The following is a 72,089-nucleotide window of genomic DNA, read 5'->3' as shown; positions in this document are numbered from 1 at the left end:
CTGAGATTGCACCACTGCACTTCAGCCTGGGTGACACAGCAATGCTCTGTCTCAAAAAAAAAAAAAAAAAAAAAAAATGTCTACTCCATAGGCAGGCAGCAGCATGGGCTGATCACCTGAGTATACTTATAGTCATTTCCTGATTATATGCTAAACAAGGGGTGGATTATTCATGAGTTTTCTGGGAAAGGGGCGCGGATTTCCCAGAACTGAGAGTTTCTTTCCTTTTTATACCACATAGGATAAAGTGTCTTTTAATATGCTAATACTGTCAGGCCTCCACGTGCAAGAATGGACCCAGAAAGTCTGAAGTCCTGCCTGCCTTTGCTGATGGCCCCCTACCCCCTACCACTACCCCCCACCCCCGCCTAGCACCTGCGTTCGCCATTATCCCTTATTGCCCAGTGGAGCTTCCCCAGGACATTAAGCTTCTCTTTCTACCCTGCCATCTTAACTGTTCTTACGATAATGTAAATACTCCTCACCCCACCCTGCCATCTTAACTGTTCTTACAATAATGTAAATACTCCTCACCCCACCCTGCCATCTTAACTGTTCTTACAATAATGTAAATACTCCTCACCCCACCCTGCCATCTTAACTGTTCTTGCTGTGTGAATATCTCTCCACTCCACCCTACCAACTTAACCACTCTTACGCCTTACTCCACCCACCATTGTAACTGAACTTATGGTAATGTATGCTCCTTGCCCCTACCCCCACCACTGTAACTGATCTTACTCTGTAACTTTCCACTGCCCACCCCAAACCTATAAAACCAACTCCTATCCCACCACCCTTCACTGATGCCCTTTTCGGCCTCAGCCCACCTGCACCCAGGTGAATAAACAGCCCTGTTGCTCACACAAAGCCTGTTTAGAAGATCTCTTTATTAAATGCGTTTAATATTCAGTACTATTGGACTCAAATAACAAATGCATTATAATTAGATTATAATGAGCAGTGAGGATAACCAGAGGTCACTCTCATTGCCATCTTGGTTTTGATGGGTTTTGGCTGGCTTCCTTGCTGCTTGCTGTTTTATCAGCTAGGTCTTTGTGTACTGTATCTCGTGCCAGCCTCCTGTCTCATCCTGTGACTAAGAATGCCTACCCTCTGGGGAATGCAGCCTAGTAGGTCTCAGCCTTATTTTATCTAGCCCCTGTTCAAGATGGAGTTGCTCTGGTTCAAACACTTCTAACACTCTCACCACACACACAAAAGTAACTGTGTGAGATGATGCATATTCTAATTAGCTAGATCGTGATAATCATTTCACAATGTATACATATATCAGTTTCTATGGAGATCATTGACAAAAATTGTCAATGATCTCCATAAAGCTGAAAAAATTAATAAAATAATACATTTTTTAAAAAGAAAAAGAAATGACCTGCCTAGAGAGCTTCTTATCCTAAGACTACTGTTTTCCTTTATTTAAAAACATAATAGTATGATGCAAAGGTGTTCACAACAAACGGTCAAATGAAAAAGCAGATGACAAAACAGGGTATACTTTGGGATTTAATTATTATGAAACAAACCACATGCACACACACCCCAACACAATGAAGAAAGAAAAGACTGGAACTAAGATACTATGGTTTTCTCTGGGTTGTAGAGTTATAAGCCATTTTTAGTTATTTCTTTTTACTTGTATACATTCTCCAAATTTTGTGCAATGGAATCTCTTTTTCTCCTAATTAATGGTACCATTCCATGATATTATTTCAGTTAGATCCACTTTTGTTCACTTTGCTTTGAAAGAGGAAGGGCATTGAGGACCAACAGATGGGTCTCCATGGAAGTCAGAATTGCCACAGTTTGCAGAGGACAAAACAGGGTGGAGGAAGGGAGAAGCCACCCCAGAAATGTTCAGTAAGGATTTGGGAAACATGTACTAACATTTGACTTTGGGCCTAGAATGAACCCTTCTACCATTGCCTTGTGGGTTCTTTATTTAGGCTTATAGTCATTTTCTCATATGAAATCTTTTAAAAGAAAAATTACATTAAGATGATCGTAAAGATTTCAAGCCACCATCTGTGTGGGCTGTTTATTTTCTCACCTGAAGTGATAATTGCCTCTTTGTGACATCATAATTGCTTGCTGGAGAACTGATTATCATGTCACCAACAGAAGAGTAAACCTTCAGGTAAGGGGAAGCTGTAGAAGCAGGTGAGCCCCCAGTAAACCAGGATTCAATTTTCATGCAAATGTCAAAGTTAATAAAGGCAAAGGAAGGAAAGGTTGGCCATTTCACTTTCATAGCATGTTTGCTACTCTCATCAAATGGGTTCACAGTATTTTCTATGAGCTGCAAGTGTGCCTTTGATTTTCTCCAACCTAACCTGGACATGCTCTCTGCTGATTAATTCCATGATGAAACACACACACATCACACTTCTTTTCTGCTGGGTGGGCCAAGGACAGACTGGTGCTCGATATGGGTGGGGGACGGGCAAGTAGTGTGAAGCAAGCTTGAGGAAGCCGTGAATCTTTGATTCACATTCACTGTTTAAACATAAAACACAGCCAGCTATATTTAATTGAACTAATGTTTTTTCTAGACAGAAAGAGAGCTTAAAATGTTTCCCTGCTGAAAGCAATTTTACTAATTTTGTTTATTTATTTTTTGTATTATGAAGTACACCACTTATTTTCTCCCTCCTTGGCATTTATTTATTGTTAAAATCATTGCATATAAGGTAAAACCTCAAATAATAAAAGACTCAAGGGGTAGGCTATAGATTATAATTAACAAAATATGCTGGTTAACTGAAGATTAAAATGGAAAGAAAGACTCCTTTTTTATCTTTGTCTTAAAAATAAAACCGTTTACAAATGCAGGTTCTGGATAGATGGGCTGAGTTAATTGAAATTTTTTTTTGCATCTGTCCTTTAGATTAGGCCTAAGGCATTGTTTTCCACTTAAAAGGTCAGACCTTAACAACTGCAAGAAAAGCCTGTGGATTGCGACTATTGCCTCACCATGGAAGGAGCAGGATCAAATGATGCTGGGGTAAGCCAAGCTTCCATTTTTGAGATCCTAGGTTTCCTGTTAATCACATTTTCTTCCCTCAATCCTTTGAGCTGCTTCAGAAGGTAATTTCACTGTTGCCCTTTCTATAACCCCTAACTCAAAATAGGCTAGATTCATGATGTGGTAACACACAACTCCAAATCTCAATGGCTTAGCACTAAAAGCTTATTTCTTGCTCCCCCAAAGCTCTTTACCCTCCACAGGCAGCTGTTGACTATATGAGTCTTCAGGATCCAGACTTTCATCAAATCTGTAACTCTGCCATCTTTATATGATGAGGCCACCACCCTTGACACCAAATAGAAAGCAAGAGATTGAAGAACTGCACACGGGCTCCCCACTGCCATGGCTGGGAAGTGATCCACTCATTGCTCCTGCTCATGTTGTAGGAGTTTTCCTTAGTTCAGCTAAAGACGAGGTCCTTGTCAAACGACCATGAAAAATTAGGCTCGCGGACAATTTGAAGGCTGAGAAAAATGGGATTTAATGGGCAAAAAGGTGAAAAAGGGAAACAGGAACTCTCAGCAGAGCAAGAGTCCTGCTAGTACATGCTTTCTGCCTTGCAGATTGAATTCCAGGTTCCCTCCAGGAAGAGGAGGGGCCAGGTTCCTCTCCCCTGCAAATGGTGGAACTTCTGTGGCCCCACCCCAGTGCACACTCCTCCCAGTCTGCAGGCCACTTGGAGTTGTTCCAGAAACCCCTTTACACTTGGCTGTCTCATTCACACATCTTTGGCCAAATCTAGTCATGTGGTCCCAGTCAGCTACAGGGGTGAGTAAGTGTAGTTTTACATGTTCCCATCAAGGAAGAATATAAAACAGACTTGGTGAACATATAGCACTGTCTCTTCTATATCAGCCTTTTAAGATACTAAGTGAAAAGAAGTGAATGCCTTTTTATTGAGAGGTCTGGGGCCTTATAAACAGATGCACTCTATGGAACAACGGGGAAGGTGTGGCCTTCAGACAACCTGTCTAAAGTCATGTATAGTATGCACCCCACATCTATACAACCTGGACCTCTGGTGTAGGAGCTCAGTAATCAACATTTTACGAACCTCTCCCTGTAAGTCTTCTGCATTAAACTTTAAGAAATAAATCAGATGCTCCTGGAAAAAAGTTGGTGGGCAGAGTTCCACTGACAATGAGGTTAAATTAAAAAACACTGAATTCTGTGTTGCCCATTTGGTTATTCACAACATGCTTTGATATGTAAAAGAGTCTGACTAAGAGCCTTTAGAGGGTCTTCCAATAATCATGGCAGCATGAAGAGGTCAGCAATTCCTGTCTGGAAAAATGCATATAACACTGAACAGGATTGTCTGAAATAACAACCTCTGGGTACTAAAAGTGAAACAAAGGTGGAACGAAGACTCACTCTTTCTTTCTTTCTTTTTTCTTTCTTTTTTTTTTTTTTTTTGTCGAGACAGAGTCTTACTCTATCACCCAGGCTAGACGGCAGTGGCATGGCCTTGGCTCACTGCAACGTCTGTCTTCTGGGTTCAAGCAATTCTCCTGCCTCAGTCTCCCAGGTAGTTGGGATTACAGGTGCACGCCCAGCTAATTTTTTGTATTTTAGTAGAGAGGGGGTTTCTCCATGTTGGCCAGGTTGGTCTTGAACTCCTGACCTCAAATGATCCACCTGCCTCATCCTCCCAAAGTGCTGGGATTACAGGTGTAATCCACTGTGCCTAGCCTGAAGACACATTCTTAATAAAAGCACTAGAGTTTGTGTGAGAGTCTGTGGCCTTGTTGCCTGGGGCTGCTTCCCTACCCCCTTGTCCATAGCTTTGTTAGCAAAAGTGGCTGCAAAAATTAGCAGGTTTGTTGCCAGAATAAATATTCCTTCGGGGAGCTAGAGGTGGGTTGAAAACTGCCTATGATTTTGTTGGCAAAGAGTGATGAACTTGATTGAGAAAGAAGAAGGTGACAAAGACTCTCTCACCAAAATTTAGTCAACTCTTCTATGCCTCATCTAGCCCTCATTGTTGTTCCTTCTCCTCCTGACTGAACAACTCAATTTTAGTGAGAAGCCTACTAAATCGGTTTAGCAAGAATTCCCCACCTCAGTATCTGATCACTCTCAATATCTGATCAAATTCCTCAACCTGAGGCAGGAGAATAGAGTCTGGAGGCAGGGAACCTAAGGCTGTTTCATGCCAACTTCCAAGGACTAAATTGAAAGAAAACCCCCTAGCATTCCACACCTAAGTAACAAAAGGACCAGAGGCTACTCCCTTTGACCTTTTCTGTGGGGCAAATGGGAAATTGACTGTCCATCACACATCAGACTAATTGCAGGTAGAGTATTTGTTTGTAACTGTGTAACTTCACCCTAGCCTCGGATTGGTTGCTTTTTGCAACTGATCAGACTGATTGCAGGCTACCACTTCACTTACATGAGGTGAGCAAGAAGTGGCCAATGGGAAACTTCTAGTGGGTGTTTGGACCCAAGAAGATTCTGTATCTGGGCCCTTGAGCCACTGCTCGGATCCGCTCCCACACTGTGGAGTGTACTTTCATTTTCAATAAATCCCTGCTTTCATTCTTTTTGTTGCTTAATTGTTTCATTTCTTTGCTGGGTGTTTTGTCCAATTCTTTGTTAAAATGCCAAGAACCTGGACAAGTTTCAGTCACAACCCTCAACCAGTGACAATCCTATGTCATTTTGATGCCTGATCCCTCTGGCCTGCTATATTAGTCTGTTCTCACACTGCTAATAAAGACATACCCAAAACTGGGTAATTTATAAAGAAAGAGCTTTAACTGATTCACATTTCCACATGGCTGGGGATGTCTCACAATCACGGTGGAAGCAAATGAGGAGCAAAGGCACATCTTACATGGTGGCAGGGAAAAGAGCATCTCCAGAAGAATTCCCCTTTATGAAACCATCAAATCTTGTGAGATTTATTTACTTTCATGAGAACAACATGGGAAAGACCTGCTTTCATGATTCAATTACTTCCCACTGGGTCCTTCTCACAACACATGGGAATAATGAATGCTACAAATTAAGATGAGATTTGGGTGGTGACACAGCCAAACCATATCATTCCACCCCTGCCCCCTCCCAAATTTCATGTCCTCACATTTCAAAACCAGTCATGCCTTCCCAACAGTCCCCCAAAGTCTTAACTTATTTCAGCATTAACTCCAAAGTCCACAATCCAAATTCTCATCTGAGACAAGGCAAGTCCCTTCCACCTGTGAGCCTGTAAAATCAAAAAACAAGTTGGTTACTTCCTAGATACAGTAAGGGTATAAGCATTGGGTAAATAGACCCATTCTAAATGTGATAAAGTAGCCAAAATGAAGGGCCCTATGCAAGTCTGAAGTGCAGCAGGACAGCCAAATCTTAAAGCTCTAAAATGATCTCCTTTGACTCCATATCTCAGATCCAGGTCATGCTGATGCAAGAGGTGGGCTCCCTTGGCCTCAGGGAGCTCTGCCCTTCTGGCCTTGCATGGTGCACCCTTCCTCCAGGCTGCTTTCACCAGCTGGTATTGGGTCTCTGTGGCTTTTCTGGGTGCATGGTAGAAGCTGTCGGTGGATCTACCATACTTGGGTCTGGAGGATGGTGGCTCTCTTCTCACAGCTCCACTAGGCAGTGCCCCAGTAGAGACTCTGTGTGGGGGCTTCAACCCCACATTTCCCTTCTGCACTGCCCTAGCAGAGGGTCTCCATGAGGGCCCCACCCCTGCAGCAAACTTCTGCCTGGACATCAGGTGTTTCTATGCATCCTCTGAAATCTAGGTAGAGGTTCCCAAACCTCAATTCTTGACTTATGTGCACCCACAGGATCAATACTATGTGGAAGCTGCCAAGGCCTGGGGCTTGTGGAGCCAAAGCAACCACAGTCTTGAGCTATGCCTTGGCCCCTTTTGGTCATGGCTGGAGCAGCTGAGACACAGGGCACCAAGTCCCTAGGTGACACACATCGGGGGGCCTGGTTCTGGCCCACAAAACCATTTTTTTCCTCCTAGTCCTCTAGACCTTTGATGAGAGGGCCATCGCAAAGGTATCTGACACATCCTGGAGACACTTTCCCATTGTCTTAGTGATTAACATTCGGTTCCTTGTTACTTATGGAAATTTCTGCAGCAGGCCTGAATTTCACCCCAGAAAATGAGATTTTCTTTTCTATTGCATTGTCAGCCTACAAATTTTCCAAACTTTTATGTTCTACTTCCTCTTGAACACTTTACTACCTAGAATTTTTTTCCCACAAGATACCCTAAATCATCTCTCTTGCACGCATTCAAAGTTCCACAGATCTACAGGGAAGGGGTAAAATGCCTCCTGTCTCTTTGCTTAAGCACAGCAGGAGTGAACTTTACTTCAGTTCTCAGCAAGTTCCTCATCTCCATCTGTGACCACCTCAGCCTGGATCTTATTGTCCATATTGCTATTAGCATTTTGGGCAAAACTATTCAACAAGTCTCTAGGAAGTTCCAAATTTTCTCACATCTTCCCATCGTTTCCTGAGCCTTCCAAACTGTCCGAGCTCTGTGAGTTTTGCAGTCCCGAAATCGCTTCCACATTTTTGGGTATCTTTACAGCAGTACCCTACTGTACCAGTACCAATTTACTGTATTAATCTGTTCTCACACTACTAATAAAGACATACCCAAGACCGGGTAATTGGGTAAGAGGTTTAATTGACTCACAGTTGCACATGACTGGGGAGGCTGCACAATCATGGCAGAAGTGAAGGAGGAGCAAAAGCACACCTTACTATGGCAACAGGCAAGAGAGTGTGTGCATGGGAAACTGCCCTTTATAAAACCATCAGATCTCATTAGACTTATTCAGCATCATGAGAACAACACAGGAAAGACTCACCCCCATGATTCAATTTCCCCCCACCAGCTTTCTCCCACAGCAAGTGGGAATTATGGGAGCTGCAATTCAAGATGAGATTTGGGTGAGGACACAGCCAAACCATATAACCTACCTTTAGCAGGAAACTTTTACGTTAGTTTAGTAAGAATTTTCACTATCTTGATGTCTCCTCTTAGCAATTTTTCATCAACCGTATCTGTACAACATCCCCCTCCTTGGTTACAAATTCTCAATTCTCTTTGCTGTATTTGGAATTGAACATATTCTATACTGAGGTCTCTTGTCCCCTATTGCAATAGTTCCTTAATAAAATCTGTTTTGCTGCTTGGGTTAATGTCCAGCTCTGGTTTCTTTTACAAAGGAAAGCCTGCAGTTTCAGTAGCCTAAGACTGGGGACCTGATTAAAGCAAGCAATGAGCCAACTAGCAATTTAACAAGAAAGTCTTAGAAATAAGAGAGCCATAGAAGAACTAAGATAACCCCTTTACATGGTCCTGGGCAACTGGAAAACTATTCAGCATGGAGGAGGGAGACTCCAGAAAGCTTGACAAAAAGTGAAAGTCTAGGAACACTTAAGATATGACCACAAATTATGATGCATTCTTCAATCTACACACAGATCCCTCAGCAGAGGGTGTAAGCCTCATAGACTCAAAGTATTTAAGTACCACTTAAAACATTGGCTGACTTTAGAACTATGCAGATATGGGGCAGCCCTTAGGTAAGGCCAAAAAATATGAAGAAACATAAAAACATTAGCAGACCCATATCTGGCACATTATAGGGGAGACAGACTTCAGAGTGTAAATCCAAGCAATGATGAACAACAGCAACCTTAAGAAAAATAAAACAAAATCTACAGTTGCTACAATATACAAAATGTCCAATTTTAGTTTAAAAATTACTAGACTGAAAAAAAAAGCTCAAAAATGTGTGACTCATATTCAGGAAGAAAAAGTAGTCAAAAACACTGACTCTGGATGAGCATAGATTTTGGATTTCATAGACAAAGGTTTCAAAGTATCTTTTATAAACATATTCAAAGAATTAAAGGAAAATATCACAATGACTCAACAGAGAATCTCAATAGTGAAATAGAAAGTATAAATAAAAGTTAATTCTAATGTTGAAAATAATAACCAAAATTGAAGAAAAAACCACTTAGATGGACTCAACTGCAAATTGCAGATAACAGAAGAATAAATCAATAAATTTAAAGATTAATCAATAGAAACTACCCTGTCTGAAGAACAGAGAGGAAAAAATACCAAAGAAGAATAAACAGAGCCTCAGATATCTATAGGAAAACATCAAGTATACCAGGAGAAAAGTGGGAGAAAGCAGCAGAAAAATATTTGAAAAAATAATTACTTAAAACTGCACAATTTGATTATAAACATTATATATTCAAGATGCTCAAGAATCCTTAGGTTGGAAAAACATAGAGATCCCCAGCTAGACAGATAGTCATATAGTTGTAAGCCAAAAAAAGAAAATATTGAAAGCAGCAAAAGAAAATGACTCCTCACATATAGTTGACAATCAATAAGATTAACGACTGTTTTCTCATTAGAAACAATGAGGCCTGAAGGCCATGAAATTGCATATCCAACATGCTAAAACTCATCGGTCAACCAAGAATTCTACATTCAGTGTGATTCTTCTTCAAACATGAAAGTGAAAGTGAGGCATTCCCAGATAAACAAAAATTGAATTAACTCTTGCTGGCAAACCTGTTTTTTAAGAAACACGAAAAGAAGTTCTTCATGATAAAATAAATTAGATCCAAAGGAATGCATAAAGAACACAAGAATGGTAAAAAGATGGCCAAATATAAGACTTTATTTTTTTATTTCTTTGATAATTGTAAGATTATTTAAAGCAATAATTCTGATATTTTATTGCTGAGTTTACAGCATACATAAATAAATCTTTATGATGATTACAGTACAAAAGTAAACAGAGAAAATTGAGTTACACTGCAGCAAAGTTGCTATATATATCATTGAAATTAAATCAGTAGTAACCTGAAGAAGATTGTGATACATTGAAGATGCAAATTGTAATTTTAAGTACAGTGACTGTAAAGAAAAAAAGAACCAAAAACATAACTAAAAATAAAATAATTAAAATGAACACCTAAAAATATTTAACACAAAAGAAGACAATAAAAAGAAACAGATGTTCTGTACTACCTTTGCAACTTTTCTGAAAATTTCAAACTATTCTCACACACACAAAAGTTCATTTTAAAAGAGAAGCAGAGAAGCAAAACTGACATGAGCTATATGGAGAACAAATAAAATAATAAGGGTAAATCCTATCTCATCATTAAAATATTTACTGTGCATAGACTAAGCACTCTTGTCAAAAGACAAAGATTGTCAGAATGAATAAACAATGAAGATCCAATGATATGCTCTCTTCAAGAGGCACATTTTATATTTAAACACAGGATAGAAAAAAGTATCCCATGGAAACAGTCATCATCAGAGAGCTGAAATGGCTATATTAATATCAGACAAAATCGAATTCAAGAAAAGGCATATTTTTAGAGGAAAAAGGAACATTTCATCATGATAAAAGAGTCAAGGCATCAAAAAAATATAACAATGACCAACGTGTATGCACTTGACAACAGAGTCTGAAATTATATGAAGCAAAATCTAAATAATTGAAGAAAGAATAAATTCAACACTTATATTGGAGATTCTAATACTCCCCTCTCAATAACTGATAAAACATTTAAACAGAAAAATAAGTTAAGTATATAACAACACTGAAAAACAAACTGACCAACTGGCACATTATACTGCTCCACTGAACAGAAGAGTATACACATTCTTCTCAAATGCACGTGGGATTAACTATGAGTTGGCAGATTTTTTTTTTTTTTTTTTTTGTAAAGGGCCAGAGAGTAAATACTACAGGCCCTGCAGGCCATGAATGGTCTCTATCACATATTCTTCTTTGTGTCTTTTGTTTGCTTGTTTGTTGTTTTTTACAACTCTTTAAAAATGTAAAAACAGTTTTAACTCCCAGGCTGGAAGCCAGATTAGGCTTATGGGTCATAGTTAGCTAACTCTGAGCTAACCTGAGCAACAAAAAGAAAGAAGACATGAATTGACCAAATCAAGAATGATAGAGGAAACCTCACTACAGACCTTATGGTAATTAAAAAGATTAGAAGAGATGAGTAAGAATAACTTGATGTTAACATATTAGACCATTTTTATAAAAAAGAAAAATTCCTAGAAAGACATAAATCTTACAAAAAGTTTTAAAATTATTAGATTTCTTCTATGATTTGAGTTAGAAATTTAAAATCTTCCACAAAAAAAGCTCAAGTCCAGATGGCTTCACTGGTGAATTCTTCTAAACATTTAAGGAAGAAATAATACCAATCCTACATAAACTCTCTCAGAAAATAGAGAAGGAGGGAATGTTTCCTGGCTCATTTTATGATAACTGTATTATCTCATACTAAAGCCAGACAAAGATATAACAAGGAAAGACAACTACATATTCTGCTCCTCGTGGATATAGATGTAAAATTATTTTTAAAATTTAGTAAACTGAATCCAGCAGCATAGTAAAAGGATTATATACAGCAATTAAGTGGATTTTATCCCAGGAATGCAAGATTTATTTAACACTTGAAAATCACTTAATTAATACCTCACATTAATAGAAAAAAGAAAAGAAAATGTGTGATCAAAATACATGTAGAAAAATCCTCTAACAAAATTTAGTACTTATTCATGATTTAAAAAAACTCCCACCAAACCAGCAGTAGAAGAGAATCTCTTTTTTTTTTTTTTTTTTTTTTTTTTTTTCTGTTGCCATGCTGGGTGCAGTGGCGCCATTTTGGCTCACTGCAACCTCTGACTCCCTGGTTCAAGCGATTCTCCTGATTCAGCCTCCCGAGTAGCTGGGACTACAGGCGTGTGCCACCATGCCCAGCTAAATTTTGTATTTTTAGTAGAGATGGGGTTTCACTATGTTGGCCACAATGGCCTCATCTCCTGACCTCATGATCCACCCACGTCGGCCTCCCAAAGTGCTAGGATTACAAGCCTGAGCCACCGTGCCCAGCCAAGAATCTCTTTAACCCAATAAAGAACATCTTCAAAAGGCCACAGCTAACAACAAACTTCATGGTGAAAGACGGACTTAATCCCTAAGATTGGGAACAAGGCAAGAATGTACACCACTACTTCTACTGAACATTGTATTGAAAATTCAAGGCGAGATTTAGGTCTTTTCCTAAGTCAGCACTCACCAAGGAGAAAGCCATGTTCAGTTCGAGCGCCAAGATCGTGACGCCCAATGGAGAGAAGCCAGACAAGTTCAAGTCCGGCATCTCCCAGGCTCTTCTGGAGCCGGAGATGAACTCGGACCTCAAGGCTCAGCTCAGGGAGCTGAATATTATGGCAAACAAGGAAATTGAAGTTGGTGGTGGCCAGAAAGCTATCATAATCTTTGCTCCTGTTCCTCAACTAAAATCTTTCCAGAAAATCCAAGTCTGACTACTATGCAAATTGGAGAAAAAGTTCAGTGCGAAGCATGTTGTCTTTATCGCTCAGAGGAGAATTCTGCCTAAGCCAACTTCAAAATGTCGTAGAAAAAATAAGCAAAAGGGTCCCAGGAGCCATACATTGACAACTGTGCACGATGCAATCGTTGAGGACCTGGTCTTCCCAAGAGAAATTGTAGGCAAGAGAATCCGCGTGAAACTGGATGGCAGCCAGCTCACAAAGGTTCATTTGGACAAAGCAGAGCAGAACAATGTGGAACGCAAGGTTGAAACTTTTTCTGGTGTCTATAAGAAGCTCACGGGCAGAGTTTCAATAAATATATTTACAGTAAAAAAAAAAAAAAAAATTCAAGGCAAGACAATTAAGCAAGAAAAAGAAATAAAAGGTATCCAGATTGGAAAGGAAGAAGTAAAACTATCACTGTTTTCAGATGACTTTATCTTGCATATAGAAATTTTTAAGGAAATGACTAATAAATTATTAGAGCTAATAAGCAACTTCAGCAAGACTGCTGGAGAGATCAGTCTATAAAAATTAATAATATTTCTATGCACTAACAATTAACAATTTCAAAATAAAATTAAGAAAGCAATTTTATTTACAACAACATCAAAAAGAATAAAATACTTAAGAATAAATGTAAAGAAAAAAGGGTAACACTTGTACACTGAAAACTATGAAACAGTGTTGAAAGAAACTAAAGAAGACCTAAATAAATGGAAGGACACTACACCTCATGTTCATGGACTGGAAGATTTACTATTATTGAGATGGCAGTACTCCCCCAAATTAATCTACAGATTCTATACAAGCTCTATCAAAAGCTCAGTTGTTGGCCAGGTGCAGTGGTTCTCTCCTGTAATCCCAGCCCTTTAAGAGGCCAAGGCAGGTGGATCACCTGAGGTCAGGTGTTCAAGACAAGCCTGGCCAACATGGTGAAAACCTGTCTCTACTAAAAATAAAACAAAAAATTTAGCCAGGTATGGTGGTGGGTGCCTGTAATCCCAGCTACTTGGAGGCTGAGGCAAGAGAATCACTTGAGTCTGGGAGGTGGAGGTTGCAGTAAGCCGAGATCGTACTATTGCACTCCAGCCTGGGCAACAAGAGCAAAACTCCATCTCAAAAAAGAAAAAAGAAGAAAAAAAAAATCTCAGTTGTCTTATTTGCAGAAATTGGCAAGCTGGTTCTAAAATTCATGTGGAAATTCAGGGACCCTGTATAACCAACGGAATTTTGAAAAAGGAAAAATATGTTGGAGGACTCATGTCATCTGTAAAACGTATTATAAAACTGTCATAATCAATATTGTATACGTACTAGCAGAAACATAGATCAATGGAATAGAATGTGGAATCTGGAAATAAACCTGCACGTTTATGGTTGATTGATTTTCAACAAGTGTGCTAAGGCAGTTCAATAAAGAAAGCATAATATTTTCAATAAATGGTAGAGGGACAGCTGGATATCCACATACCAGCAAATGAAGTTGGTCCCCTTCTTCACTTCATACACACATAAAAAAGACTGAAAATGGACTGTTAATCTAAATGCAAAAGTTAAAACTACAAAACCCTTAGGAGAAAATATAAGAGCAAATCTTCATGACCTTGTGATAGGCAAAGCCTTCTTAGATGTGACACCAAAAAGATGAGTGACAAATGAATACCACTGAGAAAGTAAAAGGACAACACACAGAATAGGTGAAAAAATAGAAAATAGAAAAGATAAGTAAAAGAAAAATAACTATTTTTTTAAAGGATAAATAATTGAAATAGACATTTCTCCAGAGAAGATACACAAACGGCTGATACACACAAGAAGAGGCTGAACATCATTAGTCTTCAGGAACCTACAAATCTAAACACATGTAAATACTTCTTCATACACGCTACAATGGCTATGGTCAAAAAGACAGATGTAACCGGTGTTGGCAAGGCTGTGGAGAAATCATAGCACTCATACACTGCTAATAGGAATATAAAACAGTACAGCCACTTTGGAAAACAGAAAACAGTCTAGTAATTACACATAGAGTCACCACATGACCCCCAGCAAGTTCACTATCTGAATTCTTCCCACCCCCCAAATATACACGAAAGAAATGAAAACATATTTCCACACAGAAACTCATACATGAATATTTCTAGAAGCATTAATCATAACAAAGAGTGGAAACAACCCAAATGCTCACCAACTGATGAATGGCTAAGTAAAATGAGGCCTATCTACACAATGGAATATTATTCAGCAATAAAAAGAAGCCTGTGCTGCTGACACATGCTACAATAAGTGAAATTTGAAAACACCATGTTGAGTGAAAGAAGCCAACTACAAAACACCACACAGGGTATTCTTTCATTTCTATTGAATTCCAGCATAGGAAAATTCGTAGAGATTGAAAGCAGATTAGTGGTTGCCTGGGGCTGGGGAACTATGGGATAGAGGGTGAAAACAGAGGGAGGCAGGAAAAACTGCAGTGAAATGGAAAGTGATTAATCAAAATTTTTTAATTTTTTTGAGATGGGGTCTCACTCTGTCTCCCAGGCTGGAGTTCAATGGCAGGATCTTGGCTCTTTGCAACCTCTGCCTCCCAAGCTCAAACGATCTTCCCAACTCAGCCTCTTGAGTAGCTGGGACCAGCCTTGGCCTCCCAAAGTGCTGGGATTACAGGCATGAGCCACCATGCCTGGCAGGGAGTGATTACTAATGTTATGCAAATTCTTTGGGGGGTGATGAAAATATTTTAAAATGGATTGTGACTATATTTGCACAGCTCTATACATATATTAAAATTCATCTGGCCTGGTGCAATGTCTCAGACCTGTAATCCCAGCACTTTGGGAGGCCTAGGAGGGCAGATCACCTGAGGTCAGGAGTTCAAGACTAGCCTGGCAAACATGGTGAAACCCCGTCTCTACTAAAAATATGAAAATTAGCTGGGTGTGGGGGTGGGCACCTGTAATCCCAGCTACTCGGGAGGCTGAGGCAGGAGAATTGCTTGAGCCCGGGATATGGAGGTTGCAGTGAGCCAAGATCATACCACCACACTTCAGCTTGGGTGACAGAGTGAGACTCTGTCTCAAAAAATAAATAAATAAATAATAAAAATTTATTGAATTGCTAAAAAGAAAAGCCAAAGTGAATGTATGGGTGTATTATGGAGTTTATACTCTTTTGGTCTTGGAGGGTCTAAATACTGAGCCCCTGGTGTGTCCATGCACTGCGCTAGGCAGTGGGAATATAAAAACAAGCTTTTTCCTTACAGTGCAGAGCAGTGCATAGTACAAATCATCAACTCAAATGTTAGAACACCATTGAAAAGTCTAAAAACAGAGAATTTAAAAAATAACACAGAACAAATTCCACGTTTTTCTTGTGCTCTCTTCTGCCTCTTTCTGTCCACTGATTTTGAAGCCACTTCAAAATCCTTCAGACTTCTAAGTCTGTCTGTATGAATTGCTAGTTAACTGGGGTTTCTGGTGCTAGGATGCCACATACCAGAGGTAACCTGTAATAAACTAGACCTCTCTGACCAGGTGTCGAGGATTAGCTTTAATCCCACAGGAAGTATTTTGGCTTCATGATGCTGGGTTCTTTTATATATTTTCCAGATTTCATTGGCCATAAATTTCTATTAGCGTGTAGCAGGTTCCTATTCTTCTCTGCAAGCTGATGATATATTGCTAAAGCTGGTGCCAGCCTGCTCTGTAACTCCCCAGGCCGTATTGGAGGCACAGCTGCCCACACACACAGCACAGCACCAGGTGCCCCAACAGACTGGTGGCCACAACTGGGTTCAAACCATTAGTCTGGTCTCCACCAGCCACTCTGCCCATGTTAACCCCTAAAAACTAGAAGATGATTACCTCTGCTAGCCTCCCCACCTTCTCTCCAGGAGCCTAAGACAAGGCTTCAATAAAAACTCCTGTACATATATCTCTCCTAAGCTTCTTGGAGAAGGGTGTGTCTGTGCAGCCCAGGCACAGAACTGCTTGTAAGATGTGTATTGCCAGTATAATGTTTGGTACAGCTAACCTCTCTTAGCCAGAGACTCACAAACTGGGACTTTCAAAAACAAAACAAATTTTTTTTCCTGCCATCTATTGCTAGTAAAAGAAAGCAGATTATAATAAAAAATTGTGCCAGGAATTTTTTTAAAAAGATTTTTAAAAAACTATCCAGTTAGTTATAGACCGAAGTGATTTTTTTTTTTCGGATGGAGTCTCATTTTGTCACCCAGGCTGGAGCGCAGTGGCGGAATCTCAGCTCACTGCAACCTCTGCCTCCCAGGCTCAAGCGATTTTCCTGCTTCAGCCTCCTGAGTAGCTGAAACTACAAGTGCGTGCCACCATGCCCAGCAAATTTTTTGTGTGTGTTTTTAATAGAGACAGGGTTTCACTGATTTCCTGACCTTGTGATCTGCCCGCCTCGTCCTCCCAAAGTGCTGGGATTACAGGCATGAGCCACCGCATCTGGCCCTTTTTTTTTTTTTTTTTTTTTTTTTTTTGGGAGACGGAGTTTCGCTCTTGTTACCCAGGCTGGAGTGCAATGGCGCGATCTCGGCTCACCGCAACCTCCGCCTCCTGGGTTCAGGCAATTCTCCTGCCTCAGCCTCCTGAGTAGCTGGGACTACAGGCGCGCGCCACCACGCCCAGCTAATTTTTGTAGTTTTAGTAGAGACGGGGTTTCACCGTGTTGACCAGGATGGTCTCGATCTCTTGACTTCGTGATCCACCCGTCTCGGCCTCCCAAAGTGCTGGGATTACAGGCTTGAGCCACCGCGCCCGGCCCTTTTTTTTTTGTATTTTTAAAAGATACAGGGTTTCACCAATTTCCTGACCTTGTGATCCACACGCCTCGGCCTCCCAAAGTGCTGGCTGGGATTACAGGCATGAGCCACTGTGACCAGCTGACAGAAGTGATTGGAGTTTAATTATAGAGGAGTGGTCGGATTGCCAAATTCTTATGAAAGTTCACTTTTGGAGACTTATTTTTCAGTTCAACACTTTTCCAATGTGAAAATGTAAATACATTAAGTTACATGGTTTTTACTACTGTTGAAGTGGTGTCCTTTGCCTGGGATAATACCTGAGGTTTGTTGTCTCACGCCAAGGAAAACAAGAATGCTGACACACAAGGAGTGAGGTTAAAAGCAGAGGTTTGAATAAGAGAAAGAAAGAGACAAGCTCTCTCTCCTGCAGAGAAAGAGGGGTTCCTAAATCGATCTTCCAGTTCTATGGTGAAATGCACGGGATTTTACAGATGAACTTGAAGAGGTGGTGTCTGATTTACATAGGGTCCTAAAGATTGATTAGACCAAGTGCTCCCTTTATATAGCGTGGAAGAAGCTGGCCGCCCCAAGCTAATCTTTCATTATGCAGATGGATTCTTTACCTGGCTGGTGCCATGTTGCCTGCTTTTTCTTTACTGTACATGTAGTGACAAAGAAGAAGAAGATCGAGCCTCTATGTTGAACATATCTGTCTTCCAGGTAGCCTTTTCCTATTGGAATAGCTGTCACCATTCACCCGTGCAAGCTTCCAGCTTGCTTATCTATGTCTGCAGCTCAATTTTATAGGCTGTTCATTGGAAAAGAAATGATTTGGGGGGCGTGCTTTTTGTTTCTCACTAACTGCCTAAATAATTTCTTTTTAGCTACTGTATCACTCTCATATGAATGTGTTAGCTGAGTCTTCTGCTGTGACAGCTCATGTCACAGCTCAGGGAACTTGTTCTGAAAGAAGATACAAGGGCACTGGCCCACAGGTTTGTGGTGAGGACACTGGTGGGTGTGACCCACTGCTTCGTGATGGTGTTGGTTTTGAGTAGCTGGGCTGGGATTCGAGGGTGGGTAGCCAGTCTGAGGACACAGGTTTCTTTCAATAGAGAAAGCAAACATGAGACAAAAAGGGGGAAGAGAACGATGAAAGGAAGGAGAAGATGCACCTACCTCCAAATACACCCAGAGATGCCCAGGGCCCCTGAAACACGCCTCTGTCAGAGCGTGCCATTGCCAAGCTGTCTAGCACAGCAGCCAAGGTTATGGCTGAGGGACCAAACCCTAGCTGACCACGATCCTTGTCACTCTGAGCCATCACCTCTTGAAACTACTAGAGGTTCCTTGAGCTCTGCCTGAAGCTCCTTCCCTATTCCTGACCCTTTCTCCCAACTCGTTCCTACCTCTGTGTCAGAAATTCATCCCTGACTCCTCCCTCAGACTGTGACAGAGGACCCCCCCATGCCCACTGCACTGGCTTCTCACTCAGAACCTCAGCTACCCTGCCTGCTGTGCGCTCCCCCAGAGACTCCTCTCTGGCAGCATTAGACCCCGAGGGCCTGGTATTGTCATTATTCACCTTTCCCTTCCCAGTGCCCAGCATGGAAGAGACACTAAAAAGTGATAATGAGAAAAATGGTTTGTGAACAATGGAGTTGAATATCTTACTGTATCATACTTACAAAAATGCAGTAGCAAATCAGTCTTTATTGCTTTGAGTAAATATACTACTACATTTGCGGAAATATGTATTATTTTCCAAGGGCCTTGCTATAGCCACACTTCTTTGGCATGAACAGCCAGGGTGTTGTGCACTGGGTGTAAGAAGTATGCTAACCTCCATGATACTTGATTGGCCAAAGAAGAAGAATGGACGTGAGTTTCAGAGTCAGTGGGAATTTATGGCTGGCCCAAATCTAAGGAATATATAAGCAATTGGTGGAAAACAGAACGATGAAATGCATTCAACATGTGTGAGCTGACAGGCTGGGAAAGTTGAAAGGAGATGCCCTCAGGAGCGAGCCAGCATCTGGCTCAGGGCAAGCCTAAGACCTGCCACAACCTCAGCATGGCTGGAAAACTCGCCTTTTCCCTTGTAACTGTCATTCTCGGTGATGGGGAGATGGCAGGCGGGGTGCAGAGGGTAAGGTCAAAGACTGGGGAAGGCTGAACCATGGGTTCCAGGAATGCAGGATTGAAAATCTCCTCACCTGACAGATGGAGGGCATGGAGCAGGGCGATTGCGTTTTCTGCTCTAAAGGGCCTTGAAAATGAGATAGTGCTGCTCTCCCACCATCTCCTGGAGAGTTCAAAGCCTCCACACATACGAGTTCTCAATTCTCAAGGCACTTAAGCAAGGCAAGATATATTTTCCCACCTGTAGTTCCATTGACAAATTATTTACAAAGCTAAAAAGCCTTTTCGCTGGTCCTTTGAAGAGGTTCCTTTTGTTCCTTGCCGTGTTACTAAAAAGCAAAAGCAAACCCAAACTGCAGAAATAACTCTACAGTATACCATGTGGGTCACATGATGTTTGTTAATTCAGTCATCTGGGCCCTTTCCGTGTAAAATTGTTCTTGGCTAACATGTATAGATGAATTACAGGGTTGAGATTTCACCTGGCAACACCATAAATCACACACAAAAACTGAAGACTGTGAGGCTGAATTTCTCCTATGCCTTTCCTATGAGAGGGGGCAGGAGCCACTCAACCTGGAAACATGGGCCCTCAAGAAGCCAGGCCACTCCAATGCCCGGGCTCCCCTTGACTAAAGGGGGCATCCCTGGATCTTGGACCAGTCTTTTCCGTAGAAGTTCCCCTGCTCAGTTAAGTATGGGAAAATCAAACCGATGCCTGAAATACTAGGGCACTAATAGTAAATGATGAAGACTTTCCAAATCTCCAAGGATAGCAGACTATCAGATGATGACTGATTGACTTTTTTTTTTTTTTTTTGAAGATGGAGTCTCGCTCTATTGCCCAGGCTGGAGTGCAGTGACACAATCTTGGCTCACTGCAACCTCTACCTCCCAGGTTCAAGTGATTTTCCTGCCTCAGCCTTCCAAGTATTAGGGATTATAAGCATGTGTCACCATGCCCAGCTTATTTTTGTATTTTTATTAGAGATGGAGTTTCACCATATTGACCAGATTGGTCTTGACCTCCTCAAGTGATCCCTGCCCACCTTGGCCTCCCAAAGTGCTGAGATTAAAGACATCAGCCACCAGCACCTGGCTGACTGACGATTTTTGTTTGTGATTTTTAAACCTTATTTAACTTGATAACTTCTTGAATATTTTAAAATTTAAATGGCTTAAATAATAAGCAAATAAGTAAGCAGCAAATAAACTGGAAAAAAATAATTTGTCTTAGGGATTCCAATACTGTAAAATTTTAATTAAGCACAAATTAATTTACTAGAACTATAAGTTAGCTAGCATTTTCTATATACCAGTGTGCATTTTATAATCACATGTTATTGATGTCAGCTTGTCCACATCTTTATCTACAGTGTGACTTTGTCTGGATTTCTGTAGCCCTGCATTGGGATGCCTTTGATTGACTGGATAAATTCACTACTAGCATGTTTTTCTTTTGAATATTGCATTTGAAAAATTGCATATACATGCTCTGCCCCAAGAGAGGTACAATGGAGGCAGGCAATTTTAGAAGGCATGTAATACTGTAATGCAATTCTGATACTGACCAACCACAGCTAGCACAGACTGCACAGGTCTAAGGAAACAGTCCCCAGAAAGACTCCCCTCACTTTAGACACCAGCCACAAGTTCTGTGGTTCTCAGGTCACCCATACTTCTGATCAATTAGCCACAACTCCAGAAAGTTCTCCTGACCTCTTTAAGTGTGATGATTCACTAGAACAACTCCCAGAACTCAGGAAAGCTCTATACTTAAGATTAATTGTAATTTAATATAAAGGATACAAATTAGGACGACCTAATAAGATGACGTCTGGGATGATACCAAACATGAAGCTTCTATGTCCTTCCGTGAATTCAAGGTGCACTACCCTCCTGGCACATTGATGTGTTCAGGAAGGTCTACAGGGCTTCAGCGTCCAGAGTTTTTGTTGTGGCTTTATTAAGTAGACGTGATTGATTGACTGATTCACTGGTTGTGTGGCTGAACTCCATCTCCAGCCCCTGTCCGTTCTCTGCAGGTCAGGTTGTTATCACATGGTACAAAACCTAACCCTGTAACTACATGGTTGGTCTTCTAGCATGACCAGCCCCTACCCTGGGTCATCTCATTAACATAAACTTAACTGTGATCCCAGGGCCTTACCAGGAATAACAAAGACACCCTATCATCTGGGAAATTCTAAGGTTTTAGACACTCCCTCCCGGAAACCCAGGACAAATATCAAATTCTTTATTATACACGAAGAAGAATTACCTTAGACAGCAAGATATCCAACTGTTAGGCCTTACTTCACTAGTCACCAATTCAGTAGTGAAACCTGAATAAATGCTGAAATTAGCCAGATGGGTGATTACTTCTAGATATGGGTTAGTAAGCAACCGGTCAAACCGTCTGAAGCAAACTGAGTCATTTGTTTACACGATCCATTTATTTATTCATCTTCTCATTCAGCAAATACAGGAAAATCTAGCAAGTGCCAGGCATAATTTAAATTGCCAACAAGTGTGACCTGTAATTGAGTTCATAAGGCTAGTGGGTAGGTTTTCTCCAGGAATAATACCTGTAAATTAAAAAAAAAGAAGAAAAAGAAAGAGAAAGAGAAAGAGAAAGAAAGAAAGAAAGAAAGAAAGAAAGAAAGAAGGAAGGAAGGAAGAAAGAAAGAAAGAGAAAGGAAAGAAAGAAAGAAAGAAAGAAAAAAGAAAGAAAGAAAAAAGAAAGAAAGAAAGAAAAAAGAAAGAAAGAAAGAAGAAAGAAAGAAAGAAAGAAAGAAGGAAAAAGAAAGAAAGAAAGGAGGGAGGGAGGGAGGGAGGGAGGGAAGGAAGGAAGGAAGGAAGGAAGGAAGAGAGAGAGAGAAAGAAAGAAAGAAGAAAGAAAACAGATCTTCCTGAAACACTGGAAATTAGTTAAGGGCAAGGTGCAGAGCCGGGTGGAGAGGTGGCTAACATGATCAGATGCCGCCAGTCTGAGCATAAGTCAGGAAAACAATGCGTGCACCTGAGTGCCTACCATAAAGCCATTCCTCGAGTCTGTTAAAATGCATGCTCTGAATAAAGAGACTCCCAAACAAGCTTTGTGTGAGCAATTCACCCAGGTGCAGGTGGGAAGAGGCCAAAAAGGGAGTCAGCAAAGGGTGGTGGGATAGGAGTTGGTTTTATAGGTTTGGGGTGGGCAGTGGAAAGTTACAGGAGTTACAGTTTAGGGTGGTTTTTGCAAACTGGGAGTGGGTAGTAGGTTTGCAAGCTGGGAGGGTGCCATAAGGTGTGAAGTCATGAGGTTGACCAAGGTTGGTTACAAAGTCCAATGGCCTTATCAATTGGGGTGGGACCAAGGAGCAACAGAAATGTCTTAAACTTAAGTAGGCGCTGCAAGGGTTGATCATTTCTTCCTCTTTTCGTGGTCTCCCAGTTACTTTAGATTTTCCAGGAACTCATCTGGAGTGTCCGTGCAGGTCACAGAGGTTAACATGGTGTCCATGGGGCCATCCGTCAGCCTAAAAGACCTTACATTCCTGTCTTTTTATATTAGTAATATAAAAGAAAAATAAATGAAAAGTGGAGGGCAGTGGAATGTTAGGAAGGCTGGCACAGAGGGGTGATGGGGCGGTGCTTCTTCAAGCACGATTGGGGGTGGCACAGAAACCTAAAATGGGAAAGAATTTAGACTGCTGGGAGATCTCGGGACAAGGGGTGATATTGTGGGGTTGTTAGAAGGAGCATTTGTCTTATTGACTGATTGGTTATTGCTTGTATACGATTTTGTAGAGATTGAGAGATTAGTCAGATAACATAGGGTCCAAATAAGAGAAGGAGAAAGATAGGTATCAGAGGACTAAGGATTGGAGGAAGCCATTACTCCCAGTTAGAGAGTGTCCAGCCAGTCCAGCCGGGTCCAGAATAACCATTTACCTGATTAGTGAGATTTCGGGCCCTTTCTCTTCATTTATTGATGGCATTGATTTACATAAAAACATTCTTCATTTAGGAATAGACAAAGATCTCCTTTTTCAACAGTCAGTAAATCAAGGCCTCTGTCGTTTTGGAGGACAACTGCAGCTAGGGAATTTACTTGAGCTTGAAGAAAGGCTAGTGATTGAGTTAATTCTGCAATGCTAGCAGAGAAATCATTAGAGAGGCTATGGAAGGTGATGATTGACGTGCTAAGGCCTGCTATGTCTGTGCCGAGTGCAGTAGTAATCCCTAACCCTGCAAGTAAGGGGATCAATGGAATGACCTGCTTGTGTCACGTCAGGACCACAAGGGGAACAGGGAGGCTTTCATCCCTGTTGGCAAACTGAATTTTGAGAGTAAGGAAAAGTCGGGTACAAGTGCCTGTCCCGTTGGTAGGAAGGCAGATGTAAGAAGAACCACAGAGGAAAAAAGTCCCTGGCTTAGACACAACTGGAAGTGTCAACTGAAAAGATGAGAAAGTGTTCTGAGCGGGTTGGGGCTTTGGACCCAAATGCCAAGGGAACCAGCAAGGGCTGTGGTGGTTAAAGGTTGCAGCGGGGTTTTACCAAACTCTGCGGAGGGAGAGCTTTTGTTTTCATGATGTATGAGGAAGTGTGCGGTATCTGTAAGTAACCACTCACTTTCATTAACACGATTGGGTATGAGCAGAGAACGGGAGCGAGATTAAGAGTGAGCAGAAAAGAAAAGAACAGGACTTCATTGGGGTGGAAGAATTGGCAAGTTCCTTGCCACTGAGGACCATCTAACCACTCTGAAAGAGAGTTGAGGGTGGCCGCCTGGGCATAAAACCACAAAATATCGGCTGTAATTGCGTGAAGGAAAAGTGTAAACTGGCAGTGTTAACAAAAACAGGGCTTGTAAAAGTCAATGAGTACAGTGAATTTCAGCACCGTTAGACAGAAAATAGTAGAAACAGAGACTTTCCGAGGCATGACTGTGTTAAATAGTGGTGTTAGGAAAAAGATGCCTAATGAAGGTAAAAGGTATGCTAGGTTTACATAGGCTTACCCTTCCACTTCGGGGATACCAGTGAGTTTAAGAGAAGTCAGGGAGAGTACTTGCGACTTCCAGGAGGAGGCAGAGGAGTCAGGCCAACTGTCTGATGGACACAGCTTTATCCGGGAATGATGGCCCCACTGGTGGGGGCCTTGCAGACGGACAGCAGTTTCTTACCTTGTGGACATTTCTGTAAGGCCGTCACAGCACAGCAGCTGGCTTCCCCCAGAATGAATGATGTGGGAGCAGGGCTGGCCCAATCCAGTCAGAAGCCTCACTATCTTTATATATCATGAGCTATTCTCAGTAACATGCCATCCACTTTGGGAGGCTGAGGTGGGCAGATCACTTGAGGTCAGAAGTTTGAGACCAGCCTGGCCAATAGAGTGAAACCCCATCTCTACAAAAATATAAAAATTAGCCAGGCATGGTGGTGCATGACTGTAGTCACAGCTACTTGGGAGGCTGAGGCAGGAGAATCACTTGACCCAGGAGGTAGAGGTTGCAGTGAGCCGAGATCGTGCCACTGTGCTCCAGCCTGGGCAACAGAGTGAGACTCAGTCTCAAAAAAAAAAAAAAAGAAGAAGAAGTAACATACCATTACTTCTGTTGTCTTCTCCTGGTCACACAGACTGACCCTGACATGTGGGAGGGGTCATCCTAGAGACTGGCAACCACAGCCCATGCCTTGGCCACCAGCAATTCATGATCCTCTACATGACAGACACACCAACCCTCCTCAGATCTTCCCCTTCCTCCCCTAGGCAAATCTTATCCCCATCACAGAATCAGCTCAAAGTCCAGAATCTCACTCTCAACATCAGATCCAAGTGTGAAAGAAGTTCCTCAGGTGTAGTTCCTTAGAATTCTCAATCCGAAGACCTGCGACATAAAGAGACAAGATGTCTATCTGTCCCGCACACACCCGGCATTGGTGTAACAGGCAGAGGATAACTGTATAAACATTCTTGTTTCGAAAGAAGGAACATGGGAGCACAAGGGAGTCATGGTCCATAGCAGTCCCTCTAGGCAATGGTGGGAGTCCTGTGCTCAGAACTCAGTCCTGCAGTGCCCGGAAATAGCTCCGCAGCTCTTAATTCCATTTTCTGGGCTCGTGGATCCCCCTCTGAGTCATCTATTTTTTTCATGACAGGTACTATGTATGGTTTTCTCAGCTGCTTCTTAACAAGAAAGTAGGGGTCAAAGTTCTCTCTTCTTTGTGAACTATCTGTATCAGTTCAAGCTACAGGTGTTTTTGCTGATGCAATTCTCTTAACACTGTGGGTCTCATGTGAATCTCACTGGCGTTTACTCCATTAGACAGAAGTGACACCCACAATTCTCTTCAATGTAACTCCTTCTCTACTTTGGATTTCTGCTGAGGAACAGCCCCCTTAAACATTGTAGAAGCTGTCTTGTGTGGTGAAGAGTATCTGGGAAACATACATTTAAAAATTTAGAGGGCCTTTTGTCTGGCTTAATGTTATTCAGAGGCACCATCTTTGATCTTTCTGAGGTCTTAACAAAGGATTTTTTATTCACACATTTGGCTTCATCTCTGAACAACGCTCTTCTGAGAGTTTCCTGTGTTTGATCTTTGCTCAGAAGCTGTTTTTTAATTTTAGCATCAGTTGCCATCTGAAGGGGCTGGGAATCTTCAAAGACAGCAAATTTTGGCTCCTTTTCCTTCAGTGTATCTCTCTTCTCCCATATTTTACTATAAGCAACAAGAAGACACCACGCGGCACCTTCAACTCTGCCTTCAACAACATCTTTGGCCAGATCACCTAGTTTATTAAATCATCGAACTCTTGAATTACTGCGTGCAGTACTGTCGCTCACCTTTCTACCACTGCATAACAAAGATGCCGCTCCTCTCGCATCCAGTCAAGTTTTCCTCACTTTCCTTTATGGCCCCACCAGTAGCCTCAAATGCTACCAACAGCCTGTCCCAAGCCATGTAGACTTTCATGAATGCTTTCCGTAAGGCCCCCCAACTACTGCCCACTGCCTGGTTCAAAAGACACTCGTGTTTTAGACATGTGTTGCAGCAGTGCCCTACTTCCGCACACCAACATGAGGATTAGTATTGCTGAGTAACCTCAACACAGAGCAGCTAGAGATAACAAATGTTTCTGTTACAAGGTTTCTGAGTCAGAAATCTGGTGGGTGGTGCTGGTCAGGGTCTCTGGTAAGATTGCAATCAAGCTATCAGCTGCGGCTGCAGCATCTGTGTGCTTGGCTGGGGCTGGGGACCATGTGGTTGCTGGTAGGAGGCTTCAGTTCCTTGCCACGCAGCCTTCTCTATAGGGCTAAGCATGAAATGGAAGCTGCTGTCTTTCAGAGAGGGTATTCCAAGGAGCAGGGGAGAGTGAGAGCAAGACAGAAACGGAGTGTGTTCTGCAACCTAAACTCAGAAGTGACATGCCATCACTGGTACAGCATGCGCGGTGACACAAAAGACGCTAGGGATAGTGGAGGTCCTTGGGGGCCAGGTGGCAATCATGCTAATTGCTGACACCTGCTCTTACTGCCAAGCCCCACAGTAGGCCCCCACCAGGTCCTTGAGTCTGCTCAGAGCTTATCTCAGACAGATCCACTGTTAATATCAAGGGGCTAGGCAGCTTCCTCCTGTGAATGCTGTACACATAATTTTAATGTAGCAATTCACCTTTTAAACATACCCATAAGCTATTGTCTCCACTTTATTGCCAGAGGACAACGCTCTCTGTGGACTTTACATGGCGGGGAGGCCTACCTAGATAGATACCTAATTTTCTACCATGACAGCAGCACACCCCCAACTCTGCAGTCTGATTTGTGCTTCTGAATTTAATTTGGGATCAACTCATTGTTGGAGGGAGCCATCCTGATAGTGGTCCCACTGTGTGCTTTTTTTACTTTTGAGTACAAAAGTCCTGGCTAGTCCTGCATCAAAGTGTTATGTGGGAATATGCACCATAAGAGTCTTCCCGGCTGAGCGTGGTGGCTCATGTCTGTAATCCCAGCACTTTGGGAGGCCGAGGTGGGAGGTTCACCAGAGTTCAGGAGTTTGAGACCAGCCTGGCCGACATGGTGAAACCCCGTCTATACTAAAAATACAAAAAATTAGCAGGTTGTGGTGGCGTATGCCTGTAGTCTCAGCAACTGGGGAGGCTGAGGCACGACAATCACCTGAACCTGGGAGGAGGAGGTTGCGGTTAGCCCACATCACGCCAGCCTGGGCGACAGAATGAGATTCCGTCTCAAAAAAAAAAAAAAATCTCTTCCCAAGGCACAGGTGCTGAAGAGGTTCTGTTCTTCATTCATTTCTCCAGAGAGGAACATGAGGGTTTTTTCTGGGGCTTGTTCATGCCAGGAGACCTCATCCTGGATTCAACTGCCCCTCCCTCTCCAGGTCAGACCCTTCAGACAAGGAGCCAGGGGCTTCTCTGTGGATCTAGGCAGGCCAGAGGTCCCAGGCCCTTATGGGGAGGAAGGCCTCCGTTAAGATAACCTGTGGAAGTCCACATTCTTTGGGGAAGCCCCTACTCACACTGCAGGGAACAAGGGAGCTGGCGTAGCCCATGAAAATATTCGTTTTTTATTTTCTTGATTTTTTTTAGACCATAGAAATATTACGTGTTTGTTGACATATATAAAGTATAAATCCTTACATGAGAGTATAATATTCTAGCCTTTTTTTCTATGTGTGTGTATGCATCTATGTTTATATAATTCTGAAATATTCATTTAGCAGATACTTACGCTGGGAATATAATTGCAAAAGAATCAGACATTATAGAGCTTACATACTTATATGGAGAGAAAAGCAATGAGCCTAATAAATGAAAAATTATGTAAGCTATTAGAAGGAACTAAGTGTTCCGGGGAAATTAAGCAGGGAGAGGGGAAGGAAAGGCAGAGCGAGAGCAGATTAGTTTTGAATAGAATGATTAGGAAAGCCAGCACTAAGAAGGTAACATTTGAGCAATGACCTGAAGGCACAAACCAGGTAAATGCCCAGGGAAAAAATCATTCCAAGCAGCGGGAACTACAGGTGCAAATGTCCTGGGGCAGAAACACATCTGGTGAGTCTGAGGACCATTAACGATGGTGTGCCTGGAGCACAGAAGGCAGAGAGGAAGGAACAGGAAGAGAGAGTCAGAGGGTGTTGGGTGGCAGGAAAGGCGAGGCGTTTTAAGAGCCTTGTATTTCACTCTGAGAGAGATGGAGCACCACTGGGAAATACGAAGCAGAGAAACAGCGTGATCTGACTTCAGCTTTAAAAGGATTGCTGTGCCTGCAGGTGACCACAGACTGCAGGAAGGCAAGGCAGAGGCAGAGACCAGTGAATTTAACCTTGTGGGCTCAGGTACAGAGGAGGTGGGAGGTCAGAGTTAAGCAGGGTTGGGATTTAGCTGAATGAGACAAAGTGAAAAAGAGACAAAGGGACGGAGGCTAACGCAAGAAAGGGAAAGCGATTGGCACTATGGCCCATCTGCACTGGGGAAGAGGGAAGTGAGGCTGAGGAGAAGGAGAAAAGATAGTGGTGGGAACGTGGGTTCGAAGGGGTATCTAAATGGTGGAAGGTATGTGTGGGTTATACGCTTGAAAGGGATTAAAAAGTTAATGAAATCAGAGAAAGAGAGGAGTGCGTGGGAAAGATAAGCTGGGGTCACTGAAGAATGGAACACCCCAAATTAAGTTTTTGGCATTGCAGTGTTTGGTAATGTCATCATCAATTATGAGCTGAGGTGGGAGGAGAACTTAAATTCAGGAGGAAAGGAGGTCAAAAACTGAAAGACCAGATTGTAGAAGGATTCTAAGCATGGATAGAGTTGGCCAGGAGCTCAAATGTCCGGGAAAAGGGAGCTAATGACCTTAGGGTAGGAATTCGATGGCTGCAAAGAGATCTAATCATGAATTCTAGTGGTTCCAGCTTCAAAGACGGAGGATTTGGGGGAGCACAGAGGGAGAATGGTCTGCAAGCCTGGAAGATCCCCACCCACCTCCAGACCTGGGGGACTCATTTGATACATACTGCTCTAGTATGTTTTTATAGCTGCTTCATTTCTCATTTCATGAGTGTCTCATGATGCATTTCACTGTGTCCTCTTGAAGATCACTTGGGTTGTTTCGAATGTCCTCTTGTCATTAAAAGCAATCCTGGAATTACCACCTTTGTTAATAATTACAGTGCCCATTAAGGCCAGACAAATGAGAAGCAGGAACCTGGGGCCTCCGAATTGCCCACTGCCCACTGCCCACTAACCACTGGGCTGAGAAGGTACAGCCTGCTTGCAGCCCTGTGCCCTGATGGGGACACCTCGCAATCCAGTTTAATGTCCCACATCCTCCTTTATTAGGGCTCACTTTCTTTAGAACCCTGCCCAGGGGTCTCTAGAGAGACTGGAGGGGTTGTTCCTCTGTTTGGAGCATGACGATTTGTGCAGGGCGAAGGCTGTGTGACAACCCAGGGAACTGAAAATATAGGACATCTGCCAACCTCCTGGTGGATGCCTGAGAGGGAGTGGAGAGGACTGACTTCAGGCCACAAACCCAGCATTTTGTGAAGAGAAGGACAAATTCACATCTCAGCATCTTGAAAGAAAACCCCAGACATGGAAGGGAATCCATCTGATTGGGAGGAGCCGTGGTTGCCAGCTAGGACCCAGGTTCTAGGGCTGCTTCTGCCGCAGTCTCTCCGGAGACATTGAGCAAACTTCCCACCCTTCTCAGAGCCCAGGTCCCCATCTCTAAGTTAGACACTAAGGTCCAGAGGATGCAGCGCCATTGAGAGGGAGCCAGCCAGAGCCAGCTTTCTAGCCAGGGACCCTGATTTTCCTCAGTAAAGAGCTTACTGGAAGTTGTTTCCTGGGGTGTAAAATGGGGGCCTTAGGTACCTCTTTCCTACCCAGGTTCACAAGCTTTTACCCAAAGCGTTAAGCATTTTCAGAATTGAGAACATTGCAGTTATGGAAGAGTAGCAGCTTCACATGCCATTTTACATGATTCCCTAGCAGAGGGGTGGCACCCATCCCCAAACTCAGGAATATGCTTCAGGGAAATGTGTACATGTTCACTTCCAGTGGGGTCAGTGAAAATGAGAAATAGCCTCACGTCGGGTCAGCTCAGATTTTGCTTTCCCAGGAGCCATGGAAAGACTTCTCTGGCATAGAAAAGGCAATGGCATCAGACCTGGCAATGGAAAGAAGGCATCCACAGAACGTGGGAGCACTGGGCTTCTGCTCCTCTCAGCTAGCACGTGCCCTGAGCAAGAATGCAAATGTGAAAATGTCACTTCTAACACTTGTGTGTGTTATCTTCCTCTTGAAGAAAGCACCTGTCCTCAGAATGAGCCCAGAACACCTCAGGGCATCCTGATCCCCTGCCTGCCCACGGGCTCCCACCTGGGCTTCTGGAGACGACAAGGTATCCGTCTGCCAGTTGCCTCTACTTGTTCCCATGCAGCAGCCTCCTGAATATCACAGTGACACGACCCCGCTCTCCTCTGAACCCACGTGCAGCACAGGGAGCCAGGAAGACCTTGATTCCTCACATGGCTCTTTTGCTCTTGGTCTGAGATACACTCATCAAGGGCAGTGACAACTCAGGCTTGCATGACACCTCCTGGCATTTTGCTGTGAAAGGGGCTGCAGCTGAATTGCTTCTTGGTAAACCATAGTGCCTGCCTTTGGATTCCAATACTGCCTCCACCACCTGTAAGGCAGCTTCGATTCCCATCTGCAGCATGGGGGCGATAATGGCTAACACTCAGCGTGGTTTCATCAGCTCACGCACATAGAATGAACAGCACAGTTCTTGCCCATGGTGGTCCTCCCCCTACAAATCCATGTTAGTTTTCTTTCCTCTTTGAGTCTAAGTGAACAGTAACAACATTCAATTAACTCACTTTCATCATTTGTTTAGAAGTCTTCTAATTCCTTTCATGCTATTTTTAAATGGTTTTAAAAAACTGTAACCATTAGGGCAACATAAACTTCCAAAGAGATACTTGGAAACTGTTTTAGAACTAATGTATCCCTCAGACACCTTAGTGAGGGAGACTTTGTCCTGGTAGCCTATTGCATTGATCTTCTCAGCATTTGCCTTAGAAAGCTTTCAGAAGTAAATGTTATCATTTTTGTACAGGACACTAACAAGTGAAAATAAAAAGGCAGGTGCATTAGTTTGCTCTGCTGTCTGTGCACATTGAGTCACCAGCTGAAGATGGAGGTAAAATGGGCTGTGGAGGGCCTATCTCGTTCTCCAGGGAAGCTCCTGTTGCTCTGGCTCGTTCAGGTCCGCAACTCAGTGGGCTTCTGTGTGGTGGGAGCTTTGGCATCCCAACATTGAGGGATGAACAGAGGTCGCCATCTCTCCAGAAACTTATGTAAAGAAAGGCTCTTGCTAGGGACAGAGGAGAAAGGGGCGGTATGGCCACCCAGCGCTCAGGGCTCCAAATGGGACTTCCAGCCGCATTCCCACCACCCTCTTGCTCTCATGGACATGAGTGAACCTCACCGTTTATGTCACTACTTGCTGTTTCTGAGTCTTGTTTTCTCATCTATAAAATAAAGATAATACCATCTACCTCAGAGGGTTCTTGCAAGTTAGGGAGCATGCTCATGTAATACCAGGCATGTAACTGCATATTATTATGGCGGTGTTGCTTACAGCTAGAAGAGAGGAACCTCCAATTCAGAAGTCCAGAATGTTTCTTTGGCAGGATCAATCCAATATCACTGCAGAAGGATTTCCATGTGACTGATATTGAGGGTCACTTCCTAGCTTTCAGCATCAGCAGGATTTCTTTAGTTCCCAAGGTGGTCCCCATGAAGTGAGCTGGAGGCAGTGAAAGGGCGGAGTCACCAATATACCTGTCACCACCTTAAAGAAGTCTTCATTAGAGGTGGCATGCAGTTTGTTCTCAAGTCTAAACGGATTTTTGCATGTGGACGAATATATATACTTGCCACCGTAATGAAACAATTCACATGGAAATGCTTTGAACAGAACAACACCAACACATTCATATCCAGGGAAGACGTTGTTTTTATGTGCGGACATGCTAACCTGTGAATAACCAGACTGGTGGTGCACTGTACTAGCAGATAGTTTGTGTCTTGCCACCTCTTTCTGGTTAGAGACACTTCATTTGTGTCCCCAGCCACCCCTACGTGCTCTAAGTGGACTTAACTGATCTTTCAAAGCTTAGCCTCCAGTTCTCATCAGCTAGACTTGCTGGGTGTATTTTTCAGAATAGACGTAACCCTGCTCCAATATCAATTAACTTCCCCACGTCTTTGTGTACAATGAATGGTTGTCATTCACATCCAGCCTGATGCAGGGCAGGGGCCCCTTCTGTGCACTCTTAATCCTGAGGCTCCCTTGTGGTAACCAGTGCTTCCCTCGCTTCCATGGGGGATGCAGTGACCTGGCCCAGCTGCACCAGGCTGGGAAATTGAGGGCTGGCATGGTATTTGGTGAGCACCCACATCTCGGACATCGGCATTGGCAAAACTAGACTGGGCTGCCTTTCTTCCAGCAACATCTTCTTGCTAAATGTGCATCCACATGTACCACATTTCTGGCGGAGACGCAAGAGGGCCTGCTGCCCCATCCTCCGTGGGCTGGCTGTACTCACGTGGTATTGCCCTGTGGTTTCCACGTGAAAGGCACACCCTGGGTGAGGTGCCAGACTCTCCTCTGGGCTGTGGTGGGCATTCTCATTTCTGTTTTTGTAGGCTTTGCAGCCCACAAAAAAGACATGTGTGGCATAGTTCATTGATATACTTTCTACAGAAATGTATAAGTATATACATATAATGGACCTACAGCTTCAGAAATTAGTGTTATACTCTATTGCATTTCTTTTTAATCTCTCATTCTCGTTTCTGCTTTTGTAGGCTTTACAGTGTACACAAGATGTGTGTGCCATAGTTCATTGATATATTTTCTAAAGAAATATAGAAATATATAAATATAATGGACCTACAGTTTCAGAAATTTTTAATGATAAAAATTATGTTCAGAATGAAATGGAGATGGCTATTTTAGAGGTCAAAGAGGTAACTTCTTGACTGACTAAAATACCATATTTGGTTCCTTTCAATATTCTGAGATTATTCTCCTCTTGTGACAGAGGTTTTCTCAAATGCACGCAGTTTTTTTCGTTTTTTTTAATGAGGCCCTCAGGTCTTTGTGAATGGCATCACACTTTGCACTAATCTCTTAGTGTTATGCCCACCTTTAAATTTAAAAAAAAAGTTTAAGTATTTATTTTCTCATCACTACACCATAAAATTTTCCACCATGGCAAAAGCAAGCCATTTAGTTTTGCAAGGAAGGAGAGGCAAGACGGATGATCTCTAAGCTGGAGAGCTGCCTGTCTTCCTTCTTCTTCTCTTTCTTTTTTATTTGTTGGGCCGGGGGTAGGAGCAATGGGAGTGAGGAGGCAGAGGGCAGTGTCTACACTCTCTGGGCCCCACAGCAAGTGCCATCTCTGTCCAAAAGGTGGAGCAGTGGTCCTGTAGCCATGGTGGAGCCCTGTGGACCCTGCCAGAGAGCCTCTTCCCAAAGGGAAGGCCAGTAATCACCTGTTGTTTCTTCTACCTAAACATTTCAGACATGGGTGCCCTGGCATTGGCGCACAATTATGAAAATCATGGCAATTTCCAATTGCTGGGCTGGGCATCAAAAGCTGGTGAAGATTGAGAAAATGCTCTCATTTTCTCCCCAAACACAGTCTGACAGTATCTTTTGTTTTGACTGAAATTCAGGGTCTGAAGTTAGCAAAGTCACCTGTGCTGCAGGACACTGCCTGGCTGGTGGGCAGTCGGCCTGCTGTGATGTGCGGCCCTAACTTGACCTTGAAAGTGGGGTAATAATGACCAACCCATTACCCTGCCTGCCTTGAGGCTGCTTAAGCTCTAACAAGGACAACTTTGGAAACCCCCGGAGCCCACATAGGAGGGCCCGCTAGCTGTCCAGGTGGCCACTTGGGTCCCTCTCCATCAGCAGTCCCCCTTTTTAGCCTGAGCAGACACTCCCAGCTGCCTGGGGACGCCAACTGCCTATGGTACCACCAGTAATCTCTCCTGCCTCTATTCACACATTAAATGCACTTTTTCAAAGCCTATTCAGTCTCTGGTAACTGCAACATTTGACAAGTATTTGAACGGGGATTTTAGAGACCAGTTTCCAACTTAATTTAAAACTTTTCACTTTCAATTCTAATTTTTCTAAAATTGAAATTTCTGGCAAGACTCAGGGGAGGCCAGGTAGAACTACTTAAGAGTAGGAAGCCACTGGACACCCTTTAAACCAGTGGTTTGCAACCCTGGCTACATATTAGAACCACCTGGGAAGCTTTAAAAACTCCTGATGCCACAGTGGGGTATCCCTGGCCAGGGCCACAGTATGAGTTCCAGGACCCCTATTTCTGTAAAAATATATTGAGATATTTTATGACTGCTTTAGTATAAAGACAAATATGTTCATTTTGCATATTAAAACCTCTTCTTTGACATAAAAGTCTGTTTTCTTCATTTGATTTCAAGTGAAATGTATCCTTTTGTGGGTTCTAGGCACCGTGCCTAGTGGGTAAGTCAGCCCTGCAGAGAAGGACTCAGAGTTTACGGGGTAAACTCAGCCTTCAACATTTTCTTAAGCTCCTCCAGGCCACCCTCTTGCAAAGTCAAGGTAGATAATCATTTTCAATCATCCAGGACAGAAGGCCTACTTGGTTAGACTGGTCCTGGTGATGCAAAATAGCCTGGAGAGGTCTCTTTCCTTCAGTTTGAATGGACCATGTCCAGCCAAGGTCAGCCTGAAGAGACTCAGCCCTGCCTGTCCTAGGCCCTCAAATTCTGGTAAAATCAAGCATCCCTAACTCCCAGTCCTTACACCTTTGGGATTCTGCCCTATACCTGCTGCCAATGCACCCTCCATCTCAGAGCTGGAAAACAAGAAGGACCTTGTAGACCCATCTCATTGCTAGTTGCAGAAGCAGTCTTGTCACTGAAGCACCTAGTTCATGGTCATGAAAATGGCCAAAGCTAGAACTGAGACTAAGCCCTGTCTCCACATCTCACGCTAGGCAATCCCTCAGGAATGAACCTCATGGCCCAAATGGACAAAACCAGTATGCTCTCTTGAGGGTGTAACTTGGTTGGCCCTTCTCTCTGCCCGAGAGCAGGCCCAGTGGTGAAACCATGAAAGATCAGTTGCTCTCTGGATGGCATTACCTATAGCTTGTCTGAGAAGAGGGTGAATAAGAACCAAAGTGGAGGCCTCCAGAGACAACACCAGAAGGCTGCTTATTACACCAGGTTGATGCCAGGTTCAGAGGGAGCGGGAGATGAATGTTGGTGATGGCCACAAGAGAGCTGCAGATGTTCTAAAAGATGGGGGGGGGGGGGCAGCTGCTTTAGCTGCCTTCATGCCCATAGCATCCCTTCTCTCCTCTCAACTTTCTCTCTCTCCTTCCTTCATTCCCTCCTTCTTTCTTTTCTTCCTTCCCTGCATCAACAAACACCTGCTGAGAACCTATTCCTAAATGTGTGGGAGACTGCAGAAGGTGTCTAACAAGGAAGAATGACATCAAGCCTCCAGGGCCTATGGGGAGAAAGCCCAGCGCTTATGTAAATTACAGAACATCAGCAGTAGGTCAGATATAAAAGAGCACAGGACAGGGGGCACAGGGCAGGGGCATGTCATGGCTCGGGGCTTGCTGAAGCCAGGGTCTCATAGGTAGTGCCATTTGAGCTGATTTTTGAAAAATGCTCTTTGGTTGTCATGGAGATGAGGTTGGCAGGTAAGCATGCACAAGATGTGGAATTGAAGGGAGTTTGAGTGTTTTCCATTGCTGTTGACTCAAGCGCTTCCCATTAGGAGTCAGGACATTAATTAAATGCAACCACCTCAGTCATTTTCTTGGTATCCTTTCTGCAAATACAGCTCAGAGCCAGAGCTGGGCATTTAGCTAAAGCACCTTTGGGTTTTTTTGCTTCTGTGTACACTCCCTGAAAGCAATTACACCATTGTCAAAAAACCCTGCATTTTCACAGGTTTCTCTGAGCAATCCAATGAAAAAATAGGACGGCCATGAAGGAAGTGAATAAATGGCTTGCAGGGAGCAGAGCTGCAAAGTTGATGGGTGATGCATGTTTTCCTTAGAGGGGTCCTCAGCCACCTCAAGCCTGTCTGCACAGCAGCCACAGTTCTCTCAGAACTCATCACTGTCTTCTAGTTATTTTAGTATCTTCTCAAAGCTATGCCCAATGAAGTACAGCACAGGTCAAGAGCTTTAAAATGGTTTTTATTTTAAATTACCATTTTAACCATGCATAAAAAAAGGTTGAAGAGAAATATACCAAAACATTAACAGGGTTTGTGCTTGAGTAATGGGCTTTTTTTTCTGCTCTCTCTCATATTTTTTTAACCTTTCATTTAAAAATAATCACGGACTCACAGTAATTTGGAAAAGTAATACAGAAAAATCCTGTGTACACTTCTCCCAGCATCCTCCAACAGTTACATCTTGCATGGTATAGACACACAATGGAATAAGACAGTCTAATGAGAACAAGGACACTCCAACTACCCACAACAGTATGGATGAATGCGTTCAGAAACATGACATTGTACAGCATCAAAACCAGAAGGTCGACATCAGTGCAATGCTATTAGCTTGACTACAGACCTTGCTCAGATTTCATCAGTTTTTCCACACACCTATTCATCTCTGTGTAGCTTTATGCAAATTTATCACATAAAAAAATTTGTAGCCTCAGATTTTAATAACTTTTTGTAATAAGAATGTATTTGTTTTATAATAAAGAAGAAAGCGTTACTTTTAAACTTTTTATTCTGGGAATCTCTCCAAGAAAAAAGAAATCCTAAATATGTAAATTCCTAGACACAAAGTTTTTTATTGCTAATTTACTTCCAATATAAAAAAATTAAATCACCCAAGCATCTCACTAGAAGTAATTAAATGTAATTAACCAGGGAACATCTGCTTAATGAACTATTGGGCAACTATTTGAAATGTTTATGAAAATGGATGTGATAACAGAAAGATACTTATGATGAGGTGAAGTGAAAAGTAAGCTACAAAACTGTACAACAGTGTGATGATGACTACCTAAAAAGAACTCAATGCATGGGGGAAAAACAGGAGGCAAACACTGATATGGTTTGGATTTGTGTCCCCACCCAAATCTCATGTCAAATTGTAATCCCCATGCGTCAGGGGAGGATCCTGGTGGGAGGTGATTGGATCATGGGGGCAGATTTCCCCCATGCTGTTCTCATGATAGTGAGTGAGTTCTCATAAGATCTGGATCTGATGGTTTAGAAATGTGGCACTTCCCCCTTTGCTAGTTCTTTCTCTCTCCTGCTTTGCCATGGTAAGATGTATTTACTTCCCCTTTTGCCTTCAGCCATGATTGTAAGTTTCCTGAGGCCTCCCTATCCATGTGGAACTGTGAGTCAATTAAACCCCTTTCCTTTGTAAATTTTCTAGTCTCAGGTAGTTCTTTATAGCAGTGTGATAATGAACTAATACACACACAAAAACTTTCCTTCTCTCTACCTTTCCTATTTTTTCCTAAATTTTATTATTGGGAAGGGATTTTCAAATTTTATGCATCCACTGGTGATCTTCTTAAAATACAGATTCTGATCCAGTCGATTTGAGGTTTGAGGCAGGGTCTAAGATTCTGTTTCTGAGGAGCTCCCAGATGACATACATGCTGCCATCATACAAGCCACACTATGTTTAAACAATGATTATTTTAAAAGTGGACCTTTGGGAATAATAAAGGGCTTCTTAGGTTGAAAATAATAGCCATAAAAAGTTCAATAAAATCCCCTCTTTTTACAGACTTCACTTGGATTTTCCAAGTAAAGGACAATGGAAACTGGGCTTGTCAAGCCCTAGAGAGAGACTGTTCTTTTGTTCTGAGTTATCTACTGAGATGGGAAGAGTTTTCCACCCATTGTTAGATGTACTTGCCTCCAATTCAAGGCGTGACTCTTGTCCACTCTGCTTTTCCTAGGAGACCTTATTTTGTTCCCATATCATCATGATGCCTAAGAACAGGTATCCACCGAGAACCACCTAGAGGATAAAACAGCACAGCCCAGGCACTCGTCAGACAGGTAACCCCCATGCTCAACAACCACCCGCTTGTTAAGAAAGGTAATGTGAGGAATTGCAGACTCCATTTATATCTTGGCAGCCTGAGCTGCGAAGCACTTTGTTTTTCTTTTAATCTTTCAGCAGGAGCTGTTTCTGTTCTAGCATTGCCAAATAGATTATAAAAAAGAAAAGTTCTGTTTTTTAAAAAGTCAGCCTTCTTTATGAGCTAATCAAGCAATATATAATAGCTTTCAGTTATTTTGTAATTTATAGATCGCAATGCTCTTCTAGAGATATTATTTGACTTTGATAGCATATTTCCTATTTTAAAAGTAAAGCATTTTCCCTGTTGAATATATGGATTTTATCAAACGCAAAAAAATAAGAAAAATTATATTATAACATTATTACTCATAGAGGTGTATTTTACTATAGTCTTTTTTTTTCCCCAAATAGAATACATGTGTGTCTCTTTTTATGAAACTGTATCATGCAGTGTTAACAGTTTTGTAATATCTACTTGATCCTCAGAGAAGCTGGGAGGAGGCAGGGCAGGTTTTACTAATTCCGTGTCACTGGAATGGATTCATCCATGATAACATTCAGCTGCAGAAACTCCTCTTTCTAGGGCTTGGCCCAGTACCTTTTCCAGAACCATACACGGTGAAGGCTGATCACAGCCTAAATAGTTCTATAAATATATCTACATAAAAGAAAGTGATAAAGAAGGAGAGAAAATGTTTCCTAGATATTAGTTGCATGGAAGGCAATTTATTGAGTGGCCCTAATCTTTAAAGAGGTGGCTACATTAAACTATATTTGGTTTCTATCCAGCCTAGAAAGTGACACTAATCAGAAGTGTATTAAAACCAGACAGCTAACAGACAAATTGTGGTGTCTGCCCACAGTGAAATGCAATAGACAACTCACAATGTGAACAAATGCTTTCAGAATATAGATGAAAGAAGCTTGGCACAAAAGGATACGGTCTACATGGCTACATTTACATAAGCGCAGAAACGGCAAACTGACTCTCTGGGGTCAGAGGTCAGGGGTCAGGGGAGTGGTGAACATAAGGGACTGGGGGTCGAGGTGACTGAAGGGCCCAGGCAGGACTCTGGAAGCACTGATAGTTTGTCACTTGATTTGGATGAACACTGGTGTGTTTAGTTTTGGAAATCCTTTGAGCTGTACTTACCCTAAGTTTTCAAAAGCCCCTTGGTTTCTGGTAGGCTGTGCCTGTCTTTGCAGCTCCCACAGAATCCATCCATTTGCTCAGTTTCTAGGATCCAGGATCACTCACCTTCCTTTTTTTTTTTTTCATTTCGGGTCTCACACATGCAAATCTAACTGGGTGGAACAGACCATGAAGGAGGGAGAGCTCTGGTCCATGGGTCTCCCCTCCCCACCTGGCAGGCTTTGGTCAACAGCATCAGAATGAAAGGAAGGCAGTGGTGCTGGCTTTCAAGGCTCCTCCAAACGCATTACACCCGGGTCCACCTGTCCTCCACTAGCTTTTGCTGGTTGGAGGTGGATAACACACCGCTACAAAAAAGACTTGTCCTGAGAGCAAGGACTGCCCCAGGATTTTGTGACCAGTTGCAACCACCTAAAAGCAGCCCTGGAAAAGAGGTCATTGAAGAGTCTCTCTAGGTGAGGGCTTTGTCTTAGATCATCTGCTGTTTTTAAAAAATAAGGAAGACTAAAATAGGCCCAGCGTTTCTATTAAAATGCTCTGTTCTCACTGCTGACAGTCAGCGTAGCAGAACAAAACAAACCGGGGACTCAGTTCACTTCTGCCCTGAAGCCAGCTAGGTGAGCAGAGGCAAGTCAGTGACCTCCAAGCCTCAGTTTCCACAGTCCTAGAATGGGGATAAGTAACCCTACTTTGGGCGATTCAAGGAGATAGTGTATATTGAAAGGGACTAGTATAGAGGTTGGCACATAGTGAGTGATTCATAAACTCCTCTTAGAAATAATATCCCAGTCTGGTGTGGTGGCTCACATCTGTAATCCTGGCACTTTGGGATGCCAAAGAAGGAGGGTCACTTGAGCTCAGGAGTTCGAGGCCAGCCTGGGCAACATGGTGAGCCCTTGTCTCTACAAATAGTAATAATAACAATTAGCTTGGCATGGTGGCATGCACCTATAGTCCCAGCTACTTGGGCGGCTGAGGTGGGAGGATTGCTCAAGCCCAGCAGGTCCAGGCTGCAGTGAGCCATGATTGTGCCACTGCACTCTAGCCTGGGAGACAGAGCAAGACCCTGTCTCAAAAAAAAGGTAATATTCCCCTGGGCTTTCATTTATTAAGCAAACAAGGATGTGCATCTGCTAGGCACTGGGGATGCAGGAGATGCCCCAGGAGGAGGTACATGAGGCCCTGCCTCCTGGAACTTACACGCTGCAGGGCAGAAGGCAGCAAATAGGGAGGCAGACACATGAACAACACACTTTTCTCAAGTGTGATGAGTGGTTGTGAAGGAAATAAATAAGGTGGTGAGATGAAAAGAACAGTGGCATTCCATCCACTGACACAGTGGGTTGGGGAGGTGACACTGAGAAGTCAGTGTGATCTGAGGCTGGGATAGGGACGAACTAGTCCCATGAAGAATGGGGACTGGGATAAAGAGGAAATGCAGGGGCAACCTCCAGGAATAGGAGAGGGCTTGACATTGGTGGGGACAGCAAGGAGGTCAGTGTGGCTGGAGGGTAGGAGAGGATGTGGGATGGCGGGGCTAGAAGATCAGGTAGGATCCGTGCCGCGGGGCAGGGCCTCTGGAGGCCATCGTGAGGCATTTGGGAGTTTGGTGCTGAGCAGGAAGAAGGCTATGCTGGCTCTCAGTTGGTGTGATGTAACGTGACTGGCATTTTAGGCCCTCGGTTTGGATGCTGTATGGAGAAAAGACAGCAAAGGCACATGGAGGGGCATGAATGAGGTGGTCGCGATTATTCAGGGGGAGGGGGTGACTTCGTCTAAGGAGAATGGAGATTAAGTAGATAGAGGGACATGGACAGGCTGGAGACAGGTTCTGAGGTAGGAGAGACAGGAGATGAGGAAAGGAGAAAGAAAAGAGGGCTCCTGGGCCATAGAGCCACGCGGGAGGATGGGAGCTGCTGCCTTAAATGGAAAGGAGCAGCAGGTTTGGGTGGTGGCAGGGGACAAAGCTGGACTCAGGCAGGAGGTAGGAATTTCAGCCAGGAGCTCAGTGGAGGGATTGGAATAGAAATTTCGGAGTTATCAACATAGATGCCTTTGAAGCCTAGGAAATTGGGTGAGCTCCCTTAGAGGAACAAAGGCCTGGTTCCAGCCACAAGGGTCTCCCACCTAAAACCTTTAAAGTCATGTCAAGGAGAGGCCAACACAGGAGACTAAGGAATAGTGACCGATGCAGGAGAAATATGTGATGTGTGCTGTGTCAGGAGCACGGGGGGCGGGGGTGCTGGGGTAGGCTTCCAAAAAGACCGAGGGGCGGGGCCCTGCACGAGGCCAGGGGTCTGAAGGGAAGGGAGCAATGTTCTGAAGTTAGAGTGTGGGATTGATGGTGAACTAGACATGGGTTTCAGTGAATGGTGGGTATGGAACCCCAACTGAGGCTGTGGAGGAATGAATCGGGCGAGACAGGGTGCTAAAGTTGGTGCTTCCGATTTTTCCTGGGGATGTGTATGGAGTTAACCCCTCCAGGAGGCTGGTACCTCTCCCTGCTGGTCCTCTATGTTCCCACCCATAGTCAGAGGAGCAGCTCAAGGGCCTGGGCCCTAGAGGGAGAGGATCTAAGCTGCTAAGGCCACGCAGCCACCATTCACATTCACAACATGCTCCCTTGCTGGGAGTGGTGGCAGCAGAAACATTGATTCCCACAAAACTCTAAATAGCGGATGTGGGATGAGTACGGAATGCTAGCCTTTCTCTGTTTTATAGCCAAAGGAAAGTCTTCTGGAAGCCATCACCCCTTCGGGTGGATCTGAAGGGAGGGGGGATGTGGTTTAAGCTGTTTGGGGCAAAGTTTTCCAGGTGTTGTGAAAGACATATTTATTGGGTCTGGGAGTGAAAACAAGGAAGAAAGGGTAGAGCTGTAATGTGACGGGAAATGTTAGTAAATGGAGATTTTTTTCTTTTATTGGGTGGAAAGTGAAGTAAATGAACTCTGCGGTGGTGTCTTCCAACTCTCACTTCCAACTCTCCTGTGTTTGTAGACTCCATGTTCCTAAACAAGGGAAAATACAGCCACAGTCTCCAAAGGACAAGTACTTATTCGTTCCTTTAATTTATCTATATTGAGAATGTTCAATGTGCAATGTAAGAAAAATTGAAAGTGAATAAAGGAAACTGAAGATGTTTAAAGATATAGTTGAGAAATCCAAAACCTAATGAATTGTTTTAGAAGAGGCATTTAAGCAAAATAGGACCATGCAGGAGGCTGAGGCAGGAGGGTCACTTGAACCCAGGAGTTCAAGGCTGCAGGGGGCTATGATCATGCTGCTGCACTCCAGCCTGGGCAATGGGGCAAGACCCGGTACCCTAAAAAAAAAAAAAAAAGATGATGATGATGAAAGAAAGAAAGTAAATAGATGAGAGGCAGATAAGCTGTATTTACAGGATTCCATACATAATCAAGAACCCTGAGTAACTGTGGCCTCAGCACGATAGATACTGATTTCTCTTACACATAAAAGAAATCAAGCAGGGGATGAGGTAGCCAGCCTAAGGCTGTGTTGGTGGGTCTATGAATTTGCCAGGGACCTACCCTGTCACACTCAGCCCAGTCCCCATCCTCATAGTCCAGAACAGAGCTGGAGCTTGAGCTGCATTGGCTGAGCTCTTCAGAGAATGGCATGAGGGCTCCACTGTAAGGGCATCACAGGCATTGCTCATGCATATTCTGAGCTAGAGCATTCATCCACAGCCATGCGTAGCTACAAGGGAGGCTGGGCATGTCTGTGGGTTGGGCAGCAATACAATATGGGTGTTACTATTTTGAGAGAAGCCGAGAAAGTCTGGCGCAGAGTCTAATCTACAAAAATCAGAATATGCAAAACAGTTGTAAAATTGGTGATAATTCACTTTACAAAGTGATGTCTTATCTTACCTCCATTAGCACAAGCTACAGTCCTTGACTCAGCATTTGAGGGCCACTGCCTTAGTGCCTCAATCTACCTCTCTAAACTTATCTCCCTGTTCACACCCTGAACAGCCCTGGACTTCTGCTAAGCTGGTGATCCCTTAGCTCTGGGTCTCTGCTTGCTTCGTACTGGCTTGAGTTTCAATTCATACACAAAAGACTGGATGAAATCACTGTGTGCATCTAAGAGGGCAAAAAAAGAGAGCAATCTTCAGGAGGGAATCACACCTGAACACACATGTGCCTAATTGACTAGTGGGGTCCATTGCACACAAGATCAGAGATGGGATGGAGAGCTGGTGGACCTGGCACACGGAAGCGGGGAGGCGGGGGGACCTGGCACATAAGCTGTTATAATACTCCCCTGGAAAGAAAGGTTCTTAGGGGCTTGCCCCATCCTGGAGAAGAGGCGGCTCCCAGAGATAGCCTCACATGCCAGCGGGGTAACTGATCTTGTCATTACCCCCATTTCCAAGCTCACCTCTTTATGTTTATCCAGAGTTCTTCAAAGAGAGATACTTTCTTTGACCAGGGAAGACTTGTCTGTGTGCAAACACTTGAAAGGAACATCTGTCACTCTTGTAAGGCTTTTACAGGTTCCAAATGACCCTCACAGGGTTTCATTACCTCAAACCTCCAGATTATATTGAAAAAGGGAGGCATATACAAGCATGCTTGCAGGTGAAGGAACCTAGACTTAACTTTCTACAGATTCTCAAAGATGTGTGTGCCCCTGAAAGGTTAAGAAGGAATTAACCTGTATTCTGGGGCTGGCTGAGCCTTGCAGCATGACAGTGATCCTGGGGAACTAAAGAGCCACACCTAGGAAGAGAGCTGGAGAAAAAGACCCCGTGGCCACAGGTCCCAGCAGGCTTGCTCAGTGACCCCCACCCCATGGAATACCAGAGACCAGGCTAGATTCTGGATGTAGTGTAGGGCAGCCAGGAGGGTAGTCATGCCACCCTCACCAGCACACATTGTCAACCAGGAGGCAGATGCATAGGCCTCTGAATGGATGTGTGAGGGTGACTTTTGAACATTTTCATTCTGCACTTAGCTGAGCTAAGCTCTGGCCTCTTAGCACTGAACTGGAGGTGGAGGAGTAAAACCAGGACTTAGCAAAATGTTTCTTAAACGGTCATTTAAAAACTTTCCTAGCTTGTTGCCATTAAATTGGACTTTACTGTCTATGTGAGTCCTGGATTTTACTACGTTGCTTTTTGTAAGCCATTAACCATGTAAAATGATCCAGAGTCAATTTAGATTTGGATAACAGCTAATATTACAGCCCCGATTTCATATTTTGGTTACATAGAAAGTTTTATTTTTAATAAAACAGGAGATGCAGTGGGGAGGAAAGCTGAGGCCTGCATGCAATTACATTAAATACACTCTGACTTTTAATAGTACTATGTTCACGTGACTTTGACAAGAGCATTAAATGCTGTATTTTCATGCCACACATGTGACCTGAGACTTTATTAAAATATAAGTCATATTTAATCGTACAATATGAAAAGCCATTCTCATGTCAATGGGCCTGCTTCCTTCAAATTTCCACAGTTCAATAAAGGGCCCAAGAGTTACACTGAACAGATCATGAGAATTAGAAACAGAAAAGATCTGTTTACTTATAGGATCTGATTTTAGATTCCTTTATTATTCATGTAGTCATTCACTAAATATTTATTGAACACTTATGTGAAGAAACATCATCCCAAACTTGGAAATAAGGGGTGACTGACAGCATGTCTTTCCATTGTCATGCCATGGCCTGCCAGGATTTTCAAATCTCTGGGAGAATCGATCTGTTTGACACTGCTGCTCACTGATTAGAGCCCAGACTCTGCAATGTTACCTGTAGATTTCTGTCAGTAGAGAAGCTGTGGTATCATTGCTCTGTGGAACATTAACCAGTGTTCTATACAACCTAGCAATCATATTCTAACACTCTGCTTTCAAAAAATTCCTAGAAATACCCAATTCTCAAAAATGCTTTTGAGCTGGCATCACTGTTATATGTTCCCTTGTTCACAATGAAATCTATCTTTGACAGACATTTATTCTAGATTGGTGTTTTAATGTATTTGTGCTGCTGTAACAGAAGACCACAGACAAGGCAAGTACTTTACAAAAAACAGAATTTTATTTCTACCCTTTCGGGGGTCTAGGATGTCCAAGATCAAAGCACTGGCATCTGGTGTGGGCCTTCTTGCTCTGTTCTCACATGGCTGAAGTAGACGGGCAAGAGAGAACAAATGCCGTGTTCTTACGGGGCAGAAGAGCAAGCCAGCCAAGCACAGCTGGAGCCTCTTTTGTGAGGACCTTATTCTCACTCATTAGGAAAAAGCTGCCATGGTCTAATCACCTCTTAAAGACCTCACCTTCCAATACAATCACATTGGCAACACCTGAATTTTGGAGAGGACACATTTAAACTGCAGCAATTGAGATGACATCACATTTTCGACTTTTTGAACGTTATATTCTGTGCTGTGAAAGGTTTACAGAAATATAAATGACAACTCTCTGACCTCCAAGTCTGTCTACAACATCTGTAATATTAGACAGAAAGTGATCCATGCCATAGGGAAGGGTAGAGGAAGTAGAGTAGAACACAGAACAGAAGCTTCATTTGTAGCTGGAAACATAAGGAAATCTTGATGAAAGAAGGGGAATGCTTCGGCCAGCCCGGGTAGTGAGGAGTGGCACTGGGCTATGACATCCCTGTCCTTTGGACAAGTTTAATGTCATCCCTCTTCTTGTTATCTCTTCATCTTTCCCTTTTCTTTCAATCCCAGATCTTCCTTTTCCTTGCTCATCTTTGCCCTTCCTCAGCTGCTCCAGTTCTCTTTCCTCTGGACCCCATTCTTCTTGCCACTTGCTTCAGAAGAGAAGTATTTGGAAGAACTAGGCGGGAGCCTCTCTGCAGAGAGGGAGCTGGGCAGGAGCCCAAGCCACTCTCAGGGGCCTCCTGTGCTATGGGTGGAAAGGAGCTCGTTTTAGAAAAAAAAGCTCCAGAGGATCAGAGGACAAAAAAAGAGGCCAGGGAGTCAGGCAGTCTACATGTATTTAAAATGGTTTCATGGAGTTGGCCATTCTCTTTAATAGGCAATGTAAAACAATATCAATATTTATGGGCATTTATGCAGTGGGTGCTAAGGCAGCCAGCACCTTCACCCGGAGGCAGCCAGGATTATAAAGACACTGGTCTGATCCTTTAGATGATGAGAGCACATTGCTCCCTGGAGCTGAAATCACTCTTCCAGGGCCCTGGGGCCCCATTTGGCATTCAGAAAGTGGAACAAAACACGATGATCCCTAAGAACCCTGCCAGGTTAGCAGCCCCCCAAACCAAGCCGCTCCTTTTCATCCTTCCCATCTGTTAAGGCTCATTCTCTCTGATCAAGCCACGGGCCTTAGCACAGCGCGGCGACCACAGATCATTCTCCTAAAGATGAGCAAATGGCTCCAGGATGGGACAGGGTGGAAACAAAGTCCCCACCTCCAAGTCTAAGCTGAGCTTTTAGTCTTGGCGTGTAATAAACACTCAATGACAGGGAGAAACAAACTCCAGGGGTACCCTCTGGGTGACAGTTGGGCCAAGATCACTTAGGAAGCACCTTTTCATCCTCAGGCCTCATGGGTGTTTCAGAAACCATTGTGCTCAGGCAGTTACAGGCTATGTGGCCAGTAGCCCCAAACAAATGTTCTGTGATTTCCATCTCTAGCAGTGGACAGTAAGAAATTTATGAAATGCAGCAGAAGAGTGATTGGCCCCAATGCAAAGCTTCTCACAAATGTGGTCTTTGAAAGCCCCTTCCTTGATAAAGGGATCTTTTGCAATGCCCTCCTGTTCTCTCTCCTCCTCTGGACATGTCAGTAAGACATCCCAGGGAGGATTCAGAAACACAAAAGCAGCAAATCACACAGCAGCTCCACGCTAAGGAGCTTGCAGCCCAGCCATGGAGCCAGGCTCAGGAGCCTGCAGTGCTCAGCTGGGCACAAGGACATTGCAGCCTCCAGGTGGTGAAGATCTGTGGTCCAAGCTTTGGGAGCAGCTCATTAAAAAGCACAAACTATGACAACCAGGAGGCAACTTCCAAAGAACTGACGTTCCTTGTTTGAGTGTCTCACCTGCCATGAGGAGGATTGAAGATCACAGCTTTCCTTTCTTAAAATCCGTAACAGATGGTGTTGCTTTCCTAGCGTCCCCATCCCTTACCACCTCAAGGGCAGCAGCTACATTCTTTTACCTGAGAAAGTGGGTTTCTCCTTGCAGCCTATGCAGGGGCTTGGAAGGGACAGCCCCCAAGCCATGCCGAATGGTGGCGGCGTTTAGAAAATATCCCAGCATCTTCTCCCCAGAGCAGGAGGACTCAGAGGTGTGTGTTCTACCCTGGCTTCCTGAGATCCCAGAGGGACTGAGTTCCCAGTGTCCAGGGCAGGAACCGGCTTCACCTCCTTCCTGGCAGCCTTCCCTGCTCTCTCTCCCATTCCCACCCCCATCAGGGTTTTTTCCACCTTCATGGTAAACTTGCACTTTCATTTTTGTATCTGGGTCTGCTTCTGGGGCCGCACAAAGCAAAGATATCCCTCCTTTTCCTTATTTCTCTCTTCCTTCAGCTTCTTACCGCTTACTTTAGAAAGTCTCTGAGGAAATCTCCCCTGGCCCCAGGCAAAGTCATATGCCCCTCACACAGGCAGGCTGGAGCAAAAGAAGGCTGGGGATATTTACCTTTCCATTTTTTTTGGTCTGCTCATTTAAAATACAGCACCGATGCCTGGGATTATATAAAGCCACTAATGAAGGGAGGTGAATTGTGAGTGGAATTTTGACAAATAACAATGATAATAAATATCTAGTCAGGACCTATGTGTTAGTCTGTTCGGGATGTTGTAACTAAATGGTGGCTTAACAACAACAGGAATGGGTTTCTGGAGGCTGGAGGTTCAAGATCAAGGCGCCAGCAGATGGGGTGTCTGCTGAGGTCCATAGGTAGCATCTTCTCTTGTCCTCACTGGTGGAAGGAAAGAACTCTGGTCACTTTGGCCTCTTATAAGGGCACTGACCCCATGAGGGCTCCACTTTGATGAGCAAGTCCCCTTCCAAAACCCCACTTCCTAATACCATCACCTTGGGGGTTAGGTTTTATCATATGGATTTGGGGGGGGACATAAACATTCAGACCATAGTAACCTAATAACCTGCCTGGCCAGGCCTCCCCCGGCGGCAGCAGGAGACCCAGTGGTTGAGTCCGGAGTTCCTGTTCCCCTTACCTGCTCCTGCACTGCCTCCCTGGAAGGGAGAGAGGAGGAAGGGGGGGAGGAGAAGAGGTGAGGAAGGCGGGAGGAGGAGAGCTGGCCATGGAGCTGCCAGGGCTGGTAAAGGCAGGGACTGATAACTGTCACGCTTGGGAAAGAGGAGGGACCCATCTTAGGCTAAGAAGGAAAGCCCTGGGGTGGTCTAGGCTCTGTCACTTTGGGGGAAGCGATGTTCATCATGCACTTGCGCAAAGCACCAGTGCCAGAACCGGGACGCTCCTTGCTGTCATCGGAAAATGAAGACAGAGTCTCAGCGTTCTGGCTGCCGTCCTTAATCTGCGCCTCCCCGCACTTATCCCAGCAGTGTCATTGTTCTGATGTTCAGACAAGAGAATTCTGTCCTGGTGCCTGGAGTCCAAGCTTCTTAACTTCTTTGTCTATCTGTCAGGTCTGTTTGTTGCTCTTCCCCGTACCCTCTGTATCTTTCTCTTTTCCTTCCTCCCTTCCTTTTCCTTCCCTCTCTTTGGTGCTTTTTCTTTTCTTTTTCCATTTCTTTCTTTTCTTACTTTTTGTGAATATTTTCAGTTGTCTACTCTTAGCCAGGTATGGTGCCCAGAAAACAGCACAGGGGTATCCAGCAGGTGTCTACTGGTCAATTGGAGAGGAACTTGGTGATTTCCCGGGGCCAAGGCTAGCTCTTCACCTGGTGGCACACAGATCTCCCTCAGGGGAGGAGCCTGAGGAGCTGCTGGCCAAGGGTGGAAGCTTGCATGAGCCTGATTGGTTAATGAGAATTCCACTTTATTTGTTTCTGTGGGTGATGCACTACTCCGGATCAGTGGGACCCAGGGATCCTCCCTGTGGGAGGAGATCAAGTCAAACAGCATGCAGTTAGCCAGGGAAAAGGAACTGGGATATTCTTAGCATATTACATACCCAAAAGAATTTAGATATTTCTAAAGGGATATTTTCTTCCAACCAGGATGTGTATCATTTTAAGGCTCATCTGGTTTAGAAAACCGGAAACAAACATTAAGAAGTTTCCCTCTCCCTACTCATCAAATTTTGCGTCTCTTTCGAGGAGATTCAGGCAGATCTGCTGAGCTCCCTGGTTCTTCCCCATAGATATGGTGGGTGCTGAGCGAGTCCGTGGCAGTCTCCTGGTCCTCAATTCCCCCACCTCATTCCCACCTTGGTCTTGTGACCTCATGTAGTCCATGCGTGCTAAATGCTACAATACACAACCTCCCAGGTTCAGTGCCCTAATACAATCAAATGTTATTTCTCAGTCGAGTGCAAGCTGGTGGCAATGGGAATGGAGACTTGGGGATACTTGCGTGGGGGAAGGGAACTGCCCCATGCAGTCTGCTACCATCTACGGCTTCTCCTCTTCTAGAGCAATGGAATTCTTCACTGGGTCTTACCCAAGTATATCTAGAAATTCTAGGTAGCAATGAGCACCAGAATTCTAATCTCATTTCCTGGGAAAGCTCACTGTACTACACACACATGAACTCCTGGGATGATGCCACCTCGATCACAACCAGCGATTTGTGACATGGACTGTCAGATTCTACTAGCAAATTTATATTTTGATCTGGCCAAAAAGCTTTTACTAAACAAACTTGACTTTCCCATGGAAAAGATGATTGTACTTTCTCTCTTGAAAACAGGTTTTGTTAAACTTCCTTTAATAGAAAGACTAAAAGCCCTACTGTATCCAAAAATGGCTCAGCAGAGGGGGGTTGCCATTCAAAGGATGTCTTCCTCTCAAATTGACAGAGGCTCATTACTCTAAATTGCTTCAAGCGCCACCAAGATTAGAATTCTTCAGCAGCCTGTGCTGATTCAGAAAGATGTCGCCTCTGAAGTTACAAGCTACCCTGCTGCCTCTGAATCTGTAGGGTCCCTAGGAGCTTCTAATCAGCTGAACATCAGCTGCCTGACCTACTTGAAATGTGGACCAATGAAAATTGTGTATAGTCTTGTAGAAGCCGGTGTTGGATTATAGGATTAACAGGCACTGCTGGGGATGGGGCGGCCTTTTACTGTAGCTGACAGGGGGCCAGTGACTCAGGCTTTTGTCGAAGAACAATGCTGCCAAGGTACCACAGGGCATAAGAGGTGTTTTGATGCTTGAAGACCCAAATGAGGCTAGTTGCAGAGAAAAAGCAAGGAAAAAAAAGAAAAGAGAGAGGCAGAGACCAGGAGAGGAGGTCAGAGAGGAAGGTAGGGTTGAAAGCAAGATCAGAGATGAGAAGAGGGATGGACAGAGGCAAAGACTGCGTTTCTCTGCAACATTGTTCTGTGGGCCTGGAAACAAACTGCTTATCTGGCCTGATATCATTTCTTCCTTGGTAAGACTGAGAATATCAAATGGTGAGGAACACAATAGTATCATGGTTCACCCCAATGGCTCTAAATTGTCCTTCAGCCCCAAATTATCCTGCCTTTGATCTCCCTCCTAAAGCAATCGCTGTGGTTTCTGATGACAGGTGCTTACTGCTTGCTACACTTCCTTTTATTTTTTTGGAGACAGGAGTTTCAGTCCTGTTGGCCAGGCTGGAGTGCAGTGGTGTGATCTCAGCTCACTGCAACCTCTGCCTCCTGGGTCCAAGCTATTCTCCTGCCTCAACATCCCGAGTAGCTGGGATTACAGACATCCGCCAAGACACCCGGCCAATTTTTTGTTTTTTCAGTAGAGATGGGGTTTCACCGTGTTGGCCAGGCTGGTCTCGAACTCCTGACCTCAGGTGATCCACCTGCCTCAGCCTCCCAAAGTGCTGAGATTACAGGCATGAGCCACAGCACCCAGCCTGCTTTCTACACTTACTAAAATGTAAGCAGCAGCTAATATATTCCTTCCTTCCTTCATCTTTCTCTCTCTTTTTTCTTTCTCTTTCTTTTCTTTCTTCTTTCTTTCTTTCTTCTTTTTCTTTCTCTTTCTTTCCTCTTTTCTCTTTCTTTCTCTCTTTTTCTTTCTTTCCTTCCTTCTTTCTTCCTTCCTTTCTTTATTTTTTTGAAACAAGGTCTCACTCTGTCACCCAGGCTGGAGTGCAGTGGCACGATCTCAGCTCACTGCAGCTTCTGCCTCCCAGGCTCAGGTGATCCTCCCACCTCAGCCAGCCTTCCTTCCTTCTTTCCTTCCTTCCTCCCTCCCTTCCTTCCTTCCTTCCTTCCTCCTCCCTCCCTGCACTCCCCTTTTTCTCTGTCCCTTCTCTCTCACCTCCCTCTCTGTCTTCCTCTGTCCCTCTCTTCCTTCTTTCCAGTCATTCATTTCCTTGGTAGACACAATGATGTGAAGCCCAAATTCCCTTTCAGGAATGAAGGTCTTATTCTCCCAGTGGCTGAAAGACCACCATCAGTTATCAGCCCTCTTTGGTGGTTGCCATGTCTGAAGATAGTCCCCTTGCCCAAGGGCCACACCTCCTTTCCAATGGCAGCCCCTATTCAGGGAGTGATGCATATGCTGGTATAAGAGCCTGGCCAGCACCTCCTCCCCATACAGATTCCTCGGAATCTGTAGGGTCCCTAGGAGCCTCTAATCAGCTGAACATCAGCTGCATGACCTACTTGAGTGGACCAATGAAAATTGTGTATTATCTTGTAGAAGGCAGTGTTGGATATAAGGCCATGCTGCTCAGAGTTCCTTGTGACCAGCAAAAGCCTTGGCATGGCAGCCCACCTCCTCCCTCTTTGCAATTTGGCTTCCAGCCCCTCTAGAAGCTGCTCTGGGGTCAATCCTGTGCCCCTAACAGGCATCCTGCATGCTGACCAGCCCCTCAGTGTCAGCCTCCCAGAGCCCCCAACTGTGGCAGGTACCAAACTGACACTGGTTGCTATCTGCAATGGAAGAAACCTGTGCTGTTGCTGCCAACCTGCTTACATCTGACATGACAGCTAAGTGAGTACCTTCACTTACACACACACACACACACACACACACCAGTTCTCTAGAATTGTGTGTGTGAGTGACACTGCTTTGTAGATACCAAGGCAAGACAGACTGAGCAATACCTCTGAAAACAAAAATCAATTGTGTAAAGCCCCTCTTATGAGAGAAAATGTTTTGTGTACATACAAATATACATACACACATATGTATATAAAGCCTGTTTTCAGGAACCCCTTGCAAATCCGGAACTCCTCTAGCCATCCAAGGCTTTGGTTTTCTCTTGAAAATCTTCCTTTGACCATTGATATGCTTGGTTTCTGCGGTGCCATTTGAGAGCCTGCATCATCTCAGCATTTCTCAGACCTGGCCCAGCGCACACCTTTCCAGCTACCTGTCCTTCAGCTGTCCACCTGGTAGCTGAGGCGGTTTCTTCATGCCATCCTACTGCCTTTCTGCAGAGCACAGACCATTCTAACAGAGCCGCACAGAGTGGCTGCTGCTGCTGCCTACACAGAGGGAAACCAATTGTGTCTTCTTGTTCAATGAAAAACATTCATGTCTTTTTTTTTTTTTCTAGTCAGGAAAGTATCCCCAGGCAGGCTTTAAGACATGACACCCTTGGCATCAAATCTAGCAGATATTTATCCTGTCTTTGTCTCAAGAAAGTGATTCCTAAATGAGCCATTGTTCTCTGTGAACCAAGTACTAATTAGCATGGCCTTAGTGTGGACCTTCCTTTTCCAAAAAATCATATTTTCCTGGTAGAGGAGCAGGTGTGCTAGAGTCAAGGGAAAACGATGACCAGCAGGTTAATTGCGAAGCCCAAAACTGTGGCATCAGAGCAACAGGAAACAGTCCTACTGTTCTAAGTCTGCAAAGCAATTTCACACTGCAAGAAGGGGCACCTGATGCCTGTGGGAGCCTGGACTGGCACAGATCTTGTACATGGGTCAGTCAGAGAAGGATGACATACAACATAACTCATTCTGCCAGAGAGAAACAGAGGCTTTATCCTTGGGGCTGCCCCCTTGAATTAAGATTATGCCACCCAGGATCAGAGAGGCTGAATGTCCCACTCAAAGTCACACAGAGCTTTTTGGTTTATGGTGTGGTGGATTAAATGTTTAAACTCATTTTTATTTTTTTTTTAATTGTGGTGAAATATACATAACAGAATACACTATCTCCACCATTTTTAAATATCTAGTTTAATGGCATTAGGATCATTTCACGTTGTGCAACCATGGCCACCATCCATCTCCAGAACGTTTTCACTTTCCAAACTGAAACTCAGTCTGCATCAACTCTGGCCCCTTTATTCTTGGGGCCAATCCCTTAAATTAAGATGATGTTACCAGGATCAGAGAGGCCAAGTGCACCAGTTGACATCACATGGAGCTTTTGTACCCAGACTTTTGTTTTCATTGCCCCCCACCCCCAACACACACACACACACACACACACACACACACACACACACACACCTATTTTGAACCAATTAACTTCTGATTCTCTCCTTCCCTGCAGTCACTGGCAACCTCCATTCTACTTTCTGTCTCTATGAATTTGACGATTTCTGGTACCTCATAGAAGTGGAATCATACAATATTTACCTTTGTGTGAGTAGTTCTCTTCCCTTAGTTTAAGGACTTCAGGCTCATCCACGTTGTAGCATGTGTCAAAATGTCCTTCACTTTTTAGGCAAAATAATATTTTTCACATTAATATATATATAATTACATGTACACCTATAGATGAAGAAGTTCTGTTTATCTATATGAATAAAGAAAATGTTGTGTATATATATATATATATATATATATACTCACATATGTATATTCATATACATTCATTCATCAAGGGACTCTTGAGTTGCTTCTGCCTTCTGGCTATTGCAAATAATATTGCTAAGGTAACCGAACTGGGACTAAGGGCCAACATGGGTGTACAAATATCTCTGTAAATTTAAAGATAATTGTTGTTGTTGTTTTGTTTTGTTTGAGACACAGTCTTGTTGGGTTGCCCAGGCTAGAGTGCAGTGGCAATCAGCTTACTGCAACCTCCGCCTCCCAGATTCAAAGGATTCTCTTGCCTCAACCTCTGAAGTAGCTGAGATTACAGGCGCGCGCCACCATGACTGGCTAATTTCTGTATTTTTACTAGAGATGGGGTTTCACCATGTTGGCCAGGCTGGTCTCAAACTCCTGACCCCAAGTGATCCGCCCACCTCTGCCTCCCAAAGTGCCCAGATTACAGGCGTGAGCCACCGCACCCAGCCTTAAAGATAATTTTTAAGTTTAAATTGATTTTTAGAAAATATACAATTGCATTTTCTGCTAGTGGAGCCTAACTGATATTTGAGCTAGGCTGTCACCATTTTACGGTCTGTTTCCATTCTATTTAGCCTGCTTGGGTGGCTTTACAAACACAGGCTCTGGTTCTTCCTTTAGTCTAACCAAAGACATAAAGACAAAGTAGGCACAGTTGGCGGAAGAGTGGCTCAGCCCTTGCAGAATGTCCCTCCCGACGACACAGTGTGATTTGGTTCCCTGATGCACCAGTGCCTAAGATAGTTCCTGGCACTGAGGAGACTCTCAGTACATTTTTTGGGGGATGGATAAATGAAAAAAAAAAAAAGGAAGCTTTTTAAAATCAATGGATTGTATTAATCTATTTGTTTTTAAACAAATTTATCTTTAACCAAATTTAAATGTGTATCTAGTTGTAGAGCTTATTTTCTGTAATAACCGTCGCGGATGGGAGCCACGAGTTTGTGAATGAATAGACAACGGCACGCCTGGAAAACAGAGCGAAGTCTCCTTTGTGCCTTTAGCGCTATAAGGAACCTTTAAAGAAAAAATCTTTGAGGTGCTGCCACCGGACTTAGACAAAAAAAGACACGTGTTGCTGAAGATGGATCAGGCTTTGTTACTCATCCATAATGAACTTCTCGGGACTAACTTGACTGTCTGCTGGAAATCGGAATCCTGTTATCACTGCTTGTTTCAGGTTCTGGTAAATGTTCCTCAGAGTCCAAAAGTGGGGAAGCCTCACACTGTAGCCGTCCCTGTCAGCACCCAGCACCGATCCATCCTACAGCTGAATGACGCCTTGGAAGAGAAAGAAGTTTGTAGGCTGGAATACAAATGTGGAGAATTTGGAAACTATTCTCTCGGTAAAGTACATCCATAATGGAGTTAGTGAAATTGCCTGTGACCGGGCTGTGAACGAGGATCCAGCCGGCAGTAACCTTCCTGTGAGCACTGCATTCCTTATTGGTCTCACTCTCATCATTGTGATATCTTTTCTGAGGCTCTTGTGGAGTTTGGATGACTTTAATAATTGGATTTCTAAGGCCATAAGTTCTCGAGAAACTGATTGCCTCATCAATTCTGAGCTGGGATCTCCCAGCAGGACAGGCCCCCTATGGTGACATCAAGCCAGCAGTGTGGCGTCCGTTTGCCTTGCCACTCCCTCTCCACGGCATGGACACCTTCAGGGAGATTGCTGTCATACTCATGGTCTTTGTCAATTGTGGAGAAGGAAAATATTGGTACTTCAAACACACAAGTTGGAATGGGTTGATGGTGGCTGACCTCGCGTTCCCATGGTTTGTATTTATTATGGGATCTTCCATTTTTCTATCAATGACTTTTATACTGCAATGGGGATATTCAAAATTCAGATTGCTGGGGAAGATTGCATGGAGGAACTTCCTGCTAATCTGCATAGGAATTATCATTGTGAATCCCAATTATTGCCTTGGTTCATTGTCTTGGGACAAGGTGCGCATTCCTGGTGTGCTGCAGTGCTTGGGGGTGACTTGCTTTGTGGTTGCTGTGTCGGAGCTCCTCTTTGTTAATCCTGTGCTTGAACATTGTGCCTCGGAGAGGAGCTGCCTTTCTCTTCGAGACATAATGTCCAGCTGGCCCTAGAGGCTGCACATCCTGGCGCTGGAAGGCCTGTGGCTGGGCTTGACACTCCTCCTGCCAGTCCCTGGGTGCCCTACTGGTTATCTTGGACCTGGGGGCATTGGAGATTTTGGCAAGTATCCAAACTGTACTGGAGGAGCTGCAGGCTACATGGACCCGCCTGTAGCTGGGAGACGATTGCCTTTACCATCGCCCATCTTCTGCTGTGCTTTCCCACACCGAGGTGGCCTATGGCCCCGAGGGCATCCTGGGCACCATCCACTCCATCGTGATGGCCTTTTTAGTAGTTCAGGCAGGAAAAATACTATTGTATTACAAGGCTCAGACCGAAGACATCCTGGTTTGATTCACTGCTTGGTGTTGTATTCTTGGGCTCATTTCTGTTGCTCTGGTGCAAGTTTCTGAAAATGAAGGTTTTATTCCAGTAAACAAAAATCTCCGATCCCTTTCATATGTCACCATGCTCAGTTCTTTTGCCTTCTTCGTCCTGCTGGTCCTGTACACGGTTGTGAATGTGAAGGGGCTGTGGACAGGAACCCTGCTCTTTCATGCAGGAATGAATTATATTCTGGTGTATGCTGCTCATGAGGTGTTTGAGACCTACTTATCCTTTCAGTGGAAGCTGGAGGACAACCAGTCCCACAGGGAGCACCTGACTCAGAACATTGTTGCCACTGCCCTCTGGGTGCTCACTGCCTACAACCTCTAGAGAAAGAAGATTTTTTGGAAAATCTGATGGCTCCTGCTGACATGTACTGCTGGGAGACTCTAGTGGGCCTGTAGGGAGGACTGAAGCAGCCTTCATTAAAGGGAAGCACACATTAGTAAAAAAAAAAAAAAAAAAAATCTTTGATACGTTGCAGCTGCATTAGAATGGCTAAAACAAAAATTATAAACTCTCATCTCTTAACTGCAACTCAAGCTGGCAACTCCCCAAAAAATTGTTAAAGAAGATGCCTGTGTGTCAGGTGACTATGAGCACGATTCTACGGCTTAACACGAAACTATGCATTGCACCGCATACAGGAGCAAGTGGTTTCTTAGCCCGGAGCCTCGGGGTTGCAGGAGGCAACAACCACACGCAGCAGCTGGTGGTTCCTTCACTGGGAAGCCTCAAGGTTGGCTGGGGTGTGGCTGATCTGGGCTGGGTTCAGCTGGGCCATCTGCTTCTGAGCATCAGCCGGGGGTGGCTTCTTGAGGGAGTCTGGGCTCAGAGTCACTCTGTGACCCTGGCGAAGGAGCCAGCGCGTCTGGGGGAAGCTCTGGGCGTGACCAGGCACAGGCAAATAGTGGAGAGGGCTAGCGGAAGCTGCAAGGCCTGTAAAGGCGCCTTCACTCCCACTTTAGTTTATTGGCCAATGCTAGTCCCATGGCCAAAGTTAAAGGAAGGGGGAAAGTGGGAAATATGTTCTACCTTTTGTGGGAAAAATGTAAAGTCACAGAGAAAAGATCTAAATACAGGAGGGCTGGAGAATTGGACCAATAATGGCACCTCCCACATCCGGCTAATGAAAAATATGGTGGCTTGCTCGGGGGGTGGTGCTGCAGCATGAGATCCACTCAGCTGAGCATCCCCACCATCACCATGAAGCCCAGGGAGGGAAGACTCTGAGGGGGTCCTTCGGCAGAATCTGGTTGTCACAGACTGAATGTTTCTGTCCCCCCACAATTCGTATGTTGAAATCCTAAAGCCCAACATGATGGCATGAAGCCGTGGGGTTTTGGGAGGTGGTTAGGTCAGGAGAGTGGAGCCCCCACGAATGCGATTCGTGCCTTCATAAGACGAGACCAGAGAGCTCCCTCGCCCCTTCCGCCAAGTGAGGACACAGCCTGGAGGCGCCACCTATGAACCAGGAAGTGAATCCTCGCCCGACACTGAACCAGCCCACATCTCCATCTTGGACTTCCCGCCTCCAGAACTGTCAGAATAAATGCTTGTTGTTTACGCCACAAATATAACCAGCCCATGGTATATTTGTTATCGTAGCCTGAACGAAGACACTAATAGTAGAATACAAAGGTAAGAATTACAGTAGCACTTACAGTGCTCCTTAAGAGTGTGCCTTTGCATGATGATTGCCATGCCAGGCCTCACGCAGCAGCTGACAGGTTGAGACTCCTAACAGGGAGTCACCTATGCAGGGAGCAACTGTCACTTTGCCCGAGCCTTGACATAGAATCCAATCCTTAGAACGCTCACTAGGTAACACAGATGATTTTCTGACTATTAATGGCAGTAAACCTTGCTCTTCCCTGTAAGAAAGAGGAACGTCTAGCTTCACCCTGAGCATGGGATCCCCCTTGCAAGGATAATCACTGTCAGAAGCTATTTTGATTTCACTGCTCACCCAGCAGTTGGAAGTGAGCACATGTGATTAGCTCAAAAGCTAACAGTAAGACATCTCCAGCTGCTGGCCTTGGAAACCAGGTATAGGGTCAAGTAATTACAGTACCATTTCCTTAAGCTCATGTTGCTGTGGCAGGGCAGGTTTTATCAAAACTGAACATGTTGGAAGAGTCTCTGAGGCTGCTCTCTGGGCATATCATCTAAGTGGCCTACAACAGGGGTCCTCAACCCCCAGGCCATGGAGTGGTAGGGGACCTAAGCTCCGCCTCCTGTCAGGTCAGCAGCAACATTAGATTCTCACAGGTGCGCAAACCCTATTGTGAACTGCGCATGCGTGGGATCTAGGTTGTACGCTCCATCCTCCTCCCCCGTCTGTGGAAAATCTGTCTTCCATGAAACCAGTCCCTGGTGCTAAAAAGGTTGGAGACCACTGGTTATAACAGGCAGGCCAGAAGTGGGCCCTGGGCTTTCCAGGTCTGCTCATCGTTGGGTTCCTGTAACAGTGGGAAGTGTTAGGGACAGGGAAGAGAGGGAAAACAGGGAACCCCTAGCATCACTGGTCCATTTCTGAGTGACTCAGACTTGGGTACATTTCCCTGAAGATCCTCTTCCATAAAGGTCTCGATGACTTTCATCAATCAGAAGGTGACTTGGGAAGCTGGACCTGGAAGGCAGAGTTTATGTAAAAAAAAAAAAAGTGATGGAGGTTAGTAGTGATATTGTGAAAACAGAAATAAGGACAGAGACCCATTGGTCTAGAAACGGCTAGAAGGAAAAAACTTTTTAGTGTTAACTTTGCTGATTCGCTCTGGTGGACTATAGACTTCTCCATTCCACAAAATGCATTATTGACGAATGACAGATGTTGACTAATCTGTGTCACAAGCAGTCTTAAAATACAGAAGCACAGGAATGTAGACTTAGCCTTTCTAGGTCATGGGCTACATAACAACATTTCAGTCAACAACAGACCCCATAAGCAACAGTGGTCTCCTAAGATTATAATGGAGCTGAAAAATTTCTATCACCTAGTGGTGTCTAGCCGCTGGAACATGGTAGCACAAGACACTACTCTTGTAATTGTGGTGATGCTGCTGTAAACACAACTACTGCCCTGCCAGTTGTATAAAAGTCTAACACATACAATTATGTATGGTACATAATACTTGATAATGATACTAAATAACTATATTACTGGTTTATGTATTTACTATACTATACTTTCATCATTATTTGAGGGTGTACTCCATCTACTTAATCCAAGACAGTTACTTTTGAAATGGCCTCAGGCAGGTTCTTCAGGAGGATTCCAAGACAAGGCATTGCTATCATAGGAGATGACAGCTCCGTGCATGTTACTGCCCCTCAAGACCTTCCAGTGGGACAAGATGTGGAGGTGGAAGACAGTGATATTGATGACCCTGACCCTGTGTAGGCCTAGGCTAATGTGTGTGTTTCTGTCTTAGTTTTTGACAAAAAAGTTTAAAATATTTAAAAAAAATTAGAAATAGAAAAAAGCTGATAGACTAAGACATAAAGAATATATGTGCGTAGCTGTACAATGCATTTGTGTTTTAAGATAAGTGTTATTATAAAGGAGTCAAGATGTTAAAAAGTTTATAAAGTAAAAATTTAGAGTAAGCTAAGGTCAATTTACTATTGAAGAAAAAAATGTTTTAAAATAAATGTTTAATACATTTTATAGGCCAAATGGACAGTATTTATAAAGTCTACAGCAGTGTACAGTAATGTTCTAGGCCTTCATACTCACTCACCACTCACTAACTGACTCACCCAGAGAAACTTCCAGTCCTGCAAGCTCCATTCATAGTAAGTGCTCCATACAGGTGTGCAGTAGGTCATACATCTGCATTTGTGTGAGTGCACCCTACAATGTTTGCACAATGATGAAATCACCTAATGACACATTTTTCAGAATGTATCCTTGTTGCTAAGCAACACATGACTGTATTTAAATGTTCCTGAAGATACTGATCCTCTTCCCTTTAACTGCAATTGTCTTCTTTCCTCTCAGTCAACTCTAAGTTTTCTAGACAAGAAAACCTAGAGCTTTTTCTAGACAGTCTAGCTTCCCTGACAAGCTAGGCTGTAAGCTCCTTGAGGCAGGTATCTTCTTTGCCATATTGTCTCACTGGGGCACCTGAGGCTCCTGACATGAGTCTGGCACACAGGAAATGTTCAGTCAACATCTTGAAATGAATGAGGTAGGGGAACACACCCAGGATCACCACCATTGATCACCACCGAGAGAGAGAGACTTAAACAGGGATTGGTCCCCACTGAGAGAGAGACTTAAACATCCCATCAGCATCTTTCAAGTTTAGGGTGGGAAGTGGTGGCAGCAAAAGTTCCCATTGATGTCGGTGTTCTTTGTTTAGTGAGGAGGCACTTGCATGACTTATGCTATGTACTGAATTGAGTACCTCCTGCTCCCAAATCCATACAATGAAGCCCTAACCCCTAATGTGACTGTATTTGGCAATAGGGCCTGCAGGAGATAATTATGGTTAAATAAACTCATAAGGACGGGGCTCTAATAAGACAGGATTTGTGTCCTTATAAGAGGAGACACCAGGTGAGGAACAGCAAAATGGTGGCTGTCTGCAAGCTGGGAAGAGAGCCCCCATCAGAAACCAAATCAGTTGGCACCTTGATCTTGGACTTCCCAGTCTTCAGAACTGTAAGAAAGTAAATTTCTGTTGTTTCAGCCACCCAGCCTATGGTATCTGATAGTCAAACAGACTCTGGCTCATCTTAGTTATTCAAAATTTCCCACATTTAGGGTCCTACTGATTGTATCCTCTTAGTGACTTTTACTGTGTTCCTCTTTCCCCTGTATTTCCAGGAACTTGGTAGTTAGAGCTTTAGGCTTGGTTAGATTCCAGCTGATTTCTTCTGTCAAAAATTCTCATGGGCTGGGCGCGGTGGCTAACGCCTGTAATCCCAACACTTTGGGAGGTAGAGGCGGGTGGATCACTTGAGGTCAGGAGTTTGAAACCAGCCTGTCCAACATGGCAAAACCCTGTCTTTAAAAAAATAAAATAAAATAATTCTCATGGGTGGTGCTGGGCATTTTGTGATGCATCTCATGAAGAGATGTCTGGTGACTCCTTGCCTGGTGACGTTAGTGTGGCCCAGTGTGCTCAGGTGCTGTCAGCCTGCTCCACCTAACAAGTTTCCCATTCGTCGCTCTCCTAAATAGTCTAGCATCTGTTGTTGATTATTGTCTGGACCCATGATCTCATGAAGGATGATACCTTCTTTTAAACAGGCCTCATCCTGGGCTGTGATCCCAAGTTTATGGCCACCTGTGGGAGGGCTGAGGAAGCAGGCAGCTACGGGACAAAAGCAAGAGAGAAGAACTCAACAGCAGGGAGCCTTCATGGCTGACGCTGTTCCTTTCCAATTGTCATTCACCCCATATTGCACAGAGGACCTAGAGGCTGGTAAATTTGTAGGCAGTGAGGTGCCGTGTTCCTGCTGCCACTGTCAATGCATGATGATACCTCAGTGTCCCCCTTAAAGCTCGTTTTTGGAGTAATTTTAGCTGATGACTGACTCCCTGCTCCACAGCCCTATGCAGGCATTCTCAGTAGAAAGGCAGTTCTGGACACAGCACCATGTCATAAAATCCAGATTTTATTGTTGTTCTTGCCATAGCAGGTGGTCCCAAATGAAAATTGTGAACTTATCTCTTCTTGCTTTTCTCATTTGTCTTATCAGTATAGAATGTGTGTTGTTAGGTTGGATTAGATGATGCATTCGTCCATTTGCATTGCTAATAGGAACACCTGAAGCTAGGCAATTTATAATGAAAAGGGGTTTAATTGGCTCACAGCTCTGCAGGCTGTACAAGCATGGCACTGGCATCTGCTTCTAGTCAGGGCCTCAGGAAGCCTTCAATCATGGCAGAAGGCAAAGGGGGTGCCAGTGTGTCACAAGGCAAGAGCTGGAGCAAGAGAGAGAAGTGGAAATGCCACACACTGTTAAACAACAGAGCTCAGATGGACTCATAGGCCAGGAACTCACTTATTACCTCAAGGGTGACACCAAGCCATTCATAAGGGATCGGGCCCCATGACTCAAACACCTCCCAACAGGCCCTTCCTCCAACACTGGGGATCACATTTCAACATGAGATCTGGAGGACGCAAATATCCAAACCATATAAGGTGATAATCTATCTGGTAAAAATTAAGCCCTTTTTAGATTTATGAAAGACTTAACACAGCCTAAGTTTGCATCTATACTTGCCGTACATCTGATGTGGGTTGATGGAGAGCATTGATCCATGCAGTCACTCAGGGACCCTACCACATCCGCCCTCAGGAAACTCTTCATGGAACAGGGAGCCTGGATTTCCGTGAACTTACACAAAGGGCTTTTAGGACTCCTGTATTAGGTGGTTCTTGCATTGCTATAAATCCCTGAGATGGGGTAATTTATAAAGAAAAGAGGTTTAACTGGCTCATGGTTCTGCAGGCTGAACAGGAAGCATGATGCTGGCATCGTCTCTGCTTCTGGGGAGGTCTCAGGAAACATACAACCGTGGTGGAAAGGCAAAGAGGGTTCAGGGATGTCACATGATGAAAGCAGGAGCAAGAGAAAGAGAGTGCAGTGGGGTGCTACACACTTTACAGTGAACACAGATCATGAGAAAACACTGTAACTGAGACAGCACCATGCCATGAGGGCTCCACCCCCATGATCCAAACTCCTCCCACCAGTCCCCACATCCAGCCCTGGGGATTACAGTGCAGTATGAACTTTGGGCAGGGACAAATATCCAAACTATTTCAAGTTTTTTGGGCCTGCTTACGAATGAAAACCATCTCGGAAATCAGCCTGATATCTGCTGTTGCTACAATGTTGGGATGACCTGTAAACCCCCTGGCTGCCTCTAATCACCAGAGACTCCCTGTGTCCACTGAAACAATGGCAAGTATTGAAACATACTCTGAATGGGCAAATCAGCTGGGTCAGTTCTTCACAGGGGCTTGGCCCAGAGTCCAGCAGACAGGAGGCACTCAATAAATAGTAGTTGTTTTTAATTTATAAATGAGACACCTGAGGCTCAGAGGGTTGGGTAACTGACCTCAAGTTACCCATCTGTGAGTGGCAAAACTGGGAAAATCCCCAGCTCAACTTGATCTGGAAAGTTTGGCCTCATTTCACTGGGCACAGTGCCTCTGCGGAGACGCTGCTTTGTGGAGCCCTTGAGTGCTAGATGAACCCAAAAAATTACTCATCAACTACAGCTAAGTGGGAACCATCGATAGCTGGGTGAGGGGTGACAACAAAAGTGACAACTTAAGAAACCCCAGCTGGCAGCACAGTGCAGGGTAGATTTCAGTGAACTGAAGCTAGAGGCAGGGAGACCCACTAAGATTCCATTTAAATAAGAGGCTGGACTCAGGTTGGGGTGTTAGCCAGGGAAACACCAGATGACTTCAGAAGAGCTTGCAAAGGAAGAAGGAGCAGAATGTGGTGACTGATCAGGGAATAAGGAAGAGACTGTTAGATGACATAGAGCTTCTGTGGGATCACAGGAAGATAATCCCAATATTGGCAAAGGGGACACTTGCTCCAGGATCTGAGAATCAGGAAACTGGGGAGTGACCTCTCAGCTAAGCACTAGTTAGTTGGGTCACCAGGACTTGAAGAAGTCTGGGCAGATCTTATTCATAAGTGTGACTCAATAAGAAAAAGAGCTGAGTTAATGGGACAGCAAGGCAGGCCTGTAAGCAGAAAAGTGTGTGTGTGTGTATGTATGAGAAGGACTATGTGAGTAGAGGTGTGTGTGTCATGTAAGTGTGTAAGAGTGTGTTTATGAGTTAGTGTGTATGTGTTGGGTAGAGGTGTGTTTGTATATGTGTATGTGTATTTGTGTGTAGGATAGGAGTATGAGTGTGTGTGTTGGATAGGGGTGTGTATATGGATGTGTGTTTGTGTTGAGTAGAGGTGTTAGTGTGTGTGTTGGGTAGGGGTGTGTGTATGAATATGTATGTGTTGGATAGGAGTGTTTGTGTGTGTGTATGTGTGTTGAGTAGGGGTGTGAGTGTATGGATGTGTGTTGCGTAGGGCTCTGTGTGGATGTATATGTGTCAGGTAGGGTTATGTGTGGATGTGTGTGTGTTAGGTAGGGCTCTGTATGGATATACGTGTGTGTTGGGTAGGGGTGTGAGCAAATGTTTGTGTGTTGGGTAGAGCTGTGCTTATGTGGATGTGTATTGGGTGGGGGGTGTGTGTATCAGTGTGTGTTGGGTAGGGGTATTAGGGTATGGATGTTTGTGTGTTGGGTAGGGCTGTGTTTATTGTTCATGTGGATGTGTGTTGGGTAGGGGTATTGTTACCGGGGGAGTACCCAGCTTATAGGTTCTTGGCCTCCCTAACCCCAAAAAATGGGGAAAGGGGTCCCAGAGGTGCGGTGAGTTTACTGTCCAAATAAAATTGTGGACCCTAAGAGTTTTGTGGAAGAGTGATTTATTAGACAGAGAGATAGAGAGAAGACAGCTTCTACGCTGTTGTGGGAGGGAAACCCAGAGAGGGAAGTCTGTTCAGGTAGGACCAGCTGAAGTTTTAACCTTTGAGTTATTCCCTCTCCATTCATGTTTTCGTCCAATGAGAGGAGTTCTTTTAAACTTCCTCTGGATTGATTGATCTTTGACTCTGATGCTGGATTGGCAACTTGTTTTACAACCCTGAGTTATAGATCCCCCTCCTCCCAGAGCTTTCGGTGGGAATTTGGGACAAAAGAGCGCTACCTGGCTTTCCCACACGCACGGCACGCATGGAAAGATCAGACAAAGAATTCTACCTGGCTGGTGTGGAAGAGATGCTCAAAGAGCTCCAGACACCTGAGGTGGGGAGCTGGGAAATTCCTGCATTTGAAACCCCTCCCCTAGCGGACCTGGGAAGAAAAGTTTTTTTTAACACAGTCCCTCAGTATGTGTGTATGGATGTGTATATGGTGGGTAGGGGTTTGAGTGTGTGTGTGTGTGTGTGTGTGTTGGGTAAGGCTGTGTTTATGTGGATGTATGTTGGGTAGGGGTGTTTGTGTATGGATGTGTGTGTGTGTGGTGGGTGGTGGTTTGAGTGTGTGTGTGTGTGTGTGGTGGGTAGGAGTGTGAGTGTTTGTGGCATATGTATGAGTGTGTGTGCTGAGCTGTGTGTCTGAACAGAACACTTACAAGCAGTGTGTGCATGATTACATCTGGAAGTGAATATTCAGAATGAAACCTCCCTTTCCATTCTTTGGTAGCTGAACTTCCAAGAAAAGTATCCTGTAATTGAGCCCCTCAACTCTGAATATCCAACTTTCTAATTAGCAAGAAAAATAAAATCCTGGCATCTGCCTGGGGTCATAGGGATTTACTTTGCAAGTAGACACACACTCCTTGCCCCAGTCAATTAAAGATTTGAGGTGACAAGGATAACAGAGTTGGGTTTCTCTACCTTGACTCTCTGGGATCCCCTTGAGCATGTAGGGTGGTGGGACAAGGTATGAAAACCAATTCAGGAGACCAGAAACTGGCAGTCACACTACAGATGGAGTCCTCAGGGCAGACAAGGGAAGCTTTAGAAGTTATTTTGAAAAGTTTGACAAATGCAAATTACATTAAGAGCTTAGCTATAAGGTAGGTTGGTCGGGGAGGGAGAATCTTTGTTTTTTCAAGTACAGGGAACTCTAAGCTCAGAGGAACAGATGTGTAACTAAGAGTTACACTTAACCCATTTAGCAGTCATTTCCTGAGCACTTCTAAAGCTATTTGCTTTTAGGTTAGAAAGATGCTATGTCTACCTCAAGAAGAAAATCGGACTCAGGCTAGGTTCTAAGTTTATTCAGATAAGTAAGAGATCCAGGGGCATTGTAAAACATCATATTGGCATCACTAATTTCTTAAACAACTTTCTATTTGTCTTATTGTTTTTGAGCAGCCTTTCTAGCTTTTAACATTTCTTATCCAGATGTATTATATTTAAAAGTTTTTAAAAAGGTATTCTATCCTTTCTCAGTGTCTTAAAGAGATCTTTGTTCTTTCAAATGAAGTTTGGCAGACAGATTTGTTTCCCTCTAGGCAGATTTCATTTATCTAAAGTTGGCTGAGAAAATCCTCCCCTTGCTGAAAGCACACCTTCAACGGGTTGACCCAGAGGTTGACCTTTCAGTTGCAAGGTTGCAGATTCGCCTTTGATCTCACTGCAAGCAGCAATTTTACCCAGCTTGGCAAAGCACAAGCCTGGGCGTCAGGAGGGCCAGAGCTCAGCCACAATTTCTCTGCTAAGGATCCCTAGCAGACATGCCCTTGGGAGAGTCTCCTTAGTGTCAATCTTTCTGTGCTCTGTACGGCAGACACTGGGCAAGGCGACAGCCCCAGGTTCATTGAGTTCAGCTATGAAACTCCCAGAGTGCCCAAGTGATACAGGAGTGAAGAAAAAGTACTGAGGCAGATAGTGAGGATACAGGAGTCTTCAGCAAGGTCTTCCTTTTAATGAAAAGCAGCCCCCAAATCATTGTCTTTTCTAACAAAAAGCAGCCCGTAAAATTGAGCCGCAGACATAGATAAGCAAGCTAGAAGTTTGCACGGGTGAAAGCTGGCAGTTGGGCCAATAGAAAAAGGCTACCTGTGAATAGGCACGATCAAAATGGTGGCTTCATCTTCTCTTCTCTTTTCCAGCCCTGTGTATAATAAGGAGCAGACAAGATGGCAGTGGCCAAGTGGAAATCCCACTTACATAACAAGATTAGGGTGGGGCAACCAGCCTTCCCATCCCGCTATGTAAACATCACACCTCCTCAAACCAGTCTGTGGGCCCGATGTAAATCAGACACCATCTCCTCAAGCCTGTCTATAAAATCTGCTGCAGTCCACTGTGGGCTGCTATTCCCTTTCAGACACCTGTTTTTTGCAAGAGAGAGCTGCTCTCCTCTCTCCTTTCTTCTGCCTATGAAACATTCCACTCCTTAACCCACCCACATGTGTTTGTATCCTTAATCTTCTTGGCATGAGACAACCCTCCCACCCCCGGTATTTACCCCAATGATGCTGCTTCACAGGCAGCATCTAATGGAGTTCTTAGATCTTGTAATACCACCTTTTGACCCAGACACCTTTGGTTTTCTTATTGGAAAAGATCAGCTCCAACAATGGGGGCCCTGGGAGGTGAGACCCAGTAGCCTGATGGTAATTTCTGTGTTGGGGACATTAATGACTTTGTTGAAAGAGCTTAAAATTTTTGAAATTATTCTGGGGGTCCCTACTTTTTCCTTAACTCCTGATTATGGGTCTATCATTCCTGAGTTCATCTAGAGTTGTAAAACCAAAAGGATCTAGGAGCACATCATCTGGTCATATCACTTACTGAAAACAAAAAAGCTGGGTCATCCAGAGGCAAAGACACTGCCCTTTTTCTCTTTTCTGGTCCCTTGCTAGTCTCAGGGTCTGCACCCAAACCTGGAGTTACCAGTGGCTTTCCACAATTCGACACTGTCATTTCTTTATGCTTCTGCCTCTTTGACCTATTGGGATAAGGAAGCCTCGAGTTGTTCTACCAGCTTCTCAGAGTGTTAACTGTCTTGTCCCAAAGCTATGTTGCTGGAGGATCAAGAGCTGCTCCCTTTACAATTCCCAGACTGGAGGGGCAGATGTGATTGCTGGCCATCTCCATTGCAGAAAGTAAGCTTTACAAGGGAGGGTCTGGAGTCAGGGTGCTCCCGTTATTGTATCCTGAGTATCAAGCACATCACTTGGCACAAGGCGGTCTTTCAGTAAGTGCAATCTTACTGAACAAAGAACAAATGAAGTCCAATCACTCCCATTAGGGCTCCTTCTCAGGAATATTTCCCAATCTTCTCAGAATGTCTCCAAGTCCAGGGAAGAAGCACGGTAGCTTTGTTGCCACCAAGTAAACCTGTCTGTCCTTTCTGCTTATTGTGCTGACCTCTGTCTCCAGAGAGAATAGGGCACCATTGGAATCTCCAGAATTCAGTGCATTGGATCCACTCACGCTGAGTCCACCAAGGCTAATGCCTCAAGTCTTCCTTATTTCCCTTTGAGCAGATTCGTGTGTAGCCAATCCCTCCTTGTTTTTCTGCAGCTTTTGCACACACGTGACCCTGGCCCCAGTGAAGTGGGTCCTCTGGAGCTGTCTTGTACTGACTGCCCTGTGTGTGAGCAGGATCAGGCCTCCAAAACACACAGTCTTGTTCTTGCAGCTTTGTCATTTTTTTAAAGGTTGGTGAACTTGGCTTTGCTTTTCAGTGTCATTCCCACGGAACTTCAGCGAAGAGAAGCTTTTTAAAGCACACACTTCCTTTGGTGACATCAGCGGTTGCCTAGGTCCATGAGGACAGCAGCCACAATTGGGAGTACATCTGCCACCACCAGGAGGCATATCTTGCCACCACTAGGGGCCTAGCTCAAGCCCAGTGGGCAATGGGAAACAGGCGGGCAGAACCAGATGCTGGCCGGCTTAGCCATGTGGCGTTTTCCTTTTTCCACTTTCAGAAGGAGAAAAAACAAGGCCCACTATTTTTTGCCACATGCTCATGGGACAGAGGGGGGTGTTTCTTTGGGATGAAGTCTGAACAATGAAGCAGGGCGTGAGGCCAGCCTCATCACCTGAGGAAGTCACCAGGCTCTTTGTTTCCCCTCCCTGCAATTTAGCAGATAGGTAAGTCTCTTGGCCCATGGCTCCCTCTTTGCCCAGCAAGTCTTCCTCCTCAGAGATGAGGACCCCTGTAATTATCTGAGTTGAGGTCCCAGCACTGGCTCCTGGAAGCCTCCCTCACACCTACAGTTCTGTCTTGAGGTCACTTTGTGGATTCAGAGCCCTGAGATATGTTCTGAGTGTCAAATACATATTGAATTTCAAAGACTTACTAATAACCTTAATAATGTGATTTTATATTGAATATATGTTGAAATAAAAATTTGTGGTATATGAAATTAAATAAAATACATTATTAAATCAATTTCAAAGACTTCTTTTTACTTTTTTTTTCTTTCTGAGACCAAGTTTTGCTCTGTCGCCCAGGCTGGAGTGTAGTGGCACGATCTCGGGTCACTGCAATCTCCACCTCCCAGGTTCAAGCGATTCTCATGCCTCAGCCTCCCAAGTAGCTGGGACTGCAGTTTCATGCCACTATGCCTGGCTAATTTTTAGTAGAGACAGGGTTTCACCATGTTGGCTAGGCTGCTCTAGAACTCCTGATCTGGTGATCCGCCCACCTTCACCTCCAAAAGTGCTTGGATTACAGGCATGAGCCACCGTGCCCAGCCTCTTTTTACTTTTATTATTATGAAATTTAGAATTACATCTTAGCTAGCATTATTTTCTGTTGAATCAGCACTGCTCTGGAAAGAAACCCAAGATCTCTTTCACAATTTTTCTTTTCTTTTCTTTTTGTTTTTGAGACAGGGTTTCCCTTTGTTGCCCAGGCTGGAGTGCAGTGGGATGATCTCGGCTCACTGCAACCTCTGCCTTCCAGGTTCATTTCAAGTGATTCTTGTTCCTCCACCTCCTTAGTAGCTGAGACTACAGGTACACGCCACCACACCTGCTGATTTTTGTATTTTTATGAGAGATGGGGTTTTGCTATGTTGGCCAGGCTGGTCTCAAACTCCTGACTTCAAGTGAGCCACCCCCCTCGGGCTCCCAAAGTGCTGGGATTTTAGGCTTAAGCCGCCACACCTGGCCCACAATTTTTCTTAATCCAGTACTCTAGAAAGGACCCTAAGGAGACTCTAGTATATTCTTTTCTGGTCTCTCCACCCCGAACCCTCAGGTACTCTTGGGTCTTCAGGATCAGAGACCATGCAAATGCTACCATAGTCAAAATATACCCCATAGTGGCCCTTCACAAACGGACTCCTGAAACGGCCTGGAGAGGCTCTGCATCAGGGACACCCTCCTCCCCAGATAGAGGACCCAGAGCAAGTTTGTTTTCCAGGAGGGCATTCCTCAGTGTACTCACTCTATGATGTAACCTGCAAAATGGTGTTGGCCAGCTCAGAACATGCTGGGCTGATCCAAGTCAGATTTCTTCGCTGCAGGAATGCTCAGAGCATGTGTATATTAATAAATATTGTGACTCCCTAAGAGCAAAACACTTTGTATGACTTCTAAAGTTGTTGAAGACAAAGCTCCTTCTGCCTTTTTTGAGCATCTGCAGCGAAGATACATTGAAAGGGACTCTCTAATTTTTGCACTTCTACTAAAGGTCCTCTCTTTCTTCTGCCCGACCTTGTCCCTCAAGTCCTTTCCCTCTCTTGTCCCCACACCACCTCCCAGGTCCTCTCCCTCTCTAGAAGGAATGGTCCCAGGTACGAGGCAGACCACTGCCGAAACTCCAGAGAAGACTCAATAGCTTCTAGTATCCGGCATTTTGGTCACTGGCATTTGGCAAAATGGCCCTTGATTTAGCCACAGAAGAGGAATCTGCTGATACTCAACCAGGTGAGATTGTTTTTCTCTATCTAGTGTTGACATTCTCTCCACCAGACTGCAGAAAAATTTCATTGCCCTCTGATTTATATGATCACAGGAGATCTCTCTCTGTCTCTGTCTCTTTCTCTGTCTCTGTCTCTCTCTCTCTCTCTGTGTGTGTGTGTGTGTGTGTGTGTGTGTGTGTATGTGTGTGTGTGTGTGTATAATATGTGTACTGAGAGTAAGAGAGAGCCTTATATCAATGCCTAATTCATTTAACTCTGGGGAACAAATCTAATCAATTTCCAACAGATGGCTCTAAGATTTGCCAAGTATTGGATAAAGGACCTTACTCAATAATCATTTATATTGTTTTATATCCAAGCTTCAACCCCCACAGAAGGTGAGGGTTCTGGAAGAAAGACTGACTTTGGCCAGGTTGCAGGAAGCCGCCAGGAGGCTGGGGCTAAGGCATGGCTGGAAGAGGGCCAGGAAACTCATTTGCTCCGCTCCATCTTGCTAACATTGGCTGCTGTTATGTTTCATCACAGCCCTGCATCCTGCTCACCCCTGCACCTCTGAGATGCCTCTCACGTCCTCGATTGAGGTTACACTGAGG

General features: G+C 44.2%; 2 pseudogenes; both read left to right on the top strand.

Annotated features, from left to right (window-relative positions):
* Window positions 1-12,141: 12,141 nt before the first annotated feature.
* On the top strand, window positions 12,142-20,765 carry LOC116539850 (annotated as a pseudogene).
* Window positions 20,766-55,021: 34,256 nt separating this feature from the next.
* Window positions 55,022-59,707, top strand: LOC116539834 (annotated as a pseudogene).
* The last annotated feature ends 12,382 nt before the right edge of the window (window positions 59,708-72,089 follow it).

Source organism: Sapajus apella, unplaced genomic scaffold, assembly GCF_009761245.1.
Source record: "Sapajus apella isolate SASKATOON/1434 unplaced genomic scaffold, GSC_monkey_1.0 scaffold134, whole genome shotgun sequence".
NCBI lineage: Eukaryota > Metazoa > Chordata > Mammalia > Primates > Cebidae > Sapajus > Sapajus apella.
Note: the sequence above shows the minus strand (reverse complement) of the source record. Positions and strands in the feature narration are given on the sequence as shown.